The sequence below is a fragment of the Mercenaria mercenaria genome, chromosome 4, assembly GCF_021730395.1.
Source record: "Mercenaria mercenaria strain notata chromosome 4, MADL_Memer_1, whole genome shotgun sequence".
Classification (NCBI taxonomy): domain Eukaryota; kingdom Metazoa; phylum Mollusca; class Bivalvia; order Venerida; family Veneridae; genus Mercenaria; species Mercenaria mercenaria.
The window spans coordinates 25,388,264-25,460,352 of record NC_069364.1 but is presented as its reverse complement, the minus strand read 5'-3'; the positions used below and the strand labels follow the sequence as shown (position 1 = coordinate 25,460,352).

Below are 72,089 nucleotides of genomic sequence, written 5' to 3'. Positions count from 1 at the left end.
TGCTAATATCTCAACAACTTAAGTGTTTTATTTATCTAAGTTATTTATGATGAAGTTTTTAATCATTTTGAGATAATTCCATATAAATCTCCTTAAAAATATGCAAATAGCAATACTTTACTTCTTCACGTTAGACGTTGTGGGAATGAAATTAAGCCATGACGTAATTCTAGTAAAAGACCATTTATCCTGCTAAACAAAGAAGACTCGGAAACTGTGTTATTGTGCAACACATACGCACACTGTTTGTTCGTCACAATCATGACGTCATATCGGCGCGCTAGAAATGAAAACCACACAAAACCGGCTTATATTGGTAAATAGATAATACTCAATTAGATCTAAATAGTGTCAAATCGAAATAATTTATCTGAAACAGTGTTTCTCTTGAATGAAATCAGTGTTTGTCGTTTGGATGCGTATTATTTCACTCGGGCTGTAGCAACAAGAAATAATTCCTTAGAAACTGAACTCCATTTCATTCCTCGACAATTCACTAAATGAGATATATTATTTCCTAAGATTACTAAGTTAGTTAAATTTTTCAAACATTTATACTACTGGAAGCTTTTTTTCCTCTATTCTTCTGTTTTGTACTCAAATCTGCGATAAACACTGTTAAATATATAAACTCTCAACTCTGAGAGCTACGAATGGTAAATTTTTAGGCTCTGAATATGCATTTTTTAAGAATTTGAATAAATACACCAAAACATTGAACATGTGACATTTATAACATTGGCAACGTTATTACTTTTCTAAAGACAAACAATGATATTTAAAATGTTGACACGCTAAATAATTCATAAAAATGCTTAAAATTGAACTAAAAATCTTGAGATCTCTATAATAAGGGGCAAATATATCAAAGCCAAGCGCATGTACCTATTATTTTTATTTGACGGTGTGGGCATTTACGATTTTGAGAAGTTTAATAAAATCTACATCTTAGAAAAGATTTTATTCGCAAAAATATCACCATTATTGTGATATTTTTTTTCATCATAGACTCCCATTATGAATTTGTGTGAGGTTCAAACTTCTCTAGTCTAGCAAAAAATCAAGCACACGACCCTTTCTTTTTTAATCATAGCCGAATTTTCTAAATATATTCAAAAGATCTGAAAAAGCAGTGTTTAATAAAATGCTATGGTTAAAAAAATCGAACCGGACGTGCAGAACTGCATTAAACATAATTTATTTAAGAACATGTCAATACATTGCACAGCATGTAGTCGGTCATGTGAAGGGCAATGGTATTTATATAAGGAAGATATACATTTTCTGACAGAAGTCAACCATGGGAAAGTTCATGCCGCTGTGTGTGTGTGCGTGTCTGTCTCTAATTGTAGCACAATCTTTATTATATAATCCAGTCCCCGTTAAGAAATATTTATTTGAGCGGGTTTGTCGGGGTAATTATGGCACAGTCTTGGGGTATTACGATAAAATACGTGATAAAAGAGTTTGTGGCACAAAATGCACGGAAAATATTCAGTGCAATTCCTTTCTGTTCCTCAAAAAGGCGGGATGGTGCAGAATCAATTCCGATGTATTCGTGAACAGGACTACCATCGGATGCACTCGTTCGGAGGACTACGGCGAAATTACGGTAAGCTTCTATTGTAAATTTATTTTATAAGACTCATTTTGTTTTCCCATTAATATTGATAATAGCAACAATAACTTTCTTTAAAAAATAACGTTTAAAAACCCCGTGTTCTAACATTATTAATACAAGGGAGAGGTTATATGTTCGCGGAATAATTTTACGAGGACGTAGCCCGAGTGAATTATTCTGCCGACGTATAACCAATTTTGAGTATATTAATTTTAATATTAAGAAAATCACTATTTTTCTATACATTATTTCGATTCTAATATGACCTATATCTATATCAGTAGAAAAGTAGCAGTAGTAGCAGTTGCAGTAGCAGCAGTATCAGCAGTAGTAGCAGCAGCGGTAGAAATAATGGTACTAGCTATGACGTATAATTTGGGTCAAAAGTTTGAATTCGCTCGAGCGGTACCATAATACACGGTAAGCGTGTAAATTTACACGCTCACCGTGTAAATTTATACGTTAAGCGTGTTTTTTACACGCTTAGCGTATAAATTACACTCTAAGCGCGTAAATTTGCACGCTCACCGTGTAAATTTACATGCTCAACGTGTATTTTCGTTGACCCGATTCACACTGGCCATAGCTTTATCAGATCAAGTGGTTCCAACGTTGTTTGAGCGGTGAATTTTACGCCGATCAGATGGAGAAATATGGCCGATACTAAATATTGTAAGTATGATTTAAAGGAATTTCTACCCGTTAAATAACGAATCAAATGAAAACGATGGGTGCACCTGGAGCGCAAATGTGTCTATGTTTTAGCACATGTGTCCCTTTAGCTGAGATTTGTGTCGTTTATTCAAACACTTCTGTACAGTCCGGCGGGGGAAGGAGATTTTTTAGAGTTTTTGACAATATCTCATCAAATCTAGTGTTAATCGGGAACAAGTAACTGTTAAAACACTTTTTATGTAAAGGGCTACATCTTACAACAAAGCGTGGGTATTTTCATAGAATTAGTCAGGGTTATTTCCGAAAAATCGATCGAAAACCTAATGCAACGCCGTTTCGAGTGGGTCGCCATGCAACGCAATCAAGTGGTTACCGTTCTGTGTCTTACTTACGAAGTCTAATCCGTCTTAAAAACAGTCATTAAAGCCTAACAATGAATAAATTTAGAGACTTTTATAGCATTATAATGATCCCGCCATTTCTAATATATTGAACTTTTACATTTTTATGTCAGCTTAACATTTAACATATTTTTGTGGACATTGTCAAAAAACATCAATACGAAAACATAAAGCAAGGATGAACATCGAACAATATCATTAAGTAAATAATACTAATAGATCTAGTTCGTAAAAACAAGAACCATTTCACGGATATTTTTCTCCTCCACAAATGGTACTGAACTGCATACCAAAAGCGGGTTGACTCTTTAAATCAGTATAGTTACAGTCGGTTACTTTTTAGTCCCTTAAAACCAATACATTGCAATTTCATTACTGATTTGTTGTGCATTTAAGCTGTTCATTTATTTTCAAAGAGATAAATCACAGCGAACGTTAAAATTGGCCAGGAAAAAGGACCATATTTTATTTGTCCTCCATAAAACAGAAACGACATAATTAACTTCTATGGTCGCCGTTCAAAAATGAAAATATAAATGAAATACAGACATCAATGAAAGAAAATAACTGGACAAGCAATACTAATAGAGACGTGTCATCAAGCAAACGAATGAGAGCGTTTTCTCCATGTCCTCAAAGAAACACACACACGCACACGCACACACACACATAAAAATAAAGAAAAGCCAAAAGACTGCTAACTCCACTTACAAGCACCAAAATATCAAGAAAAAAAGTTCACAATAAGGTATTAAAAGAAAAAGTTTTATGTGATAACATGTTTGAATAATTAACAGAAGAAGAGACAGATTTTTTACACATTGCAAGCGACAAGACTGACCTGAGACAACTTTCTGAAGCAAAAGATACATTATTTTACAATATTTCTAACTCTTACCAAATCGAATAAATACCCTTGGCAAACATCGCTTTTCTTCTTTGGTTAGTGACAGTTAAATAGTACAACTGTGGCAAACAGGGTTATCGTGTAATTCTGCCAAATATGTATAGAGAGTATATTGAATTTGAGAGACGTGTTTCAAACGAATTTTGAAGCAACCAAATATTGACTTATTCTGAAGAAAAATATACCATCGTAAAGGTATTGAATTGTTTTTTAAGGAAATATCCGGGATGGTATAACAGAATAAATAGAAATGTGTAGTTTATGACATTTTCTATGGTAAATGTATCATTTTCCTATATAAATCAATGTAAGTTTAGGAATAGGATTTATCAGTTGCGCTGTCTGATGGCTTATCAGAATATGTGCCGTGGATGTAAGATCGCCAAAGAGGAGTATTGTTCAACATGTCTCTATTAGTATTGCTGGTCCGTTTATTTTCTTTCATTGGTGTCTGTATTTCATTTGTATTTTCATTTTTGAACGGGACCATAGAGGTTTATTACGTCGTTTCTGTTTTCCCTGGCCAATTTTAACGTTCTCTGTGATTTATCTCTCTGAAAATAAATGAACGCTACCACAGGAATATGAATGAAAATATGTACACACAACTGATCAATACTTTTATCATGGACCGAATTTTATTTATTTTGTATGAACAGCTTAAATGCACAACAAATTAGTAATGAAATCGCAATGTATTGGTTTTAAGGGATTAAAAAGTAACCAATTGTAACTATACTGATTTAAAAAGTCAACCCGATTTTGATATGCTGTTCAGTACCATTCGTGGAGGAGATATCCGTGAACTGGTTCTTGTTTTTACGAACTATTACTATCATTTACTTAATAATATTGTTCGGTGTACAATATATTAGAAATGGCGGGATCATTTTAAGGCTATAAAACTCTCTAAATTTATTCATTATTATGCTTTAATGACTGTTTTTAAGACGGATTAGACTTCGCAAGTAAGACACAGAACGGTATCCACTTGATTGCGTTGCATAGCGACCCACTCGAAACGGCGTTGCATTAGGTTTTCGGCCGATTTTTCAGAAATAACCCTGAATAATTCTATGAAAATACACACGATTTGTTTTAAGAGATAGCACTTCACATAAGAAGTGTTTTAACAGTTACTTGTTCCCGATTAACACTATATTTGATGCGATTTTGTCAAAAACTGTAAAAAATCTCCTTCCCCTACCGGACTGTACAGAAGTGTTTGAATAAACGACACAAATCTCAACTAAATGGACATATGTGCTAAAACATAGACACATTTGCGCTCCAGGTGCACCCATCGTTTTCATTTGATTCGTTATTTAACGGGTAGAAATTCCTTTAAATCATACTTACAATATTTAGTATCGGCCATATTTCTCCATCTGATCGGCGTAAAATTCACCGCTCAAACAACGTTGGAACCACTTGATCTGATAAAGCAATGGCCAGTGTGCGATTCTAAATTTAGAATTCGAGCGAATAGACCATCAAAATTTAGTTTAGAACTGCAAAAATGACTGCATTCACCGCGGACCAGTAGTATGATCGTCTTCTGTATGGATCCATATGAAAAAATGCAGACAGCAGTAGTTTCTTAAACGACTGTATATTATTAAATGGGTAATAATTCATAACTACAACCAAATAGAGAATAATTTCATTGAAGAAATACATAATATTTATTTCCGGGTAGCCAACGACCGGCTGCGCGAAGTCCCAGTAATGTATGTATATGATGCGTACCTGTAACTAACAAACTAATACAACAGCGAAACGGAGAATTATTTCACTGGCGAAATGGATGATATTTATTTCTGGGTAGCCAACGACTGGCTACGCGAAGTCCCGGTAATGTATATGATGCGTACCTGTTACTAACAAACTTATTTATATTATTACTGAAATGAATAATAATTTATAACTACAACGAAATAGAGAATAACTTCATTCACGAAATGGATAATATTTATTTCTGGGCCGCGCGAAGCCTAGGAAATGTATATTATGCGTTTAATTTTTTTTACCAAACTTCGAGTTTAATAATATTTTATTGTTTATTACTGTTTACATTTATACTAACAAACATCAAAAATATACATGTACAGCCAAGAAAATAAGCAAATGGGTCGGGCCACAAGTACATGTAACTAACAAACTTATCACTAAAATGGATAATAAATACAACGAAATGGAGAATATTATTTCATAGCCGAAATGGCTAAAATTTGTATTACCTAAATGGAAAATAATTATATATGGAACATTTGAAGATCAATTATTTAAACCAAAGTTTTTGTCTTATTTCCTTTGCTCGACCTCGCAGAACTTAAAACCTGCCACAGTAAGTTTGCATGATACTTGTAATATAATTAAAAGAGGAAGTTGAAAATGAAATATTCAATTAAGTCCAGCCTTTCATTTTGTATCCACTTATACTAAAGTGGGGATCAATTCATTCCGTATTCAAAAATAGTAATCATCTTAAAATTGTTATTTATCATTTCTATTGATTCTTCGAATTGAAAGTTTTTATTTGAAAATATCAAATGGCAGCGGTCAGATTTAAGAGAGAGAGAGAGAGAGAGAGAGAGAGAGAGAGAGAGGGGAGAGAGAGAGAGAAGGGCGGTGGGGTGCGTGTAGCAGGGAAGGGTGTTCTAGACTTGAAATCTTGTTCTATTTTTTGCGGAATTCAGCTTTATGATAATTATAAACTATTAAATTACGGATAATGACTTTGCGCACGATACATTTTCGATATGAAAACGATCCAGCATGTAAATATAAGAAATAAAAAAATATAGATTTATATTAGCAGGAATGTCTAATACGTATCAGTTGTTCCATATATTAGGTATTTCCTATCAGTAAGTAGTGAAAGTCCTTGACTTATATCTAACGAATTTACATTTTTTGTTACTACACTTTCATCGTTTTAAAAAGAAATGTCCATTAAATTTCCAAATATATTCTTACAGATTTTAGAATACTAGATATCTTGTGAAATTTTTATTTTCGTTTCACAAGACAGCTCGGGCCGCCACGTGATATATTATTCCGTGTGCGTTCATATATAGTGGCGTTGATGACCGAAGGCATTAAATTGTATCATATCAAAGCCATCTTATATGCTTCAGTAAATTTTATGATCCGCTCTAATTAGGGAACCCCGAAAGGATCTTGATAACCTAGGTGACATATGTTTTATTGTGTCATTTTGCATAATAGTTACGTAATGATTTCCGGTAGATCACTTAAAACAGCAACTTCAGTGACATGGAGCCGCTCTATTCCCCCAACCCAATTATGTACATGTCATTCAAGTCGGAGAAAAATAAATACTATTATTATTTATATATATATATATATATATTATTTGAAGTTGTAGAAAAAATAGATATATGATAACAAATGACATTTTAAAATGTAAAGTACAAGTTTTATATGTGTATGATGTGTGGAATTAGACTGGAAATGCTTGTTCTTTTCTGACGAAAATAACAATAAAGCAGGCTTTTCAGGTAAGATATGATAAAAAAATATGCATGTCTTTAATCAAAGCGTATATACTGTTGAATAAGTTACTTGACTGAAATCATCTTTACAGTGGCAAGACAATTCGTAATATAATGAAAATATTATGTATGTTTCCTTAAAAGTAATAATTCAGTCATAAACTTTATAAATATCTTCCTTTGTAACATGCATTTTGATTGGCTAATTTATTTAAAAGTGTAACTCAAGCGAGCGATACGCGCTAAGCGTATAAATTTGCACGCTAAGCGTATATTTTACCCGCTAAACGCGTAAAAATACACGGTGAGCGTGTACTTTTATAGATCTACCGATTTAAATACACGGTAAGCGTGTAAATTTACACGGTAAGCGTGTAAATTTACACGCTAACCGTGTATTATGGTATCGCTCGAGCGATTTCAGACTTTTGACCCAAACGGTACGTTATAACCAGCAGTAGTAGCAGAAGCAATAGTACACGTTTTATTACTACTGCTACCGCTGCTATTGCTACTGCCGATTATATGTATTTGCTACTGCTGCTACTTCTACTGCAACTGCTAATGCTACTTCTGATACTGCTGGTACTACTACTGCTACACTGCTACTCCTGCTACTGCTGCTTTTGATACTGCCGGTACTTCTACTGTTACACTACTACTACGGTTACTGCTGCTGCTACTCCTGCTACTTCTGCTGCTACTACTCCTGCTACTGCTGCTATTGCTACCCTGCTACTGCTTTTATGCTATTGCTACTGCTGCTACTGATAATACAGCTACTTCTACTACTGCTTTTACTGCTACTGTTGGTACTGCTACTGCTGCAGCTGCTGCTACTGCTGCTACTACTGCTTATCCTACTGCTGCTTCTGTTACTCCTGCTACTACTGCTAATCCTATTGCTGCTTTTGCTACTATTGCTACTGATGCTATTCGTACAACTGCTGCTGCTGCTGCTGCTAATCCTACTGCTGCTTCTGCTACTACTGCTATTACTACTATGCTAATCCTATAGGTCTCTGCTAAGATGTATTCGGTACTACGTGCGTCTTTGTGCTACTGCTAACCTCTACAAGCTCCTGTTATATTCTGTACGCTCCGCACGCTATACATATGGCTGCACTACTGATCACTACTTCTGCTCCGCTGATGTAGCTGCACACATGCTAATGATCTCTAGTGTCCCATTTCCGTTTAGTAATGCTCAGCTAAAGCAATATCATATAATTTTTAAGTAAAAAACACTATTCAATACTCCGCTGAAAAATGTCACGGTTTCGTATTAAGGATGGTACATTTAAACTTGTTGAGAAAATAAACTTTTAAATTTACCCCGTTTTTTAATTTTAAACAATTCAAAGTATTCGCGAATTTTGTAATGTCCCACTTTGCATAAAAACATGAGATAATGTAATCAACCATACCTACGACACCGTATGTATAATGTTCCTTGCTGTTTCCAACACTATGTATGACATATGGTGTTTGTACGTTCCGCGCATTTTGTATGTTCGCAGCTTCGGCGATCGTATCTGTCCGGTAATTTATGCACAAACGTAAAGCCTGTTTACATGGTCCGGACCCTATCATCGATGATTATATAATACGTCACCACGACTATAATATTCATTCCGTTACGAATATTATAACGGTGAGCATTCAACAGATAAAAACAAGTGTTAGTAACTGAACTGATGATATCACGATCAGAAATGGAAACATTAATTTGTAATTTTACACTGTTTCTGTAACAGTCAGAATGCTAGTTAAATTGATGAATTTATGAAAGACAAGGTAATTACGTTTATAGGAAATGTGACGTCGTCTTCGGTAATGGAATTGTCGGAATTTCTAGTGCATGTATCGACTAGAATGAATCGAGTTACGTCTTCGTTCAATCAGGTCGAATACAGTAAAGATTGAAAAGTGTCCATGGTAACAGGACATTACGTTTTTACTTCACGACTTTGTGAGACATTAGCGCTCCCACCATGGCACATACATTGGGCTCGTTTTGGGAATGTATATTCCATTCTCGCTTTCTGTTAAATGTATTATGATGACTTGATTTACCTGAAAATATGTTTTCAGCTTTCGAAGCACTTGTAAACGTTGTAGCATTGTCTGACATCATGACCCCGGGAATGATCTCCGCTTACGAAACGCCTAAAAGCTAGTAGGAATGACTCTTTGGACAGGTCTGGTACAACTCTAAATGTAAGGCTCGAGAATTGGCACATGTGAATAAACATATATATACTTTTATTACGCTTCCGGAATGGTCTCTTACGTATAACGCACCTGTGTAATCAACTCCAGTCACAGTGAAAGGTGGAGACTCTTCTACTCTTACTTTGGTAATGGTGGTGGATCTGGCGCTCTATACGGCTTTCCTTGTACTCGTCTGCATATTGTACATTTCCTGAGGATAGATTTTACGCACTGCCTGGTAGCTGGGATCCAGTACTTCTGCCTTAACTGGGTAGCAGTAGCGTTCGTTCCTGCATGTAACTGGTTCTCATGTGTGTCTAGTACAATCAGGCGTGTAAGTGGATGTCTCTTCGGTAACAAATAGGGGAATTTGGTGACGTCGGATAATGGCGCGTTATGTATACGTCCTTCACAACGAATAATACCGCTTTTATCTACGAATAAACGCAATTGTTTGACAAGTGGTAATCTTTTGGTGGTATTGGACTTCAAACTGGACATCTCATCTGGGTAAGTACTTTCTTGGCAACATTTTAGCCACCTTATCTCTGCTCTTTCGATTTCTGCTGTCGTTAATTCATCGGTAAGTTTTGTCTGTGTATTTCGGCAATTGCTTATGAATCGTAAAAGTAGGCAGTTACACGTAACAGTTTGAAGTATTTGCTGTATTTCTCTATGTTGATTACTTGATGGATGCCTTCATTTGTGCTACACTTTATACTGCATACTACGCTCATCTTTGTGGCATCGGAGGGCAACGAGATATCCGAAACTGTCGTCTGCGTTTTTGTTGTCGTCTGCATTTCATTCTCTGTTGGTTTCCAAACAGGCCAGTTGGACTGGTTTTGTATCCATGACGGCCCACTGTTCCATAGGTCGTTCTGTAAGAGCTGGTCAGCAGGAATACCACGAGTTAGAAGGTCTGAAGGATTATCATATGTTGGACAATAGTGCCATGGGTAATTTTTAGTAAGTGTTTGTATTTCTATCACTCTGTTCTGCACGAACCGTTTCAGTGGTTTAGATGTTGATAACCAATGAAGCACAATCTGGCTATCGGACCAGCAGATGACGTCGGAAATGTTCAAGGATTCTTGTACGTGTTGAACTAATCTGGCGCCGACTACTGCGGCCATAAGTTCGAGCTGTGGTAATGTCATGGGTTTCACGGGAGCTACCCGATTTTTCGCGATCACCAATCTGGATCCATCTGCGTTCACTATGTATACTGCTGCTCCATATGATTTGAGACTGGAATCGACAAATACATGGAGAGTACTTTTTGTTCTTGAATTATTTATGGTCTGTTTATGCTTTGACTGCCGTATGTACTGTCTGGAAAACTCTGTATCTGTAACTGTGTTCAGATCTTCAGCCAGCTTGTTCCATTTATCTTGCACCTCTAGTGGTAACGGTACATCCCAATCAAACTTATCTTTCCATAATTGCTGAAGAAGTAATTTTGCCCTTACTGTTACCGGGCTTAACAGACCTAGTGGATCATAAATTCGTGATGAATATCTTAGAATGTCCCTCTTTGGTTACAGAGTCTAACTTTGGTATCTTGTGATGTCTGTATGCCATGGAATCTGTTTCCGGTTTCCAGCACATACCTAGTACCTTGGTTACTTCATCTCTATCTATGACTCCTTCTCGTGTGGCGATAGCTTTTAGTTCGGAGTTGTTAGAAGACCACGATCTTAAGTTCATACTGGCACATTTCATCAGATCACGTGCATCACGGAAATAGGTGAGTAGATCTCTTTTTTCTTCAAAACTAGAGAGTATATTGTCAACATATAAATCTCTCTTTATAATCTCGGCTGCTTTGTTTGTTTTGTTCAATTCCAGGTGTTTGAGAATAGTGGCGTTAAGAATGAACGGTGAGCACGTCGCGCCGAACAACACTGCTTTGAATCGGTATGTGCAAAGTTGAGATTTAGGATCACTAGGATCAGTGAGCCACAAAAACCGGGTAACATCCCTGTCTTTTTCTTGTAGTCCCAATGTAGGAAAGCTTTTTCTATGTCAGTGGTTACAGCGTACTTTTCAATCGAAATCGCATCAATATAGACGTTAATTCATTCAGCACAGGTGCTGTAGACTCCAGGCAGTCGTTCAGGCTAGGTTGACTAGATGACTGTTTACAACTACAGTCATACACGATACGAATAGGAGTGGTAGATGATTCCTTTCGCACAGGGTGGTGGGGAATATAGTGGACTGCATTTGAAGTTTGTGCAACATCGTTAATCTTTTCTATAAATCCCCGTCTCTCTTGCTCTGATATAATTTCACCATATTTCTTTAGCATATCAGGTTCCTGGCTAAGTCTGCGAATCGTGCTCTCAGTTCTTTTCTTTGTGATGTTGTAATTTGTTGGAAGTGGGTCGTGGTCTAATTTCCATGGAAGGGCTGCAGTGTACTTATCGTCTGTAAATTCAATTGACGTCTGCTGATACTGCACCAAGTAATCCGTCTTCTCATGCTCGTCTTTGCACGGAGTGATACCTATGCTCTCGAGCGACCAGAAACGTTCTATAGCGTTTTCATCTCGTGCACGTGTGGTCATAACGTTAAATATGTGGTTCATCTTACTAGTAGTATTGTTGCAGTATGCATTCACAGGTCCCGACAAAAGATATCCGATCTTGGACTTCACTGCAGTTGGTCCACATCCGCGTATAATATGATCTTCAATGACGTCCCAGTAATGGTCAGCTCCTATCAGCAGAGAAATTGTAAATACCTCATCGCCGCTAACCGGATGTGCCAGGTTCAGTCCTCTCAGGTAAGGTAAATGGGACGCTGTGTTGTGTAGACTGGTACTAATAGGTACTGATATAGTAGGCACTATTAATACATTGATCGGTATTCTCTTTTTCTGGTTTGTAATGAGGTACACCGTTGCGGAATCAACATGTTTTAGTTGTTGTTCTTGGTTACCAAACGTTGCTAAGTGTAAGGTTTCTGTACCGGATGTGGATAGTTGCAATTCTTGTGCTAGCGTCTCGGTGATAAATGACTTCTGTGCTCCCTTCGTCAAACAGGATATGAGTATCCCTTGTTATGTTACCGGAAGTCACCTTGCTAATGGCTGTTTTCAGTAAAACACCATGGGAAGTTTCTTGGTAGATGAATGTAGAACTGCCGTTTCCGGTTTTGATGGCTGTACATCCGGAACATTCCCGCCACTGTTGTGTTCTTTACTCTTGTTGTTACATATGCTAGTATGATGTTTCTTTTTACAGACCAGACATCTTCTTTGTGACGTGCAGTTTATGACCCGGTGTTTTCTTAAACAATTAAAACACAATTGTTTTTCTTTCACTTTCTGCATTCTTAACAGCGTATCAGGAAACCTTGTACAGTCAATAGATTTATGTGATTCTTCACAGAATGCACAAATGATATCATTTGATTTATTTTTTCTGTTTGTATTGAAATCTATCTCTGTTTTGTCTTTATTTTGCTTTCTTCTTTGCTTTGATAAACGCTCCAGTGTAAAAGACGATGTCGGTATGAAATCGTTTATTTCCGGTGTATAGCTTTGAATTCCGACTTCAAGTATCCGGACTTCTTTCCTCAGGGCACTCCTAAGTTCTTCTAACTTCCAGTCATTGTCGCCGTGTTCTCGTGCAAGATTTTTTCTGACCTCTTGTGGCATTTTGTCTAAAATTATTGGCACTAACAGGCTTCCGTAACTTTCTTGATTCTGCCCCATTGATTCTAACCCTCGAATGTACGTTTCCATTTTGTCATGGAACGCTTGTAAACTGCTAAGCGTGTTCAATGGCGCCGGTAGTTGTATCAAGGCCTGCATGGTGGTATGTACAATCTTATGCTGTTGTCCGAACCTCTCTCTAAGTAAACTAATGGCTCTCAAATAATTGGAATTTGTTAAGGCAAAACCGTCTATAGTACGTGCTGCAACGCCCTCTAGCTGAGACTGTAAATATGTAAACTTCTGTACGTCTGTGAGATTGGTATTCAGGTGAATGGTTGATTCAAAGGAATCCCAGAAACCTTGCCATTTAAGAATATCACCGTTAAATTTTGGTAGAGACAACTTTGGCAGTCTATGAAATTGAAATGAATTGTTACTTACATTCTGACTGACGAAAGGATGTGCATTTACATTCAACTGTGCTTGTTGAAAACCGGAAGTGCTCTGTGACGATCTGTCAGTTGTGGACTGCGAAAATTCAGAGGAAAATGTCTGCTGCGACTCCACATGAAGAGTTGACTGACCATCAGTGGGGAAAAACTGCGGTTGTTGTACATCTGTACGAATCTGTTTATCTCTAAAGTCACTAAGGTGTCTCATTTTAAGGTCTAAGTCCAACATATACTTTTCGGTTTGTATAATTTCTTCGTTAATTTCTTCGCTGTCCGTAAGATTTGCAATCTTCTCGTTCATTTCTTCCATTTGTTTCACTTTTAACGCGAGTTTTTCAAATATTCCGTTGAAATCGATCAGTGAAATGTTCTCGGCGCTTTTGGCGTCTTCTATTCTCGCTAAATAATAGTCTATAACATTCTTCTGAGCATTTCTCTGTGCTATATGTTTCTGTAAATTCATCTTTGTTGTTTGGTCACGGCACCAGAAAAATGTGCATACGATAATGGAATTTCTGTAAGATAGAGTACTACGCGTCTTAACAGTTCGATCCTTTATTCAATTCTGCATAAACAACTCAACAACATGACGTCAATATCTGACGTCCGACGTATACATAAATTGGCGGCAACGTTAACGTTATCACGACAACTACTACTGCTAATCCTACTGCTGCCTCTGCTACTGATGCTATTGGTACTACTGCTATTGCTGCTACTGCTACTGCTACAGCTCCTGTTATTTCTGCTACTGCTGCTACTGCTACTGCTGCTACTACTGCTGCTGCTACTGCATCTACTTCTGCTCCTGCTGCTGCTGCTGTCACTGCTACTGCTGCTACTGCCTATTTCACGTTTTTGCTACTGCTACTACTGCTATAGCCAATTTCATATCAATTTTTAATGTAAAAAGGTCAGGCGTATTCAAATCTCTCCGTCTGCATAAAATGTCGCGGCTATAAAACTCGCTATTACTCGCAGCGACATTTTATGAGACCGTTGTTGAGGAACAAAAAGTCGCGGCTTTTAAGTTTTACCCTCGACTTTTTGTAGAATTTCTACAACAATTGCAAAAGATGTCGCGGATTTTTTTATGTTCCTCGACTTTTTATAGACAAACGAGAGATAAAATGTAGAGTCAAACCATGGACGCTACCGGCCACCGGAGTCAAAATGTTCCTTGCTGTTTCCAACAACTATTATGAAATATCGCGGTTTATACGTTCCTCGCGACATTTTGTACGATCTCGACAGAAAATCTCGCGGATTTGTAAATTGTCCGCGATATTTTATGCACAAACGATAAAATATCTCGTGGGTTTAAAATGGCCGCAACCGGCCACCATATATAATACATGTATTTATATAATTACAGCACAAATATATAATATTAATTACCTTTACGAAATAAAAACAATTATAACATGAGAGCTATTACAAACAAGATTGAAGAAAAGACCAAAGTGTAACTGAAACTGAAAAAAAGGAGATAAATACAGCAATAAAGATGAAAACATAATTTGGTACAGCTTGTCTAACACATGGTTCTCTTAACAGTAAAATGCCCTAGTATGTAACATATACATTGAAGTGAAAGACAAGAATTAAAATAACCGTTTATTTAGAAAATCTGACCTCTTCGGAATGGAATTGTGGACAAATTAATCCTTAGTGACATAAGGAGTATGTAGTAGAATGAAGAGTTAGAAAATATCAGAAATTAAATCAGGTACAAGTAAAGGTACAAGTAAAGATGACTGAAAACTGAGTGCTATATAGCAACAAATTACTGTTTTTACGTCACAACTATTACGCCATAGCGTCAAACGTCATAGCAGCTCGCTGCAAAAGAAAACCATGGCAAATATTGGGGATATTGTAGAGGATGTATATAATAATTCTCGATTTCGTGTTAAAATCGAAATAATGGATGTCAAATAGTGATTTTCTCTTGAATAAAATGTTTATCGTACAGATACGTATATTATGATATCAATCGGGTTGCTTTCTCGTGACATTATTCTTTCACATCTGAACTCCAAAGAATGATTTAATTCGACGACAAATCACTGTTTGGGATATATATATATAAATACTATTCATTTGTTCACAAAGTATTTACTATATTACATTTGATATAAGTTTGTGGTATATGCATTCGCATTTTATATTACAGACTGTGCAGACATTAAGACATGCCAAGCCGCCGAGTAAGTAAATGAAGACTAATAAATTTCTAGCCATCTACTAATATACATATGAGCGCAACATGAGAAAACCAACATAGTGCGTTTGCGAACAGCATGGATCCAGGCCAGCAGTCTGGTCAGGATCTATGCTGTTCGCTAATGGTTTCTCCAATTGCAATAGGCTTTGAAAGCGAACAGCATGGATCCTGATCAGACTGCGCGGTTGCGCAGGCTGGTCTGGATCTATGCTGGTCGCTAACGCACTATGTTGGTTTTCTCATGGTGCGGCTCATGTAATTCACAAAACAAAACTTCATATTCATTTCACAGCAAGGACTTTGAAATTTCTCACCTATCTCAGAAGAGTATTTTCGGAACAGTTTTGTCTTTTTCGTGTTTTTAGTGTGTATTTTGGATGTTTGCTTTTATTTGTTTGACGATTAGATATTTAATCAGACTTTTATTCAGTTAAAAGTATCTGTGTGCAAGCTGCAAATCATATAGGGTGTAGGGAAAGGTCGTTCTTATATTTAGACAATGAATATATACACTAGCTGAACAAAAACATAAAAAATAGGATAAGCATAGTTTTTCAGTCGCATTTAATTAATGTTGTTAGATTATATATTGTTGATATTGGAATTTAGTTAATATTCTGTTGACTTTTTTTTATGGGAGAAAATGCAATTTATTCTATACACTTATTTCAGGACGATTATAACACCAGTATTGCATATCAGACCTGTAATAAATATTTTAAAATACAAACGCAGCCTCTATAATGCAGAGCATAAGAAATGATTTCTAAATAAAAAGTATGACAATTTCTTTCATTTCAGTAAAATAATTTAGTTGTATACATTGACCGAAACAAACTTTCTTCATTCTTTTTGAATTAGTGACTAATTATACAATAAAGATGGAATAAATGATCAGTAGGTTATATATTACATGACTGCTTATATAAATTTCCACTAGATTTACCTGCGCTCAAGTTAAAACACGAATGAAAATTTATTTCTGATGCCATAAAATAGATAACTTATTGAATGGTTAGGACCATGTGTAACAATTTTTGACTATTGACCGAACAGCCATTCAATAAAATTCAGATTTGACTTTGACTATTTCCTTCTTGCAGCGCACTGTGGACCGGTTCCCTATTTTTCATCTATCATTGTGAACAAGTCGAGCAATTACAGTATAGGCTCTCGGTTTCCCTATAGGTGTGATCCATGTACTAGTTTCCCGCCCCAGAGCTCGCCTGGATACCTCGAATGTGGTACTGATGGGAAATGGATTATTCCCCCTGAATTGTGTGTGTATGGTAAGTAATGAACTGAAAACTAGTTAATAATCTTACTTCATGTATAGCTAAAGATAGTAACATTTTGTGCTAGGAACCCTGTTATCGCATTGCTTAATGCATTATCGCATTTATTACTCTATCATATACCTGGCCCTGGGGAAACTTACGTCCGTAAACGAAAATGATGTCATGACCTTTGTATGTGCAAAACAGAACAGAGATACGCCATAAGAGTTTTCTTTTTCCTTTGAAAAGACATGTTTTGTACAGATGCGTTAACTTACACCTCCATAATGTTTCGATTCGAAGTGCACACAAGACCATTTTCTAAGATCGAGAAAATGTAAACATTAAAAATGAACAATTTCTACAGTAGTGATATAAGAGGCCTGCAAGATAAAACTCGTTGAATAGCATTGATAAAACCCTCGGCTGAACCTCGTATTTTACTATTCAGCAAATTCAGTAGGAAAATACACTCATATCCTCCATTTAATTTGTATTTAAAATATGTGTTCACATTTCGACGCCTCAGAATTAAAAGGTGTAAATGGAAAATTATAGTGGTTTTTTTTCGGCAAAAACGGAAAAATCTGTCTATGACAGATACACCCTTCTAGTTCTATAGGGCGTAAGTGGGCCCTTCTGTTACAACATTTAAGCGCTTCTATTACTATGATTCTGAAAAACATTTTTACTTACACCCTTTTATTATTGTTGAATTAGGTCGACACAGCAGTTAGTAACAAACTTTTTTTTAAATAGGATTATGCCCCTTGGTATGTATTTTCAAAAATGAATAATTCATAAAAGGGCGAACTGACGAACACTTATTCTGGGGCATCGATTTATGTTTAATTGGAATAAACACATGGATTTTCTTTTCAGGTCCTGATGTTGGCTTTTTGCGAAGTAAGTACTACAATAACATTGAAATTATAGTATAATAGTATAAATAATGTAAGTGAAAAATGAAAATCATAAACTGAAATCAAATAGTGTCGTGGTTTTCGTCAAAGTGACTATTTCGCGGAGATAGGAAGTCGTAAATTTTTCAAATTTTAAACATGAAATGAAAGTAAATTTTACATTTTCGTTGGGATTTGTGGTTTGACTCAACAAGGAACTCTAGGAAAATAAGTCCGACATTAAAATAATCATTTTACAGTATGCATATTTCTATTTAATTTGCTTATTTTTTTCTTTATTATTCTGTAAATGAACGGAAGCGGAAATAGATCCGTTTATCGAACTGAATTAATTTTGCTTTGATCATATGTGAAGTTCCGGAAACATGTGACAAATTGTCCAGTTAAGAATCTGACCATTTACTCCAAATATATTATTTTACCCATGAGCGCAAAGTATATATGGGGGCTATATTGGATTCACGAACGTCAGTCCGTCCGTTCGTCTGCCATCATGTCCGCTTAATACCTTCTTAACTGCTGGGATGATTTTAATAAAACTAGAATCAACAGCTAGCGTGCGTAGTGCACAACCCAGGTCACTATATCTAAGGTCAAGGTCACATTTGGAGGCCAAAGATCAAGTAACTTAGCTTCATGTTCGCCCTATATTGTTTAAACCGCATAGCATAGAAAATTTTCATTGTCAACCTTACGCTTCATCAAGACCACGTGCACAACCCAGGTCACAAGGTCCAAGGTCAAAATAATATTTGGCCGTCTTAACTTCGTGACAAATTAATATTGTCTAAACCGCTTGGAAGATTTTCATAAAGCTAACATCAATTGTTTACTTCATCAAGACGACGTGCAGAGATCACCACTACGGCTGTTAAGTCAATGATCAAGATTACATTTGAATGCCAAAAGTCAATTAGCTTCGTGTCTTTTTCATATCGTCTAAATTACTTGAAAGATTTTCACTAAAGTAGCAGTAATAGTTAACCACATTATGACAACATGCAGAGGTCATAACAAAGTCACTATGCCAAGGTCAAGGTTACACTACAAGGATCAAAAGTCATGATCAGAGTATTTTACTTTTTCTGTATCTGTGTCTGGTGGTATTAATTGCCTTTAGTGATAGCTCTAGTTTCGGTAGAAAAATGAGTAGGGCTAAAAAAGAAACGATCAGAAGTATACGTGCTGTATATGATAGTATGTTCAAAAGCCATAGAAAATGATAAAATAAAAACATTCAGGTTATAGATCAGGTAAGTAAAATGCAGAAAATTGCACACACATGACGTCATTTAGTGGAAAAATCTTTGGTCCTAATTATGTATGTCAATAAATGTGTGAAATAACATTACTCAATCTGACTGAAATAATTTTTTATCAACAACAGACTTACATTTAGAAAGATCGAGTACTGTAGTCAGATTGCAACATTTGTTCACCACCATTCCACCTTCATCAACATCTCATCTTAACGTTTTCCAGGATGAGCTACTGATATCTATTACCTGAATGGTCCTGCCTCAAATCTTTTAATTAAATATCTCCTCTGACAATACCTGCCAGAATTACACAAAATATGTCAGTAGCATCCTGTCATGCCACTCTCAAGTTTATTCAGATGTTTTACTTGTCCTCTTTTACGAGTCTTCGGAGCTAAAAAAGACTTTTAAACGTCTTCTTCTCCAGAATCACATAATGGACTTTTATTAAATTTAGCCTGTCTCATCCTTTTGCAGCTATCTCTCATGTTTATATCAAGGGTTTTTTTCTTGATCATTAGTGGGACCACCAGAGCTAAAAATAGAAAACGTCTTCTCACGAACCTTGGTGGATCGTCAGTCGATAGAGTTAAACGAAGAAAAATTCTTCTCATGAACCGTTAGTAGGTCTAATTTCTGTACATTTGTACAATAATGTATCACTTCAGGTGACAGGTCGTCAAGATCTTACACGAAAACAATATCTTGATTTTAACTTTTTTTTCTCAAATAGGCTGCATGTCGACTTACAATAATACGTGCCCCCAGTCTTCGGTTTCGTCGGGACTCCGGTTTGACGGTGTCATAGGATTATGTAGCGTCCTTGTATGGACCTCCGTCAGATTTGTTTAATGGTTCCGTTCCGCTTGGTTGCAGTTTTGGCTTACCACGTTGGAATAATATAAAAAATTGAAACAATCTTAATTAACTGTTTACTGAATGTTCACCAAACTTGGTAAGAAGGAAGTTCTAAAGGTGGTAGCCCTCCACAGGTGTTTGACTGGGACCTGGTTAAGCCGTTTATCCCTGAATTGAGAACCATAAAGTTTACTTAAAACTTTCAGTTTTAAGTACGGAGTATATAAACAGTCAGACTGCCTCTGAAATACCGGGTACTTGAATAAAGCGTACTGTTTTTCTCTTTCCATTTAACACAGAAAGTGTAAATTTTCCTGAGTTGGGAGACCACACGTCAAGACAGATCACGTATTTCATTTGCATTTGGTGCCTTTTGCAGTCAGGTTTGACTTATACCTTATATATGCCGGAATTGAATGACTCAGACACTTCTTGCGGGCATTAACGAGATATACCATAATCATCTCCGACTTTCTTTAATCTCTTTAAGAATCATCTTTTTCAGATGGAAGTGCAATACCAGTTAATGCAACAGGTAAAGTATATTTTTGTACAAAGTTAGCGAACTAAAAGATCGCCAGTCAAAAGCAATGACTAAATCACACTATTTGACTAATCAGCAAGACTCAAGCTATCCAATTATTTTGACTTGGGGACCAAACGCCACTTTTCAAGATAATGACTTTAGTTTAATCATATTTTATTGCATATATATACATATTCAATACACACACATACAACAAGCATACATAAATACATCAATGTAAATATACAAAAGGGTTGGGCCAGAAGTTATAACATAATCGGGGGCCCCAATATAAGACTAAACCCGCACTAGGTAACTTGTCAGCAAAACATAGACTATCCCAGTAATTTTACTGGGGATCATAGTAGTAATTTAAAAGCTGATATATCAACAATACTCGGGATTCAATTATTTTAGCTCACTCAAACCAAACTGACTATGAAATATATTCATTTATCGTATTGGGCGACATTTTTATTTTTCAGAATCATTTGACCATGCACTGAACACTATTTTTTTGTCTGTGGAATAACAAAATCTTTCCATGTATATGTTTGTAATATGCACGACACAATATATTTGGATATACACTAAAGCCATGACATCAACACTTCTTCCTAATTCAAATAATATATTCCTCTCTCAGACCTTCGCCACTTCTCACGAGCAATTAATGGGAAAGGCAATGTTGTTCTTATGGTAATTTTATCTGCTAGGATTTCTTTAATCATTTAAAGAAGTGAAAGAATTTTCGAAATCGACTTGAAGATGACAAAGTTATGAACATTTTAACATTTGATCAAAATGGTAGCCATTTTGTTTCAATGGCAACAAAAATCAAAATGGCGGATTTATTAAATTTCTCGATACATATTTGGACTGTATTTCCTAATTTCTCTACATTTGTACAATAATGTATCACTTCAGGTGACAGGTCGTCAAGATCTTACACGAAAACATTATCTTGATTTTAACTTTTTTTTCTCAAATAGGCTGCATGTCGACTTACAATAATACGTGCCCCCAATCTTCGGTTTCGTCGGGACTGCGGTTTGACGGTGTCATAGGAAGGTGTTATTGTGACGATTATTGCTGCCAGGCTCAAGACTGCTGCTACGACACAAGTTGCTATCAAGACGACAAATCCTATAAATACGACTACTACTATTATTAATAAAAGTAGAAGCCATGTTAAAAAGACACCATCTCAGAAATTGGCTTTTCTTCAGATGATATCAACTTGTATGTCTAAGAAAATATACTCTGTATTTATAACACAAACACGCTACGAAGTTAGCCTGCTTAAAACAAACAAGTTAAAAAGTAACACTGAATAACGCAAAAAAAAATCTGTCTCAATTTCACGATTTTGTCTTTCATTTTACTGTTATTCATATATAACTTGCATTATAACATTAGCAAATCATTTGCAATTTGATTTGAAGCTAATTGTTAGCTAACATTGCATTTCATTTTTTTGTCCCTACTATAGTTTTCTTTGTTAAAACACAAGTCACGTGGCCAGCACATGTTATCTTTGTTTTTTGTCTGTTAGCAATAATAAGGACAACTTTACAAATTATCGTGACATTCGATCTTAAAAAGATGAATAAGAACTATGTTTCTTATAAATACTTGACTGGTACACGTATTAAACAGTCAAACCTGTCCATATAGACCACAACTGGGGGAGCCAAAACGTGGTCTTTATTGGGAGGTGGTCTTTATTCACAGGTTGAAATAAACTGTAAATGCTGAAATGGGAAACAAAACAAGTAGTCTTTAGAACCAGGTTTAACTGTATTAATACATTATGCTTCATTCTTTCTTCAGTTCACTTTAAAATTAAAAGACGATGTGTCTGTAATATAAGTCGGGAATTATGGCAGTTCAGAAGAATATAAGGTACATTATATCTTTTTCGCGGTTGTTTAATGAAAAACAACAACAACAAGAACAACAACAAAACAACAAAAAGAATATAAAAAAGCAAAGAAAAAAAAAACACGAGAAATAAAAAACTCTCATTGCTATAGTTTGGTTTTAAATGTTGAAATAGGTTATCATACCATATTCCTTGTCTCGCACCTATCACACCTTTAGAAGTCTATTTGGTCTACTTCTGTAATATCTTTGACAAGGAGACTGTTTATGTTTTCGAAAAATAAGGTAGACTGAAAGAAACGTAATATATATATATATTAAAAATCATTAAAAAATAACATGCTTTGTTCTTTATTTCCTTTGTGGTGACCACCCTACTGTATTTTCACTACCATACGCTTTGCTTTAAACAGAAGCAAATAAATAGAAACTATATAAATTGAAAGGAAAAAAAAGAAGGCCAAATTATAGAACAGAAACTGTAACATTATTCGGCCCAATTTCTTTGATCTATTTAAGAGCGCAATAACACACCCAGAATGTGTGACTTTTTGTTATATCAATTTTGTAGATTACAATTAGATATATTTATTTTCAACGATCTTTTGTTCGTGTTCTTAACTGGCGACTTTAACGCCAGAGTATCACAGTTAACCGATTTTATACCTTCAGATCCGTACCTTAATGAAGTTTTCCACATTGATCAAGATTTGCAGACTCATTTTGATAAATATACTGCCTTGGAAGAGTTAGGAATTCCCTTGTCACGTGAATCTCGAGATAAGAAAACAAATGCTTATGGACTTATGTTGATTGAAATGTGCCGAAATAATAACTTATTTATCGTTTATGGTAGATTTGGGAATGATTTGAACCAGGGTGCCTATACTTTTAGGGAAAAGTCCATTATTGATTATGTGATTACAAGTGCGAAAGGGTTTAAAAGTCTAAACGAATTTGAAATAATTGAAACTGATACACTCTTTTCAGATGGTCATAACGCATTGATTTGGTCGCTAAAAATACGTATGAAAGAGCAAAGTGCTCGGGTGAACAGTCCGTCTACCGGGTCGAAACCAAAGTGGAACACAAATAAATGTAACGAATTTATACAGAATATCGATATAAAGCAGGTAAACGATATGCTAGAAATATTCCATGCACCGCAAACCGAATAGTCTATAGAAAATATTACTTACGAAATAAAGACACTTTTTGAACATTCAGCCAATATTACATTTAATTGCGCGGATAAGAGGTATTTCTGAAATGATAAAAATAAACCTTGGTTTGGTCCAAAATGCCACAGAGCAAGAAATAATTACCATGATGCCAAGTCAACTTACAGAGATAACCCAACACAAGATAATAAATTAAGACTTAAAACCGCAAGTAAGGCATATAAAAGAACTATGGAATTTTATATTGGTAATTATAAATTTTCAAAAGCTCAAAAATTAAGATCTATTAGTTCGAAAAATCCTAAAAAATACTGGAGTTTCCTAAAAAGTTTAAAACCAAAACGAAAAGAAGACAAAACGCCATCCATTCAAAAGTGTTATGAATATTTCAAGAAAATAAATACCAATTTGCATGACGATCAAGGATATGATCCGTTAGATGAACAAATTTTTCTTGATTTTCTTAATTCACCGATTAACGACATCGAAATATTTGCGTGTATTAACAAGCTTAACAGCGGAAAAGCATCAAGTCAATCGGACAATATCATTAATGAATACATAAAGAGCACGAAACGCATTTTAATGCCAATATATGTCAGGTTATTTAATAGCGTGCTTGATACTGGATATGTCCCTTCTTCTTGGCTTGAGGGAACCATTATACCTATTTTTAAAAATAAAGGAAACTCGGAGGAACGTAATAATTATAGGCCAATCACAATACTAAGCTGTTTAGGCATACTTTTTACCGCAGTTCTAAATTATCGTCTCACAAAATATGTCGAAACGTTCAATTTGTTAGATGAAAATCGGGCTGGGTTTAGAAAAGGCTATTCTTGCTCAGATCACATTTTTACACTTCATGCCCTTATTGAAATTCTAAAGAAAAAGAAACAAAAACTTTTCTGTTCATATGTGGATTTTTCCCAGTGCTTTGATAAAATCTGGCGCTATGGGTTGTGGTATACACTGTCACAGAATCTAATACATGGGAAGTTTTTTAAAGTAATATTTAATATGTATCAGAATATCAAATCCTGTATTTCCCACAACAATAATAAATCGTTAGTCTTCCAGTCTGAAATCGGCTTGCGTCAGGGAGAAAATTTGAGTCCCATACTTTTTTCCCTGTATCTTAATGATTTACAATCTTTTCTGGAGGCACATGGTGCTATGGGCATAGAGTTATATAGTCCCGATGATAAGATCTGGCTTAAACTTTTACTATTACTCTATGCTGATGACACTGTTATTGTTTCTTCTAATGCGTCTGATTTTCAGAACTCTTTAGATCAATTTAATACATACTGTGATAACTGGAAATTAAAAGTTAATTTACAAAAAAACAAAAATAACTGTCTTCGGTGCAAGAAACACCAATAATTTTAACTTAACACTCGGAACACAGCAAGTTGAAATTACGAATAAATATCATTATCTAGGTGTTACCTTTTCAAGTAATGGTTCGTTCCTGAACGCCAGGAAACATGTAGTACAGCAAGCAAACAAAGCTATGTACCTTTTATTTTCAAGGGCAAATAATGCTGATCTCCCTGTCGATCTCATTTTAAAACTTTTCGACCATACAGTTTTACCAATACTGACATACGGATCGGAAATATTTGGTTTTGAAAATATTGATTTGCTTGAAAGAGTTGATAATGATTTCCTTCAAAGGATAACAAATGCGCACAAAAGTACTCCAATGTATATGCTCTAGGGCGAATTGGGTAGATATCCAATATCTATAATAGTTAAAACAAAAATGATCTCTTATTGGGCTAAACTGTTACTAGGCAAAGATACAAAATTGTCTTCTATAATTTACAAATATATGGTATCTCAGGACCAGGTCGACTATAAATGGATAAGTAAAATCAAAGAAATTCTAAATTCTGTTGGAAGACCTGACCTATGGTTATACCAGAATACTTGTCACAAAATATCTGCATAAGCAAATTAAACAAACTCTCATTGACCAGTTTTAACAAGAATGGCACACCCAGATGCAACAGTCTAATAAAGGAATGATATATAACAGTTTTAAAAATAACTTAGAATATGAAAATTATTTCCGAATTCTTTTGAAGAATGATTACCTTATTTTTTTCAAATTACGTACATGTAATCACAGACTGCCGGTTAAAACTGGGAGGTATGATGGCACACATTTTCTGGATCGAACATGTTCAAAATGCAATAGCGGAGCTGTAGGCACTGAGCAGCACTAAAATGTAACTTCTTTGAGCAACAACGAAACCATTTCTTAGCGAATATTAATGTTACTGATTCTGAACGTTGCTTTCGAAATTTACTTAACTCAAATTCACCATGTATATATTTTGTCAGAAACGTGCAGAATGATTAGAGCAATAATAACTCAGTTCTAATTGAATTAACTGACCTACTTTTACCTTAGTTTATAATCCGCCCACACATGTTTACTCCATTATGAATTAATAATATGCTTGAGTAATTATTATAACCGCACTACTATCATAGTAAAACTTAGTGGGCGTTAAAAATAGTGCGATGTAGCCGCTACTATTAGAATAAATCCCACGCGTTAGTGACTCACCTTTGACCACATTACCCAAACAGAATTGAAAACGTCCGCATGATATTCATGACGACTTTTTTTTGTTGATTCGTTCTTTAATTACATGCTATGATTCCTTTTATTTTTTTGTCTACAATTTAAATTAATGTTTGTAAACTATAAATACAACTTGTAGTCTCTGTAATTTTTGAAATACTGATTTCTACTAGATGTATAAAATTTCTGATATATTCATGATTTCCCCCAACAACAAAATAATATTTGCCTATCGGAAGTTCATGTAAACATGTTATTATGTACTGTAGAGACCGTACCATAGCTCTTCGCATACTTTGATTTTTCAAACTAAAGTGATTTTTACAAATGCACCGGTTACGATAAAAAATGTAAACAAAAGACTCTGTCTATAATCTTTGAAATGTATGAATGACACTCGATCTTAGTCATAATACCGATTGACAGTGAATGCTAATGACTCCATGTGTTGCAGAAAGGTATTTAGTTTGTAACTGTAATTTCCCATCAATTGAAATCCTCTCAAAACTGGTAAAATAATTACTTTTATTTGGACAGAGCTCACGGTCTTTTCCGTTCGAAAGCTGCTAAAAGGGCAAATATAAAAGATTCAGTGTAAGTTATATTTCACTGGTACTACCAGTTAGTAAGTTCATACTCTGAACAACACATCAGAAAAATTTGGGCAGATTTGACCGATTATGACGTTGCCAGCATTACATTATATTTTTTCTATACACGCAAATTGCCGTTAGGTAACAAAGCGAATACGCCGATAATCCGGAGTTCACCGATTATTGTTCCAGTTCACGAAATGTATTCTGGGCAATTAAACTGCATAGCTATTAGCTGCTGCTGTTATAGGGAAGTGGTAGAGTGTCTGCCTTAGGTGTGAGAGGTCCTGGGTTCGAGTCCCAGTTAGAGCTTAACTATTTGCATTCTGCTAAAGCATAGTTTTGCTGTTATTAGATTGTTCCGGATGTTCTAATTTTTTAGCACACAGTATCATGGATCATTATTTAGCAATCCAGATCAAAGTTGAATGTTAAATCAAATGCACCCAATTAGAAAATTTTCACTATATTATGTCCCTTTGATGTTTATGCTCTCCATGTTCAAGAAGAGTTACATTTCCTTGATCACAAAATTTTCTTTAACATAAAAATATTAAATGCTCATAACTCCACACTTCTGGTTAAAATAGTGTCTATATTTCTGTTTTTGAGAAATATATGGACATTTGTCTTCATTTCAAAGCTTTTTAACTTCAAACCTATGATTTGAAAAACTTAGGTACTATCTCTATGTACTGTCATTATGTTTAATCCCCATATTGTATAATTACTTGGGTGTAATAAAGATCATGTTCTGTTCTGTTCTGTTCTGTTATTTCTTTGAACAACCATACCTATATTTGATCAGCTGTCAACTTGACGGGTGCATTTGTTTGCAATAGCTCTCCGTGTTTGCAACATGTGACTGCATTGTACTTACAATTTAGCTCACAAATGCTTGGGCTAGTGGAGTCTGTTTGTTTCTCACAAGTTTGTTGAGTCATACCGACACAATTCAGGCCATATGAAACGTTTTAAATCCTATGCGAGGTTTTGTCGGTAAGGGACATAATCTAAAATTGAGCCGCACCATGAGAAAACCAACATAGTGCATTTGTGACCAGCATGGATCCAGACCAGCCTGCGCATCCATACTGTTCCCTATTGCAATTAGATAAACTTTTAGCGAACAGTATGGATCCTGACCAGCTGGTCTGGATCCATGCTGGTCACAAATGCACTATGTTCGTTTTCTCATGGTGCGGCTCATTAATGATTCAAAGACAGCGAGGGTGTTTCTATCAAAGATTAATCTAAGGCAAGTATATTTCCGCAGACTAATATACACATACGGAAGCATGGAAGTGAAATGGTCAATATATTTTACTAAGTTTTGGGAACGACATAATATTAGAGGTATTTTAAGTAAAGTAACTTTTGCCACAACTTAACAAGAGTTTTTTTTTTGGTAACTTGCGACCACAACTTATTAGTCAGAGATCATTTTTAGCATCTTGTGACCATAACGTATCAGTCAGAGTTTACTTTTTAGTAATTTGTGACCACAACGTATCTGTGAAAGATTTAATATCTTTAGTAACTTGTGACCACATCTTACCAGTCAGAGTTTATTTTTAGTAGCTTGTGACCACAACTTGTCAGTCAAAGATTATTTTTAGTAACTTGTGACTTCAACTTATCAGTCAGAGATTTATTGTAGTAGCTTGTGGCGACAACTTATCAGTCAGGGTTTATTTTTTTAGTAACTTGTGGCCATAACTTATAAACGGGAGTTTATTTCTTAGTAACTTTGATGTGTGGCCATGAGTTACAAAAATACCTCTTATTTTATGTCGTTCCCACAACTAAGCAAAAAAAAACGACCATGTAACTTCCATGATCACCTGTGTAGAATATTATATTGCAGTGAAAAGCGTATATTATCTTGCAGTGTTTTTAGGAAACTTACCACACAGAATTACTTTGAGTAACTGTGGCCACAACTCATAAATAGGAGTTTATTTTTTAGTAACTTTAAGTTGTGGCCACATGTTACTAAATGTAATTTCTGACTAGCAAAGGCCTTTTATGAAAATAGTGGGGGAGGGGGGGGGGGGGGGGGGGGGGGGCTTGCAAAGAATTGATTTTCGGTGAAAGCATTATACAAGATGTATGTAACAACACACAAAACGTATAAAAAAGTCTCATGATGCAAAATGCATTTTTGGGTGGTTAAAAGCTTAAAAATATAATTGAAACTGTGAATTTCTGGACTCGACCCATAGCAATGTCAATCCTTTTTTAAGAAAGCGAATTTTTGCATTGTAGTTGGGAATTATAACACAAAAAATTTAAGCTCATGACTATTTTCAAAAAATTCAAGATGACAACCAAAATCCAAGATGTCCACCATTAAATTCTCATTATTCATAATTCTAACATGCCCGAGACATTGTGGAATGGTACTAATTTCACTTGGGTATTGATTACATTTTACTTGGACATTATCATAGACTCCTTGTGTTAAATCTCAAACTTTGAACTACAAACAACCCATTAAATCCATACAATATTTCAATGAAACTTTGAAATTTGTAGTCTGTAGCATCACCTTGGTCATATGCAGTCAAAATTCTAATTTGACTTCTGAAATACTATGATATTTACCTCTAATTCACTATATGTTCCTTGAACTCTTGATGTCATGATAAAGTTATGAATACATGAAACCCGTTAAAGTATTTCACAAAGTCCAAATAGTGTGAAAGACGACCAACATCATAGGGAAGATACATACATTTTATTTCAAAACACACAAACTTCTGTCTAAACAAAATCAAGATGACTTTCCAATATCCAAAATGGTCTCCACAACGTCATATAGGCATACAGGCATTGATTAGGAAAATGGCGCTCAAATGGTTTGACTGATTGTTTTCTTGCATCAAACATGTCCCCAACATTCTTCTGCTTTTTATTCAGCACAGGCAATATTCTTCAAGAAAATGTAACTTACAGACATTTATTGTAGGTCCTGGTGTGTGCTGCAGCCATTGGAAATATGACACTTTTATATAGAATAAAGAAGAACATCGATTTAGTGTGCTGTAACATACAAGGGAACATGGGTACGGAACCATGTATTATACGAAGCTGACTATATAAAATGGGCAAAGCACCATGTATAATAGACGGTAGACGGTATAGCATGTGTACAGCACTATATATTTTAGAAGGTTGACCATAAAACATGTGTATAGCACAATTTATTGTGGATTGTTAACGTTATAACATGTGTAAGGCATCATATATTACAGAAAATTGACCATACAACACGTGTGCAACACCATGTAATATAGAAGGTTGTTTGTTTTACACGTGTGTAACACCATGTAATATAGAAGGTTGTTTGTTTTACACGTGTGCAACACCATGTAATATAGAAGGTTGTTTGTTTTACACGTGTGCAACACCATGTAATATAGAAGGTTGTTTGTTTTACACGTGTGCAACACCATGTAATATAGAAGGTTGTTTGTTTTACACGTGTGTAACACCATATGTTATAGAAGGATAACCAAAAAGACGTGTACAGCACCATGTGTTTTTATAGAAAGTCGACAATGTCTTCCTAGAAGTTTGACCATATAACGTAAATACGGCACCATGAATTTTAGAAAGTTGATAGTATAATAAGTTTGCAACACCGTGCGTTATGATTAACGCTATCTTAAGGCATATGTGGCGTTCCATTTCTTTTTGTTCTGAGATCGCCTAAATTTAGTTGTTTAAGTAGATCATCCATTTCCTTGGCAGCAATGTCATTTCCGTCCCAACGATTTTTGTTTTCAAATATAAACATAGACAATGTGTAGAGACCGTACCATAGCTCTTCGCATACTTTGATTTTTCAAACTAAAGTGATTTTTACAAATGCACCGGTTACGATAAAAAATGTAAACAAAAGACTCTGTCTATAATCTTTGAAATGTATGAATGACACTCGATCTTAGTCATAATACCGATTGACAGTGAATGCTAATGACTCCATGTGTTGCAGAAAGGTATTTAGTTTGTAACTGTAATTTCCCATCAATTGAAATCCTCTCAAAACTGGTAAAATAATTACTTTTATTTGGACAGAGCTCACGGTCTTTTCCGTTCGAAAGCTGCTAAAAGGGCAAATATAAAAGATTCAGTGTAAGTTATATTTCACTGGTACTACCAGTTAGTAAGTTCATACCCTGAACAACACATCAGAAAAATTTGGGCAGATTTGACCGATTATGACGTTGCCAGCATTACATTATATTTTTTCTATACACGCAAATTGCCGTTAGGTAACAAAGCGAATACGCCGATAATCCGGAGTTCACCGATTATTGTTCCAGTTCACGAAATGTATTCTGGGCAATTAAACTGCATAGCTATTAGCTGCTGCTGTTATAGGGAAGTGGTAGAGTGTCTGCCTTAGGTGTGAGAGGTCCTGGGTTCGAGTCCCAGTTAGAGCTTAACTATTTGCATTCTGCTAAAGCATAGTTTTGCTGTTATTAGATTGTTCCGGATGTTCTAATTTTTTAGCACACAGTATCATGGATCATTATTTAGCAATCCAGATCAAAGTTGAATGTTAAATCAAATGCACCCAATTAGAAAATTTTCACTATATTATGTCCCTTTGATGTTTATGCTCTCCATGTTCAAGAAGAGTTACATTTCCTTGATCACAAAATTTTCTTTAACATAAAAATATTAAATGCTCATAACTCCACACTTCTGGTTAAAATAGTGTCTATATTTCTGTTTTTGAGAAATATATGGACATTTGTCTTCATTTCAAAGCTTTTTAACTTCAAACCTATGATTTGAAAAACTTAGGTACTATCTCTACAATGTGCACGAACCCAATATATTATAAACATACGAGGTAACATACCTTCAACACCAGTAAAACCTAATAATTTTGAAGGTTGGTCATATAATAATAATAATAATAATAATAATAATAATAATATGTGTAAGGCACCATGTATTATAGGAAGTTGCCCATAAAACTTGATTAAGGCACCATATATTATTGGAAATGGACCAAACAACATTGGAAGAGCACTGCAGAAGGTTGCCAATATAACATGTGTACGGCACCATGCATTACAGAAGGTTTCCCATCAAGGCATTCGTCAAAGGTTGCTGCGTTAAAAAGACAAACGCGCATTATCAGATCGGAACTGATGTATCAAACGAAACCTAGAGCACACTTTTCGTGCTCTTAAGTTACTGACCACATCATGCTAAATAATTGATTAGAAAATGTTTTTTCATATATACCTCGATACTGCAAAGCAATAAACCTTGTTTAATTGAAATGTGGCATACTTTATACGACATGGTTATATTTTACATGGGTACGGCACCATACATTACAGAAAGTTGCCCATATAACATTGGTATGGTACCAATACAACATGGGTACAGCACCATGCATTACAGAAAGTTGCCCATATAACATGTATACGGCACCATGTATTACAGACGTTGCCCATATAACATTGGTATGGCACCAATACAACATGGGTACAGCACCATGCATTACAGAAAGTTGCCCATATAACATGTGTACGGCACCATGTATTACAGACGTTGCCCATATAACATTGGTATGGTACCAATACAACAGGGGTACAGCACCATGCATTACAGAAACTTGCAAATATAACATGTGTACGGCACCATACATTACAGAAAGTTGCCCATATAACATGGGTACGGCACCATGCATTATAGGAAGTTGCCCATATAACATGAGTACGGCACCATGTGTTACAGAAAGTTGTCCATATAACATGGGTACGGCACCATGCATTACAGAAAGTTGCCCATATGACATGTGTACGGCACCATGCATTATAGGAAGTTGCCCATACAACATGGGTACGGCACCATACATTACAGAAAGTTGCCCATTTAACATGGTTACGGCACCATGCATTACAGAAAGTTGCCCATATAACATGGGTACGGCACCATGCATTACAGAAAGTTGCCCATACAACATTTGTACGGCACCATGCATTATAGGAAGTTGCCCATATAACATGGGTACGGCACCATGCATTACAGAAAGTTGCCAATATAACATAGGTACGGCACCACGCATTACAGAAAGTTGCCAACATAACATGTGTACGGCACCATGCATTACAGAAAGTTGCCCATATAACACTGATACGGCACCAACATTATAGGAAGTTGCCCATATAACATGTGCACGGCACCATGCATTACAGAAAGTTGCCCATATAACATGGGTACGGCACCATGTATTACAGAAAGTTGTCCATATGACTTGTGTACGGCACCATGCATTACAGAAATTTGCCCATATAACATGTATACGGCACCATATATTATAGGAAGTTGCCCATATAACATGGGTACGGCACCATATATTACAGAAAGTTGCCCATATAACATGGGTACGGCACCATACATTACAGAAAGTTGCCCATATAACATTGGTTCGGCACCATGCATTACAGAAAGTTGCCCATATAACATTTTTACGACACCATGCATTAAAGGAAGTTGCCCATATAACATGGGTACGGCACCATGCATTACAGAAAGTTGCCAAAATAACATAGGTACGGCACCATGCATTACAAAAAGTTGCCAATATAACATGTGTACGGCACCATGCATTACAGGAAGTTACCCATATAACATGGGTACGGCACCATGCATTACAAAAAGTTGCCAATATAACATGTGTACGGCACCATGCATTACAGGAAGTTGCCCATATAACATGGGTACGGCACCATGCATAACAAAAAGTTGCCAATATAACATGTGTACGGCACCATGCATTACAGGAAGTTGCCAATATAACATGTGTACGGCACCATGCATTACAAAAAGTTGCCAATATAACATGTGTACGGCACCATGCATTACAGGAAGTTGCCCATATAACATGGGTACGTCACCATGCATTATATGAAGTTGCCCATATAACATGGGTACGTCACCATATATTACAGAAAGTTGCCGATATAACATGGGTACGGCACCATGTATTATAGGGAGACTATTATTACCGCAAATCGAAAGTCACAAAGACCAACCAGTTGCTGAGACTGACAACATATTTTTCATTTCATGCTCAATTCAGATAGTTTCGTCATGTATATAAGTTTTACCACGGGTTTGTTTAAAGATTGTTAAACTCATCTGTTCAATAATTTTTTTTCAACCAGTTTGTTTGATTCTGATGAACGGTGCACATGAACGGATTTTTTTCGTCTTTGGTAATGTAAAACTCAATTACATAATACATAATACACACACTCTGAAATATGCAGAGATAAATATTTCAGGGACATTTGGTCTTAGTTTTTATACATAACCTCTTATGTATGACATATTAGGTGTTACGTGTTATCAGTTACCTCTTACATGTTACGTGTTACCTCTTAGGTGTTATATCTTGTGTGTTACTTATCAAAAATTAGATTTGCCTAGTTCTCAATAGGGAACCCAAATTGGCGGACGTTAACGATTACTGCTTGTGGCATTTTACCCCTTTTGGTGACCACTAGAGCTAAAACTAGAAAAAAGCCTTAAACGACTGATGCTATGAACAGCATGGTGGATCTTGATCACACCTGGTCTGCACTACCATTATAAGGTCATTTCCAAATTCGTTTCGAAACCCGCAATGGTCCCCTTGTAGAGACCTCTAGAGCTAAACACAGAAATACCTTTAAACATTTTTTCATGAAGTCTTTTGCTAAATTTCAATTAAACTTTGTCTGTAAGTTAAACACGGGGCATTTGATCCCTTTCTGAAGTCATTAGAGACAGAAATAGAAGTACCTTTAAACAACTTTTTCCGATGACCACTTGTTTACCATCATAGTATACATAGGTAGGCAAGACTAAATAACTAGGACAAGGTCTTTAGCTGAGTTATGGCGTTTTCTTTTGGAATAGAAATTAGTTAGCTCTACGTTTCGCATACAATTCCATATTTTGTCTAAAATGTTTGATATATAACTTCGAAACTTTGAACACTTGCTTACCATCATGGCAACACATTGCCATATAGTGCAAGATATATCCAGATCCACAAATACAGGTAGATTGTTTGTCTTATCTTTTTTTTTTTATCTTTTGTCAGAAAATCTCTGTTAATATTTTGAACCCATACTTCCATGAATTCTTCGAGTAGTCGAGTGCGCTGTCAACCGACAGCTTTTGTTTCTTGTTGTATTATGGGAGACCTAATATTGTTCTTGTCAGTACGTTTGTCCGAATATATGTCATGTATATTTCAAAAAGTACTTAACCTAGAGTCACCAGACCTAGGATTGTTATCAAACGTGTTACGTTGTACTTCTGGTGTTGTAGTTTGAGTTTACAAAGCCAGACCATGGCCATGACTTAGTTAAAATATACTTATTGTAAAAAGAAGTCGGGGTTTGGCTGTTCCTAAAAATAGAGAATGGCTTAAACTGGCGCAAATGGGCATATGCAGTATTATGTATTTCATTACTGCCAATAAACAGACTCGATAAAACACATTTCTTATTTCCTAGTGATTCATTTTCAGTTTGTTGTCTTACAGGATTAAATATTTCATTACTGCCCATAAACAGACTAAATAAACCCATTTTTTATTTTTTTTTTGTCCCGGTTTGTTGTCTTGCTGCATTATATATTTCATTACAGATCTTGTGCGTCGTCTTTTGTTAACTGCGCAGTTAGTAAACTCTGAACTAACTTATGTCTGTAACTGAACACTATATTTATACAAGCTTTATACTTTTTTATCATGTTTATTGTAAAGTACGATAGCAAAAAGATGAAATACCTAATTCCTAATACCTCTGACATAAGATGAAATACCTAATGCCTAATACCTTAGACATAAGATGTAAGATGAAATACATAATGCAAAAGTATGTACAATTTATATATGCAAGAGCTGATAAATCAGGCTTTAGTAGGAACTCGCAGTTCGCGCCGCACTAAGGACTGAAGTTTTCTTCCAGCGTATTTATAACTTCACCAGTATTAAAAGCTATTTAACACCTTATACCAACGTTTAAAAACAAAACATATATCACTTCGGCAGTTTAGTGTCCCTTTTTTTCAGCTAAGAATTTCGATGAAAATATTTTTAAAGCGTACGTGTGATTTTTGCTACAAATCAATGTTCTGCATAAACCCAAGTTAAATTTACATAAAACTTCCTTGAGGCAAAGGAATTGGTTCAAACGTCATAGAAGTGTTCCCTAACCAAATCTGTATCATATCCAATAGTGTCTTTATTTTCACAGATGCAATGAAAACTGATATGATGAAATGAAAGATATTTTCATTATGTTGATAAGTGATTAAATCAAACTTTTCTTCAACAAGTGTTAATAGCTCTCTATATAGCATCTTGTACATGACATTGCATGGAAATTTGAACACTTTAGGTTTGAGCAGTACTACTAGACATTCTGAGTCTTGGCTATATATCTTCCTATTGGAACCACACATTTCACAGCATATATTGACATCTTCTTAGCGTACTTTCTTGCCAAAATCATACCAATCAAATACTTTGGTAACAAAGTACATTAGATCAGGCTTTCCATGCGGAATGTAGATTCCAGTTAAGTGAGCTATTCGGTCGAGCTTTGTGAAAGAAAACTTTGCACATTCCACATATCAGTAAAGGATTCAGTTCATGTTTTCCGCTTCACCTCTACCTTACGTGTAAAATCTAAGAGGTAATAAATAATACGTAACGCATAATACATCACACATAAGAGGTAATGCATAAAAACTAAGACAAAATGTCCCTAATAGGCTTTCGTAGATAAATCATGCGAAATGTTAAACGTATTTAGATCTAACAAAATTACAACACATCGAATTGGAATTGTATCGAAACACTGAGATAAGGTTTTTGTTGTTTAAATGGAAACGGAATTCCAGCGACCACTTCGTTATAGATTATGGCCTCGGGTATAAATAGCTGATTTAACAACTGGCCATTCATAACAGATGTCGATATGAATTATATTGCAAGCACATTATTAATCAAATGTTAAACAAGACCATTGCTTTTTACTTGGTATGAAGTTGCATATAGTACAATAAATAATGAGCACATAATATGTATAATGTATACAGTGAATGTATATAAAGTGAAGCATAAGTTTTAAAAATCAATTCTTCCAGAACAGTTGCTATAGGTTCTATGGGACGTAATTGCTGCGTGGAATTGCCACGGTAACGTGAGAATAAAACAAATGATAAACGATGACGTTTTATTATATCCCTTTTTTCCAAGTAATGGAGATTTCTTTAGGCATCTTTTATATATATATTTCCTAAGATTATTCAGGGTTTTCTATGTTTTATTTTAGGCTTTCTGCGATTTATGATAAAAGCCATACCGCACGTGCGTTTCTCTATCTTACTGTGCTAAGTATATGTATATATATTTATAGAAATTTATTTCTTTGGCATCGAATTCACCTTAATTTACCAAAACATTATTAAAAATGCAAGTCTTTACTGCCTGATTAATGTTCATATATGATTTGGGGGATTGCATATCGAAGCATGGATGCAGTTTTTGTTACCTTTATATGTTATCTGATTTTTTTTTTCAAAAAGTAAAATATCGTTATATTATCGCTTCTTTTTTAAACATATATTAACGTTAACTGTCAAAATATGCGAAATCCTTACCAAAAGTTCAAGAGTAAAAACCGATGGTAAATTCATAGTTTTGATTTCGCAACGTAGGGTATTTTTCACATTCTTTACTTCTTCTTCCTTTTTAGTTACTCCGTTTCTTTTAATTGTTCTTTATAATACCTTAATTTTGTTTGCAATGATTCTAACAAGAAGAAAGTCTTGTACTGCTCGTGTTTGTACCCCTTAAAACTTACACATTGTAAGCAATTTCATTGTCCTTAGGATAGTCTCCTAAACACGGTATATCGATCTGAGAATTTACTTATTTATATGCAAGTCCAAGCTATATTAATGTCAATGAATCAACTTGGCTTTTTAGTGTAAACTTTGAAATCATGTTTGGGCCAATGATAAGGTTACAAACGTAGCGTAAATGGGTTTAAATCAACCTGTGACGTGTTTGTAACTGACATTTACATATTTACATATTTGTATAGTTAGGGAGAACGTTCCTTAGATGACATCGCCGTTGTTTTGTCTGGTGAACAGAATGGCCGGGAAGCTGATTTTAATGTCAAATGCTACAAATTATATGTCATTCATAATATTATATAGTTTACAAATGGAATGGAAATATAATGTAAATATAAAAAATGATTTTTTACGGTTTTCATTCGAAATGAACGACAGAATAGGATCGGCAAATTGAACATGAATCGCACTGAAAAAATCATTTCATTGCTAAATTGACCGTATAACGTATGTACGGCTCGAGGCATTATAGAAGATTGACGGTATAATATGTGTACGGCACTATATTTTATTTAGGATTGACTACGTATTATAGAAGATTGACCGTAAAACGTATGTACGGCTCTAGGTTTTATAGAGGGTTGACCTCATAACATATTCGTAACACCATTCATTAGACTAACTCTATCTTAAGGCATCTTTGGCGTTCCATACACGTTGATTAATTTACAAAGAATAAAGCTTGAAACGTTTCGACTTTTCCTCGAAGAAAGGCTAAAATGCTCAAGTGATGGTCCACTGAGTCTTAAATTTATGTTGCTGTTTACTGGGTTTAGCGTTCCAATACTATTTTATGTAAATTTGTAATTTCTCTAATTTTCAGTTTTAGTAATACAGTGTTTATGTTACAAGTAGTCGAAGTCACTAGTACCCTGCGATTGGACATAAAACCGCATTTTTCACCAGCCGCCGTGATTGTGACGTTATTTCTCTTATTTCAAATTCTTCAAAATAAAGTCACCAAATAACTCAAAACTTTCGAAAATAGATGCTTCTTTACAATATCCAGAATTTGCTGATGATATTTTGTAATATCATCGGCAATTTCTGAATATTTTAAAGAAGAATTTGAATCGAAAATTGTGGGTTATTTCACTTATTTGGTGACTATAAAGAAACGGTTAAATCACGGCGGGTATTCATCACGGCGGCTTTATGTCCAGCCGCAAAGTACCTGTTGACTAAATGTGTCCAACCGCACGGATGGATAACTTGGTAGATACAAACTGATCACTTCCGGTAATCGCATTAAACCTTTATTTTAAAGATAACAAAGCCCGTTTCTATTTGAAAATACAAACAATAAAAACATATAATTTATATAAACGTAATAGTAACAAGTTTATATGTATTGACAATGCTATGCACAAGTTTAAAAATACCGCACACTCAATACCTGTTTAGCTAAATGCAGTATAAATAATTGTATCATAGCTCGGTGTTTTTTCTTAACAAATTTGGTGCAGGTAAATCGTATACACTGAGTACAGGGTGGGGTAACTAAAAGTGTGCAGATATTTAATACCCACACGCTAGTCACCGCACTGTTGAATAGGAAAGTATGCCAGCATGTCTGGAACAGTAGACAGCGAAGTGTATCTTATTGATTTTCTGCTCTCGCACTGGTTTATTTTACCTGGGCTTTACACATTTGTAAAGCAAGTATTTCAAGTACTCACTGAACTGCTGTATATGGCAATGTGGAACGCCTACAACTACCATGTATGGATGGCTATGATACAAAACAGAAAGAACATTAAAACTCTTGGGTAAACGATTTATACTCGGGGGCTACGCCCCCTCGTACAAATCGTTTACCCTCGAGTTGCAATGCTCTTTCTATTACGAGCCACCAACTAAGAAACTGGAAGCTTTTTAAAAACTACTTTTTCTGCATGACATTTAATTATGCAGCTCTACATCCATAATTAATTTGTATATTCAGTGATATTAAATACCTCTGATGGTGATTTCTTTTACTTTGAAGTAAATATCTAAAGATAAAATATTTTAGAGAAAGATTGGCTATGAATAACTTTAATTTTTCAAACTTTTATTCACAGATACAATTACCATTGAATTGTAATTGAAATCAATTTTCTTTTAATAAGATATTTTAAACCCACATTAAAAGTAATCTATCTACTGGCGCTGCATTATTTATTGAATTATATTTTTTCCGCATGCTTAATCAACAGCTAATATTTCAGTAATACAAATAAGTAAAAAAAATACACAGGCTTTGGCTAATATATACCTTTCTTTGTGAATACGATTTTGGTTATTAGCTCAATGAATAAGCGATGTGTTTTATCAAATACAATATACAGCAAATATTGCATTCAAAATAACGTTTGCCGTTTCCACTGACAGCAAGAATAAAATAGAACTTATAAATATAACAGACATTATAATAACCATTAATACATTCAATGCGTTAACTATTTAAAATACTACAATCAATAATTTTTTCTACGTATTGAAAGTGCAAAACTCCTATGGAACTTGTCTGCATTTATAAAATGACAAACTTTACATAACAAAGAAAAAACAAGCGGGATAGCGATGAAAAAGCAAACTAAAATGTTATTTTGTCCATACATCTTACTTCTATTTCGTAAAGTATTTAAATATCGCAAAAATTACCAACTCAGCAGTTCCATTTTTCAATAGGGATACCTAGTATGTTATTAGCAAAGCAAAGATACTTTTAAGCATAAAAGTCAGATTTCAATCACTGAACCATAATACTTTTGTTTATTTTCCATTACATATTTTTTTAGATTTTGAATAGCAAAGGTGTGGCTGATTTACCAATACAAGTTTTTAACGTAAGAAAATATTTACATACTCTAACGTCAAAACCAACAATCTATGTCGGTCCCTGCATACCATGTCGGTCTCTGTGTGCTGGAATCAGGGTGTGCTATTGGACTTTAACATTATCGAACACGCATGCGCAGCTACTCGAGCGTGCAAATTAGACATGTGATGTTGTGATGATTTCATTTTCTGAGTTGCATATTGACCCTTACCCTGCTAAATGCATACAATGGACTAGGCTATCATTCAATTTCGGCCGGCAGTACTATTAGTTATTTGAAGGGGTGTTCACTGAAAATGTACAGATTGAACAGCGATCAGTGCAGACCATGATATGCCTGCACGAATGTGCATGTTGATCTCGGTCTGCACTGGTTGCAAAGGCATAATGACTTGCCGCCAGCAGGCTTAAAGTTAAATATATATAAAACACAATTTACTACTTTTTCACTAGTGTGACTTTTCCCGTTGTTATAATGTTGATGGGTATTATTTGTCGACAAAACTAATTTGTCGAGTTTTCACTATACATGTTATATAATGCCGTAAATTTAAACACGAAGTTTGGATATTCAATAAGATTTGTCTAGCCAATTATATTCAATACTTATTGCGTTGCGTGTCATTACGCCATATCGCATAGCAGTTGAAGTGATCAATGATTTCAGTATTCAGGGAAGAAATATGACAATGAACAAACATTGCCAGTCGCATGGAACCTTATAGCAATAATTGAATAGTTGTAGCCCAACGCAGCGATATCAGTCCAATCTTTTTTCAATGCAGCGGATAATAGTAGGGCCACCTTACGCAAAAACATCTGTTTGACATGCCATCTTAGCAACAATTAAAGCTACTCGTTCACAGAATATTCCATACCCCCGTTTATTAAAATTGTTTGACATCATATAGAGAAGCTTGTAATTATATAAAATAATGGTGATATGAATAATTAATTTCGGTTTTATTTTATCATTTGCAGCGTAACGTTATAATTTTTTGATAAAATAACGAGTTTTGGATCGAGAAATATTCTATCAGGAGCAAGGAGGAACTGTCAAGGTATTGGATTTTTATTTCGTTTTTTTTTAAAAATAGATTATAAATCACTACACAAATCTGCTACCTATATGTAGTCCGTAATACGCCATTTACAGCACGAGAGTCATCTTACACCCCGGGGTAAGAAGGATTTTTCCAGCACCGGTAGAAGTACCGGAAATCCCCTTCTGGTATGCAAGAATATGCTCATATGCATAGTAAAATATTTTCTGAAATTGATTGTTATGAATTCAATGATACGTAAATGAAATAGCCGACAGATGCCGTTTAGGTGTCGTCTGCTGGCTTTTGGCTGCCGACTAACTCATTTTAATAAATGAAAATGCAACAGTTAATTTAGTGCTTAGAACTTTTAGAATTGTTTCATAGATAAGTTACATGTAATATTTACTTGAACATGTTAATTGCATATGAATCAATGAGATAAGATTATAGTTTATACAGCCGAGTAAAGAAGTTAATAAACATCTTTAAAAAGTCTTAATTTAATTTTGAATAGACAATAATAATGCCTGTGTTTTAGTTGTGTTTGGTAATATGGAGAAATATAATTGTATTTTATATCATTCAATGCATTCATTAAAATCAGCTCAGTGATACACATATTTGAAATCTTAGATACTTGATAGATTTTTATAGATAAATCTGTAGGCATGCCTCTTTAAACAAAACAAAACGTTTACGCGTATCGGTCGCGCATTATCTTCTGCCTATGCATAAAATGATATAAATATCCGATTCATTTGAATACAGGATTTAAAAATAACGGGATAAATCAATTATAAAAGGACACAAAACGCAATAATTACAACGATGGGTGGAGGTGCGTCGGTCAATAAAAAGTAAGAACATTTATACTGTTAAAATGTTTAATATCATTAATAATTATGATGATGATGATGATAATAATAATAATAATAATAATAATAACTATGGTAACAATAATGACAATAATATCGTTTGAGTGATATTTTCCGCGTTATGTCTGTTGCCATTGTGTAGCGGAGACATTTAGCGCGAAGAAATAAATTCAATGTTTTTCTTTGTTCATTAAGAATTCTTATCTCGCCTTTTACAAATTTCTTGCATTTCTGTTGGTCAAGAACTTCCCATGCAGACCGGATATATTCCGTATCGCGTTAGTAATTTTCCTAGAAGTCAAACTAGCATAAATAGTATCCCTAAATATTCTATATAAAACTGACATTTTTAGTGAGCTACCAAACATCGCTAGACCCATTTTAGAGAACAAAACTTAAATTCATTTTAAAGAGTTATGATAAAACTGACATTAAAAGAAGAGAAAAGTAGGAGTGATCTAAGAGAGATTTCACTTGTCACATTTGCTTACTGTAAAATCACATCAAAATCACACTGCTGAGCTGGAAGTACTACTCATATTAAAATTGAACTTCACCAAATACAAGCTCCTCTCCAAATGTTTCTTCCAAAATGTTAAAAATACACCCATAATGAAATTTAAACTGAAAACAGCTTTAATTCAGACCTCTCTGCCCATATCAAGTGAGAAAAGAGTGTTCAAAGACCGATAAGACTAGACTAGATGGCTCCCACGCTGGTTCCTTTACTATAATAGGCTTTTATGAATTTAGGCCTAACTAAACTAAAGGAACCAGCGTGGGAGCCATCTGGTCTTGTCGCGTAATGGCTGCCAGGTGTTTGAACACTAATTTTTCACTTGGCATGGCATCAGAGGTCTAAATTAAAGCTAGTTTCTGTTTAAATTTCATTGTGGATGTATTTTTGACATTTTGGTAGGAAAAATGGGAGAGCAGGTTGTATATTGTGAAGTGAAGCTCAATTTTAGTATGAGTAGTACTTCCAGGTCACAGCAGTGTGGTTTTGATGTCAGTTTACAGTAAGCAAATGTGACCAGAGAAATCTGTCTTAGAAGATACATGACCCCTACTTTTCTCTTCATTTTATATCAGTTTTATCATAACTCTTTAAAATGAGGTAAGGATTTGTTCTCTGAAATGGGTCTAGCTATGTTTGGTAGCTCTTTAAAAAAATGTCAGTTTTATATAGAATATATAGGGAAAACTATTTACCTGTTTGTGACCTTTAAACAAAATGGCTGACGTATCGGATTATTTATGCTAAAGCTATATGTAAATATATTTTCCAAGGGTAAACACTGTGTTTTATTGCCGTTTTTTCTTCTTGCGTACGCGAAAATAGCCATGAGAAGCGGAAATAGAACAACGATAACTCTGGTTGAATTTGTTTCACTTGCAGTTGAATAAGGCGTCACATTAAGGAGAGAGTTTCAAATAAGCTTTCAGCTTCCTACTCAATCCTGTATGCCTTTTGATATATGTACATGTTGTAAATGAATTGTGAATAATAAATATTGTTGAAACCAAAGCGCCACATTGTCCCTTTCAGCCTCAGTTGAACATTTTCTTCTTTTGTTTCTTTCCGAAACATTGTTCATTAATCATGGCGGTAATCTGGTTCCCTGAAGTTCCCATTCAAAATGGTGAGCTATGGAGTATCGTTTCCATTCTATTTCTTTGAAGACCCGTTACAATCCTTTTATATTTAAATAAGTTAATCGCTTTTTATGTGTTCCCTCACCGCCTTCATAATTGTAATGAAGAGAGAAGCTGGAAGCCGTGAACTTCCATGGAACAACAGTTCTAAGTAGGTAATCAAGCAGCACTTCAGGGCTAGTAAAATGGCAAAAAGAAAAAAAATCTCATTTTCCCCCAAATAAAGTGGCATTTTTATGTTTTATGTAAGCAAGTTCCTTCTTTTGTTTCATTTTAGACCTGTACTTGACATTTTGGTAGCAAACTTATTACTCATGTGTTCATACATACATTTTAACTGTCAGTTTTGGAAGATATTCCATAGTGTTGACCTGTCAAACAACAAATCTGTCTTAGAAGACACATGACCACTCCTGTTCTTTTTTTTTGGGGGGGGGGGGGGGGGGGGGGGGGAGTTTTTATAGGTCATTTAAGAAAATAAAGCTAGTTATTCTTTTTTAAAATGGGTCTGGCTATGTGTTACAGGTCTCAGCCCAGCCAGCATGACTATATCGGCCCGATATAGGTATAATGTCGGAATGTCGGCAAAATGTGCCGATGTAGGGCCAACGTCGGGCCGTTGTACATAGTGCCGCAAACTATTGAAATCGGTAGATCGACATCAATCAGTGTAACTATTTCGTACGTCGGATTGACATCGGGCCGATATTGGATTCTTTAATATAACTTTATTTTTTCAAACGTGAAAACGTAATCTAATGTTTAATTTGTGCTAATTTATTAAGCAAATATGATGTATGCCAGAATTAATCAAACTAGGTTCCAAACAACATTTGTATACGGTATTTATCAAAATTGTCTATGTAATAAAGGTAGGTAATAATTAAGATGCATTTTTATTATTATGTAAAATGCCACCATAGAAATATTTATATTTACAAAAAAAATTTAAATATAAATATGTTGAAAATTCTAATTGAACAATTTTAATAGTGTTAAGAATATACAGTAAGCTTACGTAACTGTATAAAATATGCAGTATATAGTTGTGAAAAATATTGTATCAATAAAATCAAATAAACATAATTCACATGATACGAAACACAACAGTTCTCAATAAAATTACTCTGAGATTTTAAACAGTATATTTCAAGAAAACTTTGATAAAGCACTGCGTGACACACTATATTGCGACCACGATATGATCTGTCAATATCAGGCTGATATCATTTTGATATTGGCCAAATATATATCGTTTGCCAATATCGGACCAATGTCATTATGATGTTTGCCCGATACCGTCTGCCGAGGTCGGGCCGACTTCATTCCTATTTGCAGCCGAAATTGAATCCGATATCGGGCCGTTATAGACAACGACGTCGGTTTGATATCGGGCCGATATAGAATGCTGGCTGGGAGAAGATTGTTACTTTTATATATCTAACATACTGCATTCTTCTTCTTCTTCTTTGTTCGCAACTACACTGTCAGACCAGTAGCCTCGATCAAACTTGTGGTTTGCCGCAGATCCTCAATACCTCCATACAGTTTCTGGTTGATTGAGGTATCTATCGGCCAAGTCGCAGCTCGCTCCTGGTCATACCTTTTACATCTCTGAAGTATATGCTCCGTAGTCTGATCTTCCTCACCATATGGACAAGTTGGTGATGGCGCCAGTCTGTATTTCTTGTACATGTGAGCATTGAGCTTGTTGTGCCCTGAGAGAAGCCTGACCAATATCACTTGTTCAGATCGATCAAGGAGATGAAAAGCATCTTCCTCTATCCTTCGTCTCGTTAGTGCCTTGATGATGGTGACTTTCTCCTTGTAGCTCACAGGTGTTAATGGTTGTTCTGATTAAGCTCCTAGCTTAGCTATTTGGTATGTCTCTTCTTTGCCTGCAAGTCCCAATGGGATGGAATCCACTGAAGTGCTACATTGCAGGTTATACTCAGGCTCTGCATTCTCCTGGCTAGCTGCGGAGCTTTATTGTTGTTCAGAGCTTCCATGACAGACTTTCTTCTGCTGAGCCTTGAGTCATTAAGACGGCCATCCAGTCTCCGCCTTGTAATTGCTGCAGTGTTCTTCTGTGGCTGCATGTTGCGTTTTATCTCTTGCCAGATTAGTATTGAATGAAAACTCCTGCTCCTCCATCTTTGATGGCGCACGTAGCTGATCCTTCTCCATAGACATGAGTCCATGTTTCCGGAGGATAGTCTTCATTGAACATAGTCAGTCTGAGGCTCTTCCGACTACATTCATCCTCCTGCTTCCCGCGGTCAAGATGAGGAACAGCAAGTCTCACAGTCACTGAGGACAGATCATTCGCTAGTGGGCTTATAATGTCTTCACTTCCTAGGGGTGTGGTTGGTATGTTCAGCTCAGTTTTGAACTCTCGATTGAGTTTCTTTGACTCGTGAACGAAGTTGCTACATTTGAGCCGATTTTTGGTGTAGCCATCCAACTTGACTTTTATGGGATGGTCTTGAAAAGACCTGAACTTCTCTGCTTGAGGCAAGAATTTTGCATGTCTTCTGTCTTGTAACGGCTGTGTACCTGTTACCTTCTCCATGGAGGAGATTGGTGTAGACTTTGTTGCACCTGTCATGATCCGCAATGCTTGGTTTTGAACCTTGTCTATAGAGCCTGTTGGATAGTTTTGGCAGAAGTGAACCAGGCAGTTGAGCTATACTCTTCCTATGGGCCTTCCCTTCTGCTTGACTAATGTGGGGTCTCCAGGTTAGCCGTTTGTCAAAGGTCACTCCGAGGTATTTTGCCGACGTGTGGTCGACAATTTCTCTTTATTGATCGAGACACACCAATCTCCAGTCCAAGCTGAAACCTTGTTGATGGCTTTTTGCATCATGTGTGTAGCTGTTGTGGCATGTTCTTCCTTACACCATAACACCAGGTCTTCAGCGTGAAGTGCAGCCTTAACTCCTTCCGGTAGTTCAGACACCAGATCATTGATGAAAAGCAGGGAGAGTGTAGGGGATAAGACTCCGCCTGGCGGGACACCATGACAAGAACATACTGCAAATTTAATTACTACTGTACAGTCTGTAACATCAACATTGGCAAAAATTGAGATTTGTCCAGATATAGGTATAAATGGACTATTCAGGTCAGATTTTGATACAAAATGAATATTTCATTGCAATTTGCTGCAAAAACTGTGAAATCACATTTTCACTGTTGTGGGTGTATTTTTTTTCTTTAAAAAAGGCATATTCAGAGCCTAAATATTACCAATTCATAGCTGTCAGAGTAGAGAGTTTGTATATTTAACAATATTTATGTGTTATTTGTTTTTGTGCAAATTTGAGTACAAAATTGAAGAATAGGGCAAAAATTTGCTCCAACAAAGCTGAAGTATGTCGCGACAAGTATTTTTGAGGAAAATTGCCACGCGTTTGCAGTACCGAAATCAAAGACGTTTTCGACAAGTTTAAATCAATTTGGGAAAAGAAAAAAGAGCTAAAACAGTTAAATAATGATGATCTAAAAATAAATTGACTTGGGCATAGACATTTATCTTTAGATCACAAAGTCGCTTTAAACGTCTAAAGTAACCGAGTCGTCTGCTTAGATATATCCCCTCGCATTCGGGAAACTTCGGATAATTCCGAGCCGGTCCGAGTTTCAAATTTAAAAGTAATAGTGATTGTATAAAAGGCACAAAAAGTAAGTTAAATAATAAAAAGTATTTATTTTATTTTTACACAGTTGAGTCGAGCAATAATTTTGCTATGAAACATCGCCGAAGCAAAAACGATTTTTTCCGTTTTCCGTATTTTGCGCAATATATCAACGAAAACGACCCTAAATTTTGTCCAAAATTAGACGTTTACTATTGACTTTAATGGAAAATAAGGATGGCAATATAAACGGTTAATATGGTAAGTGAAATAATAAACTTAGAATTTCTAAAATTATATCATCATTTAGAGGAAAGATTAAATCAACGATTGTCGCCGAAGCAAATTCGTTATCTTTAACAATTTAAAAGATATAACGAATAAATCGAATTTATCCTTCTTTATTAAATGTGAAAGAAACGAAAATACCGATTATTGGAACAAATGAAAGTTCAATATGATGCCATTAAACCTTAAAAATTATTTTATAAAGCTGAAACTTGATGTTTTTCATGCAAATAAGCTACTGTTACTATATGAATGGTAGTAGCACAATTACATAAAGCCTTTTTTTCTTCTGATACCTAGTTGAGAGATAACGAATGCTTATTATTGTTCCTTCTCAAGGGAAGGAATACTTATAGTGAACATGTCACACTTGACTGAGCATGTAATGAATACAAGGGTATCGTCAAAGGAATCCGAATTCCCGTAGGGCGCCGCCATCTTTGACTCATGCATATTCATTTACAAATAGCCTCTAGCCCAATATGTGTTTACGCTTATCAATCTTTATTTCAGTCTGTAGTGCAATACAACTACGTAAAATAACAGAACAACAAGACAAAATAATAAAGTTTAAATCATGCAACTCCTCATTTGAATATATCAAAGTAAAGAATCGAGATTAATGACATGAATATGCATCATCTAAAAATAGACTCCCGCCAAAAAAAAAAGTACATAATGAAATTGTCCCTGGTCACGTGATTATCTTAGCTTCTAACATTTCAATATACAAGTTTCAGATTTGGATTATGATAAAACTCTCAATACTTAGATTTGTTCTTAAATAGTTAAGTTTGCACCAAAAATGATAGAACATATTTTTCTCATTGCATCATTAAACATTTGTAACATTATGCTGAAACAATATCTCTTAAAAAGAACATTTTATATGCGCTAGAAGGAACCTTTTGGTAAGCTATAAATCTTGTAAATTAAATTATAAATTATCGGAAATCATCGGAAATGAGTTCTTGCGCTACAGAAAATGGATTCAAGAACATCGCAGAGGATATTATCAAGGACAAAGTAGTCCAGTCCACGGTTACACCACTGACAACATTCAAGGCTGATCACTACAATATCAACAGTAAGCTTACGCAGGTCACAAGTAGTCCATATACAAACAGACTTAATCTTTCCTCCTGTCCTCGTGCACTTTCCTAATAGTATCGCGTTTTCTTTTACTCAGCTACATTTCAGTAAGTATGTGCAGCATTCTATCATAATCGGCATGTTACTATTGCATGCTAGCAGCATTAGAATTTTATGTCTTGAGTAGAGACATTGAAAGAATTGAGCGGGTTGTTTTAAATGAAGTGTTGCTTTCTTTTGACGTTGTGAAATCTCTGTTTGTAAATATCATTTTATCTGAAGGTCAAAATGCAAAAAATGGTGATTTCACAGCAATTTCTGTACGGAGTATTGTTAAACGTATTAAAAGCAAATTAAAAACATTGGTGAAGTCATTAATAACTCAAATATTCACAATGGCACAAGGATAGTTAAGCGACGTTTGTAAACATGAAAATATTGTAAGGTAAAGTATTTTGTGTAACCCACGGGCAGTAAGCATTTATAGTACGACAAACTGAGTTGCACACTATGTTGTTGTTGTTGTTTTTTTAAATATTTATTGTTGAGTGTTTCTTTATGTCAAATATAACTATTTTAAATTTCAGACCTAGTAGCAATTACACAGTTTTTGTTGAATCTGCCGATAAACCAAAAGGGGCGTGCAGAGGTATAATTCATGTAAAACTGATCGAAGCCGGTCAAGCCGGAGATGAGGAAGAGTTGCCCGAGGCTGAATTTCCTAGTGACTTTAAAAGAGGACACAAGAGCACATTTAATCTTTCCGAAACAAAGGTGAACATTTTTAACCTTCACCCTGCTAAATTTCTAAAATGGACTGGTCCATCATTCAATTTGGGCAATACCTTTTATTATCCGAAGGGGTGTTCACTGAAAATTTACTGATTGAATAGCGAACAGTGTAGACCAAGAGCTGATCTTAGTATGCACTGGTCGCAAAGGCAGAATCACTTGCCACAAGCAGGCTTTTTATCGCCATTTAAAAAGTTAGTTTTTGATTCTTTAAATTCATATCATGTTGTCTCGCGATATTTTTTTCTAGATATTTAGCTGTGTGAAAAAAATGGATCATGTAAAAAGCTACAAATTAACAATAAGAAATGTTTGCATACTGACAATATCTTTGAATTGATTTGAATTTGATTTTTAAGCAATTTTAAAATGTTTAAATTGCTCCCTCTCAAATGTTTTATACATTGCTGCTAAGCTTAAAGATATCCAATGGCCGTCTTTCACTAAATATTTTATCTTTAGATATTTACTTTAAATGTAAAAAATCCTCTTCGAATGTATTTAACTTCACTAAATACATTAATCAAGTTCGCGAATAGATACATTCATAATTGAATGTCGTGCAGGAACAGTTGATTTTTAAAAAGCAGACTTTATTTTTCAGTGGTAGTACACATTTATACTTGGTTTATCTATACATGTAACAAGTTAACTTGATGTACGTATTTCAGGTTAGGATAACTTGCTAACTGGACCTATTCCAGGTTAGGATAACTTGCTAACTGGACCTACGTATTCAAGGTTAGGATAACTTGCTAACTGGACCTACGTATTCCAGGTTAGGATAACTTGCTAACTGGACCTACGTATTCCAGGTTAGGATAACTTGCTAACTGGACCAACGTATTCAAGGTTAGGATAACTTGCTAACTGGACCTACGTATTCCAGGTTAGGATAACTTGCTAACTTGACCTACGTATTCCAGGTTAGGATAACTTGCTAACTGGACCAACGTATTCCAGGTTAGGATAACTTGCTAACTGGACCTACTTTTTTCAGGTTAGGATAACTTGCTAACTGGACCTACGTATTCCAGGTTAGAATAACTTGCTAACTGGACCTACGTATTTCAGGTTAGGATAACTTGCTACTTGGACTAACGTATTTCAGGACAAAATAACTTGCTATCTTGACCTACGTATTCCAGGTTAGGATAACTTGCTAACTGGACCTACGTATTCCAGGTTAGGATAACTTGCTAACTGGACCTACGTATTCCAGGTTAGGATAACTTGCTAACTTGACCTACGTATTTCAGGTTAGGATAACTTGCTAACTGGACCTACGTATTCCAGATTAGAATAACTTGCTAACTGGACCAACGTATTCCAAGTTAGAATCACTTGCTAACTGGACCAACGTATTTCAGGATAAAATAACTTGCTATCTTGACATTCATGTTCTAGATTACTGTAACCTGATAACTTGGTGTACTTTTTCCACGTTAATATATTTTGCTCACTTATTAACTTGTCCCGCGTATTTTCGGTTTGGTTAGGATAACTTGAAAAATCGGACTTAGTCTTCCAGGTTAGGATAACTTGCTTACTTGCTATCTCGACCTACGAACTAAAAGCTTGTAACATTTACATTACACAAAGCGAGAAAAAAACTGAAAGCAGACCATTTTAACCCACATTATAGATAGATGTTCTTATATTGAATGAATTACCAGTTTCATTTTATATACAGATAAAAAAAGTTGATGGACTTGAGATTCGTGGGAATGAGGCTGTCGGCAAAGAAGGGTGGAACATCGATAAAGTGCTCATTACAAATAACAAGACACGAGTTCAGACGGTGCTTCCCGTATTTACAAACATAAAAGGTGGCCAGACTTACAGGTTTATGACTGATGACCTGTCTTTACCGCACTTGAGTTCCCGAGAAGGTACATGGTCTTTCTTAAATAACTTGATAACAGATAAAGAAATGTATAATGTTTCCATCCGTATTCTATAATACTTTTACTCATATATTACACATTAAAACATAGGTTGAATTGTTCAAAATCTCAATGAATATTTTTTATAAAATGAATATATTCTTATATAATATAATATGTATTGGAGTTCTTCGATCCTTTCTTGATCAGAGAGTCGATATAACATATACTCAGTCAGATAGCCTGTAATTTGTTTTAACTTTCTAACGAGAAGTAAGACTCGTCTCCCAGCGGGTTTACCCACTACCACAGTTTCAAGTGTACTTCTGACATAGAATCTTTGTTTTATTCCTAATCACATCAAAAACATGTTCATGCGCTACACAAAATAGTTCCATTCATGGACCGGTCGCGGATGAGTTATCAATGATCAAGCAGTCTTAAGTTTGCCTGTGACCATTTAGATTATATAAGATCTATGGATAACTAGTTCTTCAAGCCCATGGTCAGTTACATCACTGCTTTCCAGTTGACAATTGAGATAAGGTTAACTCCTGATTCATGTGATATCACATAGAGATCTTCTTATATTTGAGGCACATTTGTGTTTGTTTTCCATACATATACTTTGATAGTTTGGCACTAATTTTGTTACAAATAGAGCAGAATTATATCATTAATAGCGCTATTTATAAGTGAGATATTTATAAATTATAGTTAGGAAATGTGAATATTTTTCACAGTGAAGTTTTGGTTTTGGCAAACTGTTTGCTGCTTTTTGTGTTTGATCTTGTTCAGGTGAAATGGCATTTTCATAGACGGAATGTAAATTAATGTATTCTTTTCTTTATTCTTGCTGTTTACGATTGGCATTGAGGTGCAAAGTTGTTGCCATAAAACAGAAAACATATCTACCAAATCCGTCCCAACCAGACGTCTCAATGCTCATATATGATTTCATATAGGACACACAATTTAAACCGTAATTTTATTCAAAGAAAAGTTACAACACATGCACAAAAAATAAAAAAACAAGAAACAAATACATTTTCTATCACTTTGTTGGATGCGGTGATACAGTAGGCTGGTATTTCATGTTAAATGTAACATTGTGTAAGCTTAGATTAGTTAGGGATAATTTAGTGACGCTTCTCTGTGTGCAAGTTCATTTGCTTGATGTTATTTTATATAGGCACTGTCATTTAAAACATTCTGTCAATAACTGGCAAAATTCTTAAACACACATTTGCTCGGCTCCGCACTATAGATGGTATAACTGACTTTGAAATGAAAGCAACACCTCAGAAATACACTTTAACTTTTCCCGAGTGCAAAACAGGAGAAAATATCAATTAAATGTTGAATTCATAAGTACATTTTGTATTCGTTTCTTATTAAAATGTACGTGGTGTAACAGTATGAGTATTTTATTCAAATGAAATGAATTCAGCTTTATAATTCTAGAGGATAGGCAACGTGAACTTGATGAAAAAAGGAAGGAGTATCAACTGACTGAGGAAAGACTGCCAGGGTGCCCTCCCCTTGTAAAACAAATGCCGTCTGATGAAAAGTTTACCTTTGACAAAGAATTCGACATTGGGGCAAAACTGGCGGGATTAACGATCGTTTCGACGGTGAAAGAGGCATTCTCTGGAGCGTTTAATGACATTGATGACATCAAAAGTGTTTATGGTCCTTTCTTCAGTGAACCTTCAAATCTTAACAGGTAAAACTTTTATCAATCTTGGGAAAGACAATGTATATTGTGTTCGAAATGTTCGAACTCAGCAGTTGTTTGGAATTGAAATAACCTACCCTGGGGTGTAAATATTTCATAGAAACAGGAAACTTCCATCTCGGCTTTCTAAAGATAATTTATAAAAAATAGCATGAGATCAGACGTTTTCACAAAGGTTAAAAACGATCGCTGTTATAAACGATATACATTTTGATGGTACAAAAATACTAAGTTTTGCTAAGCCAAACTGTACACAAATAGAAAACCGCCGTCCATGTCTTAAGTGTGTTAGCAAAGTACAATACGTTCTGGTTGTGTGAAAAATGCAGAAATCACGCTGTGGTTTCAAATAAAGCCTTTGATCTCGAGTGACATGTTTAATTGGCTATTATATGATATAAGATATAGCAAGTTTTAGTTAAAGTCTGTATTTCTGAACTGAATTCCCCATGTTATAAGCATTAATTTTAGGGTGATGTGTTTGTCCGCTTTAAGGATTAGGGTGTTTGTGTAGGTCATGTCAAGATATTCGAATATGTTTTGTTTGTAGCGAAGGCAACGTTGATACTAGTACATTATTTAAGATATTTCCTTTCATACGCCCATTTTGGACAAACGAGACAATTTTTGTGATGGCGCGTGCGTCTGTCTGTCCGTTATATTTAGTGTCTGGAGCATAACTTAAAAAAAACCATTTAAGGTATTGTCTTTAAACTTGGCATATAGATAGATCGAAATAAAACAATATGTAGAGCGCAAAAATCGGGTGGTAGGTCAAAGGTCAAGGTCATAAATGGAGCTCAAAGGTCCGTTGTATTTCCGGAGGATAACATAAAAACATTCAAGGTATTGACTTTAAACTTGGTTTATAGGTAGGTGGCGATAAGACGATATGCTGAGTGCAGAAACCTGGTCGGCAAATGTCAAAGTCATAAATTAAGCTCAGATGTCTTTGTCTGCTATATTTCATAGCTTTATAACCATTTAAGATACTGCGTACGTCGCACGCTATTTTGCACAAATGCGTAACGTCATTTTGACGTCAGTTTGACGTACAAATTACTAATTGAGAAAATAAATAGCAAAAATGCGTTGCTATAAATCTGCATATTCTTTAATGGTATCGTAATTTACAGTTATTGCTTTGGTCACATTGTTGTTGTTATTATCAGTATTGTTTTTTATCATTAATTATTACCGCCCGTTTCTTCAAATTAACTATATATGCATTTTAATCTGCAATTAATTTTATCATGTTGTACCGTGTTGATCGCAAACATTTATATCAACCTCCGGACGTTAACAAACCTAGCATCAACAGCGATCAGGATGATTATAACCCACAAAGAGGCAGTGCTGTCGCACGAAAATATTTGAAAAACAATTTTTTCATTAAACCGTAAAGCAGTTAATTTTAGAAAAAATTTATGCATTTAAGACTATAACAGGTCCTGTGGATTTAAAACTTTTTTCATGCTAAATTCAGTTATGTACTCTGACTTTTGTTTAAAACAACACCAAAAATTTAATTCTAACACGACCAACAAATAACCCTACAAATAGAAGAAAATCAGACAACGGTTATTTTGCGATAATCCTGCGCGTGCAGTGACGTCATCCGATCCTGGTGCGTAGCACGGTCGTAAAACGTAGTTACCATTTTTTTCTAACACTGTTAATACTAGTATGTCTCGTTAGAATCGAAATAACAAATTAGCAAGTGTGATTTATCATAGAATAACCCTAATTTTTCCTTCTTATGCGAAACAATATATCACTCAGTATGAATTGTGCCATGAGAAAACCAGCATAGTGCGTTTGCGACCAGCATGGATCCAGACCAGCCTGCACCTCCGCTCAGTCTGGTCGGGATCCATACTCTTCGCTTTGAAGGCCTATTGAAATTAGAGAAACTGTTAGCGAACAGAATGGATCCTGATGCGCAGGCTGGTCTGAATCCATGCTGGTTGCAACTGCACTATGTTTGTTTTTCTCGTGGCGCGGCTCATATATTCTTATGCATACGAAATCAAAAGACGTGTTATCCTACGTTAAACAACGATTGGGAAGTTATTATTTCATAAAGAAATTATTTAGGCCCTGTCGTGGAGACATTAAATGAAGACAAAAGTGTTGTCCGTTTTACGTTGACTGTTTACTTCATAGACCGGAAGAACAACAAGTGACGTCCAGGACGTCATAACATACAACAAAAGAGCGCGTTACGTAGACGTGACGCCAAGAATGGCGCGTCGTTAAATATACATGTTACTTAACGTGACACTCCGGGGGCCACGATGCTAAAACATGTTATTTAGAGTATTTACAAACAAACATATAAAACATAGTAAATCACTTTCTCTGAGAAATAACAGTCTTTGCTTATTCCAGAATATGTTATATCACTTAGAACTGCGGATAATGGTTAACCTAGAAAGTCAGTTAAACTTCTGCATAATCACATATTTTTGAACAAGTGTTACTGTCACTTTAACTTAAAACACGATCTCATATCACATTACGCGTATTACAGTTTGTCTGATCTCTTAGATATTCATTATTACAATCACTAAGTAAGTTCTGTGTAATAGTCACTGGGTAAGGTAACTGTTCTATAAGGAAGCACGCACATCTGGTTACTTCAGCTCGAGTGGATACAGTTTTGATATGGGTCGGGTAGTTACACCTCGTCTTGATCTAACACGGGCTGCTCGAATAAGTCCATCATTTCCAACGATAACGTCTTCAATCACGCCAAGGGACCAGCGATTTCTTGGTAAGCTGGTGTCATGTATCTGCACGACGTCACCAATCGTAACAGCATCTCCATGGTTACCGGATGTTCTGTGAAACTCTCGCAGAGATGTGAGGTATTCGTGCTTCCATCTCGACCAGAAGTGTTCAAGTGTTGCAGACTTAAATCTATAAAGTTTGTCTGCAGAATCATGGGATAGGTCGTCTGCTGGGGACTCCGTGTCGTCTGGATAAACAGGGGAGGTAACTCTTCTTCCATACAGTAGATGGGAAGGGGTAAGGGGTTCCTCATCCAAGGGGTCTGCAGATGTGTGTGTGAGTGGGCGGTCGTTTACGATACATTCTACTTCTGCTGTAATTGTTTGAAGAACTTCCATGCTAACCAATGACTTTCCAAGTACTTTTCTGATACAGGTCTTTGTTATACCAATAAGCCTCTCCCACCACCCTCCGTACCATGGCGCGTGCTGGGGAATAAATGACCATGTTATACCATGTGTTCCAAGGACCTTTTCCTTCAGGATTTTGGCGGTGGCGATGTACGTCAGGGCGTTGTCCGACATAATGACCTTGGGTATTGCTTTTCTGCTGAAGAAACGTCGTAGAGCTAAAATAAATGATTCCACAGTCATGTTCGGTACTATTTCTAGATGGACAGCTCGCGTATTGGCACATGTGAAAAGGCAAATGTATGCTTTCTGTAGTTCTCCTCTCGATGCCTTTACTGTTAAAGCTCCGGTAAAGTCTATGCCGGTTACTGTGAATGGTGGCGCAACCTTCAATCTGTTGCTAGGTAATGGTGGGGGGTCAGGTACTCGATATGCTCTTCCTGTGACCTTACGACACGTAACACACGAGCGGACTATTTTCTGAACACGCTGGCGAATGCTAGGAATCCAAAATATTTGGCGAAGATAGGTGACTGTGCTCTCAGTACCGGAATGCATATGTGTAACGTGTGCGTCCAAAATAATAAGCTTTGTAAGGTTGTCTTTGGAAGGAAGTAGGTAGGGAAATCTCGTGCTGTGTAATAACGGTGCGTTAGATAATCTGCCGCCACAACGTATTAATTTGTCGTCATCAAGAAACAAATCAAGCTGTCTCACTAGGTTGGGTCTTTTCAACTGGATGTTTCTATTCTGGTAGATGTACTCTATCACGTCCGGAAAATGACGGGACTGTACGTACTTTATCAGATGCTTGGCTGCTGCGTTGATCTCGTGCGACTCTAGAGGTCCGTAGACCTTCTCAATATTTCTGCAGTTGTTCACAAATCTTAGAACATATGCTGTAACACGTATCAGCTTACGGTATGTGTCGAATCTATTGATGTCTATAACATCTAAAATGCCGGGATCGGGTGTAATTTCTCGCGATGTAGTCATACAGGCGGAATAGTTGGTATCTTCGTGTTCACTGTTGGTGTGCGTACTCAGCATTAATTCATATCCGGGAAATGTTGTCTCGTCGTTCAGCCAGCTAGGACCATGCATCCATAATATGTTGTCGTGAAATTTCTCATAGGTAAGTCCTCTCGACAGAAGGTCTGCTGGGTTTGAATCGGTTGGGCAATAGTGCCACATGAAGCCGTCTGTCAACTCATGTATTTCTGTTACACGTCTGGCTATGAATTGTGGCTGTGGTTTGGTTGTAGAAATCCACTTCAGCACGATCTGGCTGTCGCTCCATAAGTATACTTTATCACAATGTATGGTGGATGTTATGTGTTGACTAAGTTTAGCGCCTATAAGTGCTGCACACAGTTCAAGTTTCGGCACGGTAAGTTGTTTAATGGGAGTTACTTTGTTCTTCGCCATCACGAGAGTACTGTGACAACCGGACACAAGGTATGCGCATGAGCCATAAGCTTTTGTGCTGGCATCGCAGAAGACGTGAAGAGTTACTTCCCTTGGTGTTGTGCCTTGGAAGTATCGTCTGCTAAACTTGGTTTCGGTAGCTTTCGCGGTATCTTCTCTGATCTTACACCACTCTGTAATGATGTCATCTGGCAACGGTTCGTCCCACTCAAATTTACGTTTCCACAGCGACTGTATCAACATCTTGCCTGTCACGGTGATCGGGCTAAGTAATCCAAGTGGATCATAAATGGAGGAAGATTCTTGAAGGATCACACGTTTCGTCAGAACACAGATATTCGACGCTGCCTTCAGTCTTTGTGGAAATGATAGTTCGTCTGTTGAAGAATCCCAGCGCATGCCCAGTACCTTTGTATTTCTGTCCTTATCGCTCACACCATCGGATTTGATTTTCTCACGCAGAGCTGGGTTGTTTGAGCTCCATGATCTCAAATTAAAGGATGCTTTCTGGAACAGTTGTCTGCTGTTAGTGTAGAAATCTAGCAGTGTAGACTCGTCTGGTACGCTGGTAAGTATGTTATCGACGTATAATCCTTGTTGAATACGTTCTGTATCGTCGCATCTGTGTAAGGCAAGGTGTTTTGTTATTGTAGCGTTTAATATAAACGGCGAGCACGTAGCTCCAAAGAGCACTGACTTGAAGCGATATATCTGTAGTGGACTGTCTGGGTTGTTCGGATCTGATAACCAAAAGAACCTAGTGACGTCACGGTCGTCTGGATGTAGACCGATGTTCAAAAACGCCTTCTCGATATCTGTGGATACTGCAAATTCGTGGTATCGGAAGCGTAGTAATATAGCTGTTAGGTCGTTAAGGATGGGTGGGGTATTCATCAAGCACTCATTTAAGGTGGGGGAATCTCGTGTTGACTTGCAGCTGCAGTCGTATACAATACGTATGGGTGTGGTCGCCGAGTCTTTCTTTACGGGATGGTGGGGAATATAATGAACTTTGGTATTCTCGCTTGATTCAACATCTGTAATCTTTTCTATGAAGCCTCTCTTCTCCTGTTCACTTAAAATCTCTCCATACTTCTGAAGTAGTTCTGGTTCTTTTCTAAGGCGGTTTACTACACTAACAGTTCTTCGTCGGCTTATCAGCTCATTACTTGGCAAAAATGGATGATTTTCTTTCCAGGGTAATTTTGCAATGTACTTTCCATTCTCATACGAAATGCCTGTGTTCTGGTACTGTTTGGTATATTCTTCATAGCCTTGGTGTACCGACTTCTGTTCTACTCCTAATGATTCTACTTCCCAAAATCTCTCTAGATTGACTTCTTCCTGCACGTGCATAGTCATAACGTTCAACATAGACACGGGAAATTGGGATGGCTGTATCTGATTTTCGGTACTCAAAGGCCCGGACAAAAGATAGCCGATTCTCGATTGTATAGCTGTAGGCCCGTCTCCTCTAATGATAGTATCTTGCACTATGTCCCAGTAATGGTCAGCGCCCACTAATATCTCGATCTCGAAGTTATCTTCTTCTGACATGGGATGAGCAAGTTTGAGTCCTTTCAGGTACGGAAGATGACCAACGTGTTTCTGGTACGTTTTTAGCGGCACGGAAATTTCAGGTACTATCAGCACTTTGATTGGGATGTTAAATTCTGGAGTTTGTAAATAGACGGTGGCTGTATCTAGGTGTCGTATGCGTCTCTCTGTGTCTCCAAATCCTGATAAGCATAGCGCTTCACTGCCGGTTGGCTGTAGCTGCAGTTTCTGTGCTAGACGTTCAGTGATAAACGAACTCTGGGAACCTTCATCAAACAGGATGTTCGCGGTTGTGGATGTGCAAGATGATGTAACCATGGAAACGGCTGTCTTCAGTAAAACGGGTCCTAGTGCGAAATTATGGGCTGAGTGAAGCACGGATGACTGGGTTTCCTTCGCGTCATGTGTTTTAGGGGGTTCATCTGTAGATTTTTTTCTTGATTCTTCCTCACATATGCTAGTATGGTGTCGGCGCGAACATATCATGCAATTGAATTTAGATCTACACTCGCTAACCTTGTGACTGCGTAGACAGTTAAAACATAACTGCTTTTCTTTTACAATATTGAGTCTCTGTTCGCGATCTTTAATTTTCACACAGTTTGTACTTGAGTGCTCTCCTTACAATATACACAGGTTGGTACTTGAACGCTTTTAGGTTTCACACTTGGTCTGGTTGGTCTATGAATATTTTTTCTCTCCGTCTTTCGCGTGTCCGATTTCGTCAGGAAGGTTGCTGTAGCAATGAGTTCTTGCCCGGTATTCAATGCACTTCCGGCGTCCATAATATTAATTTCATTTATGAGACACTTCATTAATTCATTCAAACACCAAGATAATGTTCCGTGCGCACGTGTAATGTTTGTTCTGACTTCCGGTGGTAATTTCTGAAGGATGATGGGAGTGAGAAGAGATCCATATGTGCTCTCACACTGGTTAAGTGAATCAAGTCCCCGTATGTATGTTTCTGTAGTATCGTAGAACTTTCTCAGACTGGTAACGGTGTTCAGGGGAGCGGGAACCTCAAGTAAAGCTTTCATGTAGGTCTGTATGATTCGGTCTTTATGTCCATACCTTTCGTGTAATAACGACACTGCCTTGTCATAGTTAGCATTAGTTAACGCAAAACCTGCAATTGTTTGTCCAGCTTCTCCCCTCAGAGACGACTTCAGGTAGTTGAATTTTTGTACACCACTGAGTGAAGGGTTCGTGTGAATAGCCGACTCGTATGAGTCCCAGAATGACTGCCAGTCAAGAATGTTGCCATCGAACCGCGGTAGATCTAGCTTCGGTAGTCTATGGTATACAGAGCTGTGGGTGTGGTTAAAGTTAGGCTCTCTTTGGGAAGAATTATCGTGGATAACATTCTCATCGTTAGTTTGTGATGATTCGCCGTAAACAGACACACGGAAAGCCTGAGAATTAACATTCAAATTAGAAAATGTTACCTTTTTGAAACTTGCTACTTTCTGTATCTTTGTCTGTAAATTATAGATGTACTCATTATGATCCAGTATCTCCGTCTCGATTTGTTCCCCGTCATCTTCTGGAATGAAATCTATGATTTTCTCATGGATCTCTGTGATCGTCTGCTTTTTCTGTCTCAGGGAATCTTCTATCGTCTGCAACTCTTCCAAATCACCTGCTTCTTGCTGAATCATCTCGAATTTTGACAAAAGTCGTGTAACTGCACCCTTGTGCCCCTTCTGGATTGATCGTAGTTTAGTTGCCATTGCTAATGTTTTTCGTCACGGCACCAAAATGTCGTGGAGACATTAAATGAAGACAAAAGTGTTGTCCGTTTTACGTTGACTGTTTACTTCATAGACCGGAAGAACAACAAGTGACGTCCAGGACGTCATAACATACAACAAAAGAGCGCGTTACGTAGACGTGACGCCAAGAATGGCGCGTCGTTAAATATACATGTTACTTAACGTGACAGGCCCTATAACCAGTTCTCAACCACCTTTAGTACCGTTTAAATAACACATTTTTATTTACATCATGTGCGACACTACAAATGAAAAATATTTCGTGCTCAAAATGAAATAAAATGTTAAAAAAAAGTTTAATAATCTCAGCGCTTTGGACAAACTTACCTAGATCTATAGACATTATGTGCACTATCATAATAAATTAATAAATAACGGCGTTATCGATTAAATTTTGTTTATTATCTTTACTAAAGACCGTGTTTTATAAGCAGGAAAAAAAACATAGTTCGGTATCAAAGTTTGATGATTTCTTTATATCTATTCAAAATACATGTAAAGCATCAAAATGTCAAATCAGCTTTTTATATTTTATATTTGTGCGGAAAACCTTGAACCTTCACATCCGATACTAGTCACAGTTCACGTTTCTGTTCAAGTGGCCGTTTGTTTCTGTGCTTTTTTTCTTTTGGCGGTACCACTCTCGCCTCTCCGCAATGCTTAGACAAGGGTGGGGTGTGGGGAGGGGGTATCACACTTCAGTTGTGTAAATATCAATAAGATAGAGTAATCATTGACAAAATTCATAACATTTGTATATCAACTACGTATAGATACTGACCGACATAATCTCTAGTAAGACAGACAGATAAACGGACATACTGAAGAAACAAATCTTTCAGGCTGACTAAATGAATGATCGAGTAAATAATTACCAACTGGTCATGAATTCTTGCATACTCATCGGCCATTCGACTGCACAAAGACACGCGGAAGGATTGAATGGTCGATTGAATGTTGCGTTTCATTATTTGTTATGTATATTCAGTTATACCTATTATTATTACCGCAGTAAATAATACACAATTTGCACATTTATTCGGAAAAAATAGAGCGAAAAAAAAAACGAAACACTAAAAATTGGACGGCTATAGTTAAAATTCGGACACTAAGCTGTGTACGAACTTTTTCGAATTTTATATTAGCAAACGAAATATACAAAAATGGAATGATATATAAAGATAAGTATGTCAAAACATACAATAATCTAGGTTATATTCTTGTGAAAAAAATTTAATATACAATTCAGCTGCTTCAGGTCCTTTTTTGATACAGTTTCTAGTTTTTCACTCCGTTATAGACCTATTTCCAAAAAGACATTCATGAATATGCTTTAAGAAAACGAAAAAGAAAAAAGTGTGTTGATAAGTTTGCAGTGGAATACAAGTCAACTGAAGATAAGTACCCTCATATTGCCGCATTTCAGAAAGCGATCCGCAGAATAAACACCGTACTTTCGTTTTTAGAGTAATAAAAAATTAAAAAGAAAAAAAAAAACAATAATGAAAGGTATCCTTTTTTTTCCCGGGATTACGCGCAAATACGCTAAAATAAAAAAAAAACAAACTCCATTTATTAGGGATCTTTACGACTACGCTACACTGCGGAAGCATATTTTTGACCGAATTACTGCTGTATAACATCAAAAACCAGCAAAATGACCTACGTGAGGGAGCGAGGGGGCAGTTATTGTGTGACCATGTGAGTGAAGGAATGCGGACGAAGCAGACTTCTTTTCATTTGAAATTTATCAATTAAGACACCATGACTGTGCCTAATGATTTTTATTCTTTTTGTGTGCTCATTAGAACATAAAAGTATATTTTCCCCTCTTTGATTTATTATAGTAGAAAAGTATCCAAGAGTGACTGTTCTACTTTTTAAAGCTGTATAATTATGATACATAAACACATATGCGTATATGATATGATAAAATCATGTAAAATCGACTCCGAGCGAAAGTGCAAAATGAAATTGTCCTAACTTAAGTGTAGATAAAAAGTCTTACTTTTATTTATTCAAACTTCGTAGGCTAACTGATCGCCTTAATTTTATCACGGTATTACAATGCCTCGAATGTAATGCATTCATATAGACCTGTAAATTACCACTTAAAACACTATTTTTTATGAAAAACTAAACGGGAAACAGAACATTTGATTAGTTCATAGATGGTAGGTCTGTAGGAATATGTAATATAAATTCGTTGAGAATGTAATTTAAAAATACTTCCATTTTCGTGGCAAATCAAATAAAATGACGCTTGCCATGCAATTTTCTCTTTCTTTATAGGTCCAGTACAATTTTCTTACAGAACATTATTTTTTTGGACTGGACCTTAGATTTCAATGTAAAAGTGATTTGTTCAAATGATCATAGATGAGACGTTCATACTTCAAGTTTACTTCTAGGCACAATGTTCAGAATAAATTATTTCGAAGATACTGAAAATATAGAAGAAAGATAATAAAGATCTATAATATGCGTCACAAATTTTGTAAAATGAACCAAATACTTTAAAGTTATTAAATGGAAATCGAGCTAATAAAATCATCAAAAACGTTGCGTTTTTATGTACAGCAAAGTGAAATTATACGACGTAACGTTATGCAATCTAATATTTGCAGCTTTACTGTAAACGATGTAATATTTTCACAGAATGATGGTTCATGAAAGTTTTATACTAACAAGATAAGTCAGATATCTTAAGAAAGTTCATACAATGCACTTTTAGCCATCTATAAAGATCAATGCCAACTTTCAATAATAACTCGCATAAAATGGGGAAACTCACTTTTGAAATGGACTTTTTGACGTAACATTTTCAGTATGTAATTTTTTAAAATATACCGTAGTCGTTTAATACTTGTTAATGATTATTGATTTAAACATGTACATAATTGATAATGTATGCATTTTATGATAGTATAAGTTTTGGTATTTTTTCCGATATATTATTACAGTATAATTGAATAAATACGCACCAGGATGACGAACGTAACGCTTGTAGGAAAAGCCGTCAAGGTTTTGTTAAAGCGAGTAAATACGGAAATGACGTAAAATAAACGCATTGAATGATGCGCGGCAAAATTCAATGTCGTCTGCTGGTTATTTTGTCCAGATATCTTTAAAATTGACAGATTTATCGTCAAAAAACCGACTGCCGTACTAACACCTTGTTACGCGTAACGTTACATTTTTCGTCATTTTTGTTGATGATAATTCGATTTTTTATGTATTTTACGATTATAAATTCTTTAAAAATGAAACGGGGAAAATGTAATTTAAATCTTTTAATCACTGTAGTAAAAACATACATGGACGTCAGTTACTCATAATTTAAATAGCTGCATACACATCAACATGTATCTCGAAATCGCCTATGTGTAAAATAGCGTGCGACGTACGACTGACGTTATCATTGAAATATAGGTAGGTGGCGATGAGACAATGTCAATGTACAGAGCCCTTAAACACGATCGGTAGCTCAAAGGCCATGTTAACAAATTTAGTTCAGATGTTAATTCTATCCTTCCTTTTCCGTGTCCGAAACATAACATAAAAACCGTTAAAGGTATTGACATCAAACTAGGGATATAGGTAGGTCTCAATGGGACAACGTGCAGGGCACATTGGGTCGGTTTAGGTAACAAATTGATCTCAGAGGTCAAATCTATCAGTCACATTTCGTTCTTGGAGCACAACTTAAAAACTATTTAAGATATCGAGTTGAACCTTTGAATATATGTAGTTGGTGATGGTACAATGTACAGATAACCCCTCTCTCCTCACATGCACACACAAATTACTTTTAGTTTCTAGTGCCATATATCGTATTATCCGGTCACCGCCATCGTACAACACCCACACTTGCCCACAATTGTACTCACCGCAGGCGTATATTGCGGAGCTTTTGTTATTAAGTTTAACCTAATGAGAGCAGAAATGGAATGGGATTAATTTTAATCTAATTCTTTTTCTTCGAAGCAATTGTAACCCGGATGTGATTTTCGTAAAAACGGATTGCTTTGTTCTCTGCACATAAAACATTGCATGAAGCTGAAACGCTAAAATTTATTTTTACAGGTGGCGAGACGATGGTTTGTTTGGAATGCAGCGCTTGATGAGTGTTAATCCTGATGTAATAAGTCTTTGTACTGCGATTCCAGAGAAACTCAATGTCAACGATGAAATGTTAAACCCGTTCCTTGAAGGCAAGACACTGAACCAAGCTTTAGAGGAAAAAAAGATTTTCATTATTGATTATGAGATACTAGATGGTCTACCAACTAAACAAGGATTTGTTATAAGCAGCCCAGTTGCGTTATTTTATCAGCGAAATGACGGAAAACTGGTCCCGATTGCTATCCAACTACTTCAGAAACCTGGTGCAGACAACCCCGTGTTTCTGTCGAGCGATCCTCCAAACAAGTGGATTCTGGCGAAGTTGTGGTTTAACGTAGCCGATTCAAATTATCACCAGTCAGTTACACATCTTGGGTTTACTCACTTGATAATGGAGGGAATTGCTGTTTGCACTCACAGACAGATCCACAAGCATCATCCAATTTTTAAACTACTGATGCCCCACTTCCTTTATCTCATTGCTATAAATTATCTCGGCATTCCGGTATTGCTAGATGAAGACGGATTCGTGGCAAAAACGCTAAACATAGGTCGAAAAGGTATGGTTGAGCTAATCAAACGCAAACACAAGGCCTGGCGAATGAATGTTGAAGGTACCCTACCGAATGATCTGAAAGAAAGAGGGGTAGATGATCCAGCTTTGCTGCCGCATTATTACTACCGAAACGACGCAAAGGAATTATACGATGCCATTTTCTCGTATGTTCAAAAATACCTCGATCTTTATTACACATCAGATGAGGACGTAAACAAAGACTACGAACTGCAGAAGTGGAGACAGGAACTCACTGCACCTGAGAAAGATCAAGGGCTTGGCATACTAGGTGTATTTGGAGAGAACGGCAAATTCACCAACAAAGAACAAGTATGCTTTACACTGGCGAGCATTATTTTTACTTGCAGCGGCAAACATGCGGCTGTTAACTTCCGTCAGTATGAAGATTACGGTTACCCACCAAACTATCCATCGAATCTTCGAGGGCGCCCACCGACAAATAAAGACGAAGTAGATAAAGCAGAATTGCTTCGAAGCCTACCAGATAAAACAGCAACATACGATGCTATGGTTATAACGAGTGTATTAAGCACGAATGACATGAATGCGTTAGGCGATTTTGAGGTTCAGTATATAACTGACGAAAAGGCGCTCAAAGTTGTTAAAACGTTCCGTGCTGATCTTGCACGCATTGCCAAAAGGAATAAAGAGAAAAATAAGAAAGCGAGGCTAGAAAACTACTGGTGTCTGGATCCCGACCGCGTCCCTAATTCCATCAGTATTTAGTGGATATTGAGATGGACTTGAAACAAATGCACAATTTAGGTGACATAAACGATATTCTTTTATTTCCACATATATACCACTAATAGTTTGCTTTTTAAACATGCTTGAAGCCTTGCATATAATAAACGCAGATGACTGGCCGGAGCTATTGACTTTTATTGTAAAATTTTGATCGAAAACTGCTTTTTTCTAGGTATCTGGATACTTTTTTTTTTCATCGTAATTGTTCGTACAATTGGCTTAAATCAGTAGAGTTATAATAGACATATACCATTTTCATTATATTTTCATTAAAGGTCACTCGTATACATTGTGACTTATAAGTTTTGCATATTGATATACAAAACTTACTGTGAATATATACTGCATAAAACTTCTAACTAGGCTCCGTATAATATTGGCTGTACAAATTTAAACAAATAATCTGAAATTTTACAAAGAACTACAGTAATATATTTCGCGTATTATTATCACGTTTTGATAAATTTCACAGACAACTGGCGTCACAGTGACAACTAATATAGGCCAACTGTATGACCAGAAAATTACAAAAGGAGTATTTTGTAAGGAAATGAAATATCTTTTAGCCTTCTTTAAAGACAGAAGAGCTGGATCAAAGAAATTGATTGATAACTGGACTATTCGGATAATAGGTAAAGCCATTGCACTTATCTGTTCATCGGTGTCCACGTCCACGTCGGCGCCTGCTTCTGGACTGGTTAAGTTTTATTCATGTAAGCAGGTAGCTCGCTTGTGGAAATGTATTGTGACTTCACACACTTGTTCATTGTGCTGATATTACATGTAGTGTACAAATTACACAGCACTATTTTGCTTGTTCACACAGTTATGCTCCTTTTTTCTAGATAGCAATGTTTGGTTGTTGCATTAAAGCTGGTATCTCAGTAACCACTTGTTGAAATGAATTAAATTTTTATATGAAATTTTATACACTTCAGTAGTGTAATGATATAATGTTTAAGTCAAATAGTCTTTAACTCTAATTTGCTCCTTCACAATGTGATGCCTTTTTTCTCGATCAAGGTTTTATTTAACCTTTTTGTTGTGGCAAGACTTTTGTAAAGCAAGTATCTGTCCTCTCTCAGCTTCGTTATTCAGGAGGAAATGATAGACATTATTTTCCACGTTGATTTATGTCAGTTTGTGGGATTTCAGGGAGAGAATTGAATGGGTTACCATTTGGAGACAAGCGTCTGGCACGTATGGTCTTTGATTTGGAGTCAAGCGTCTGGCACGTATGATCTTTGCAATATCGACTGACTATAACAGTTTGATCTTGCAAAAAAGCGTGCACTGTTACTTGTTTTAAAATGCACGTGCAATTCATGGCCGCCAGCAACGAGAAGACTTTTCTTAAAATATCACACCACAAATGATCAAAAGTGCATGTTGTAAATATCAAAGTTGTATGTCTTATAGATACCTTCTCTAAATTCCAGTTTCTTTAGTTCTGCTCACTGGTTTCCCGTTTAAGGCAAGTCCATTACTTTAATGGGGACCATACGCCGCTTTTCATGGAATTGCACTCTGTATATCATTTAACTTTCCATGTTCCCCGCCGTATGAACACTTCTGCGGATGTCTCTATTTTTTCCTCTTTTTTTTTTGGTACTTGTAACATGTGAAATGTTGAGTTCTGCTCAACCCGGGGCTAGAAGGCTCGGACAGTAGCATGCATTTCCACTACCGTCCATGAACAGGACCAATCAAACCGAGGATGCAACATTTTCACTTTTGTCGTGTTGGACGACCTGTGAAGTTTCCTCTTTTCTATACGATAAATAAAAAGTTATTGTAAAACAAAACTGGTATAAGTTTTATTCAGTATATATATATCATTTTACATAATCATAATGTTTATGTTTCCATGCTTATGTCATGCATTTTGAAGTGATTTAAATAAAGCAAATTTTATTTGACATTTTGTTGCTTTTTAGAGAAGACGTACCTGTATATATAAATATATTAAAGAGTAATTGGAACCTCTGTTAAATCATAAATTCTATTGGCGTCTTGTCCCATTTTTTTTTTTCCATATCATTTTTCAAGTAGGATTTGGAACTCCATCACTGTAGAATCCAATGACGCTTTTAATGTGGTCCATTTTAATCGAGTCTGTATATAGAGGCTAATAGAAGTGCGACACCCCTTCGGTTTAGATGGAACGATATCATGCATTAAAGGGACTTGAAAGAATCAAAGAATGACTTCAAAGACCAGAAATAGAAGCAACGCCGAGACCAAGTACTGGTCGATCGTAACTGAAATTACCTTTAGGAAATTTATTCAGATTTGTTAAAGTCATTTGTAAGCACACAAAGCAACCAAACAAAACAACATCAGTCTCGGTTTAACCTTTACCCTGCTAAATTTCAATAATGAACTTGTCTATCTTTCAATTTGTACAATACCAGTAACTGTTAAAAGGGGTGCTTACCAAAAAGATACTGACTGAATAGCGAACAGTGCAGATCTTGATCTACACTGGTCGTAAAGGCAGAATCAATCGTGTCCAGCATGGTAAGGGTTAACTTCGCCTGTTCCAGAGAGCGAATACAAGATGCATTACCTCTCACGCCTGTAGCACCGAGTAAAAAAAATAAATAGAAACGTCTAATACGCACAGTTCGGCAAATGGGTACTGTGCATGTTGAACAATTATTAATTTATCTTTCATAGTGCACCAGTCACATTTCTCAATGTTTCTAAACAAAGATACTCCGCGCAATTTAAATTTTCGTCAACGTTATAGAAAAAAACTTGAATAACCTTCTATATTGACCATCCGGTCGAGCTCATGTAGGTAAGACATAAACAAACAAAAACAGTATGTGCAGTATTCACAGTTATTAAAAAAAAGTCGAAACAATGAATGAAAGTCATCTTAGAAATTATTCTGAATGTGCAGTCATACAGTGGTATACATTTGCATTGTTTATATACATTTTGTATAATATAAAACTCACATTACACATTCATGTTTCATATATACATTTTAGCCTCCATATGTAGTTAAAACGAAGCTTAGCATACATTTCCACAAAAGCAAGTAAGAATACATGTTGTTGTCTAGACCGAAAGGTCAATAGGGAAGGTTATCAAAGTTTTTTTTCTGACATGCAATGAGCAGGTTTCATAGCTCGATTTTGCTTTTTCATTAAATTATGCCTCTTTTTCGACTCAGTAATTTGGATAAAATTTTGTATGTAAGATGGTACCTCAGTAACTACTAAAGGGAATGAATTGGAAATCAGCACTTGTTCACTGATGATCTTACCCGCAATGCACAGGCTCTATAACTCTGTTTTGCATTTTTATGAAGTTATGCTCCTTTTTCAACTTAGCTAATTTTGGTTTAGTTTCTGTTTGTAAGCTGGTATCTCAGAAACCACCAGTGGAAATGGACTGAAAATTCAAACACTTGTTAATTGTGATGATCTGACACGCATTTTATAGGTTCCATAACATTTACTCTGTTTTGCTTTTTCATTTGCACCTGTTTCTTGTTTCGGTTTTCATACATTTTACATCTTTTGAATGGTCGAGCGTTGCTGTACTCCGACAGTTCTTGTTTTTTAATTTATTGTCCATAAATGGAAATTCCTACAACCTTTACTGGTAAGTTCTTCTTTATTATATGCCTATATGAATTCCTACGGAATGTATTTCATAAGTAACTACGAGCAGGCTGAATGTATATTCCGTATGGTACTATGCTGAATTCCGTATGGTACTATGTTGAATTGCAATCCTGTATGATGCGTGTATCTGGACTTCTTTCGGTAATACTCATAACCAGGTTCTGTAAGTAGTTCAAACGGAAAATGAACGACATTTATAGATTTTCCATCACGATCCTTCTAACTTAAAATTGCAAACTACAGATAATGATATTATTTATTTTATTCAATTTTAACATTTTATTACGCTTTTCCATCAATAAATTTATGTAAAAAAGAAATACGGTGTTGATATTTTTTTTTGTGTAAATACAATTTAGCACATAGAAGTATATGATAAAAAGGTCTTTAAATAGTAGCTTGATCTAGAATGTGTTATTCAGTTTTTGTAGATTTTACAAGACCGCTTTCAGTAGTCTAGTTCAGGATGTACCGATGGACAATTAACCTACCTAGTTTACCTGGATGATGTTGTAATATCCAACTGTTCTTTTGCCTTCCACTGACATATCTCTCATACTGGTCAGAAATGTAGGAGAAAAGACTTCACTCGTATTATTCCCCGCCGAAGATGGAGGGATATAGATTTGGCGTTGTCCGTCCGGCTGTTCGTCCTTGCGAGTATGCGTCCGTCCGTCCGAAATTGAAAATGCTTATGCTTAAAAATTGTTTTAGACAGAATCACCACATAATTATTACTTAGCACATGCCCATTGCCAACTTGCAGTATTATCCCCCTTGACCAAGTAAAAGCAGAGTTTCCCCCTTGATTTGTTGAAAAAGAGGGATTTTTGACTGTATCTAAGTAACCTATAGATGGATCTTTATGAAACTTTATACAAAGATAGATCACTATTAGTTGATGGTGCATGCGCATCTGTCGTCAGGATCACTTCTGTAACTTCAGAGTTATTTCCCATTACTTGTTTTTCAATCCTTAAAGTCCCACATAACAATGTAATCCATCGATAAATCTTCATGGAATTCTACACAGATATAGATCAATATAACAGTTGCATGCACATCTTTCGTCACGATCTCTTAAGTATCTGCAGAGGTATTGCCCTTTAATTGTTGCATCTTGCAAGATATAATTTCCTCATTCACGAAACAATCTGTTTGGTGGGGGATATAAATTCACTGAATTTGCTTGATTTTTGTTACGCTGTCAAAAGCTAAGTCGAAGTCATCAACTCGGGCTTATTGTGTGTCGTCACGGAAGGGTTATTGCAGGCGATAGGAAGGCAAAATACTGAATGACATTGAATAAACTACTTGAGATACCTTTAATTTACTGGTGCATGTTTACACTAATATTTTCAACTTGTCTTATTTGTTGACTTTTAGGGATAATCATTTATTGGTAGGAAATTATTATACGGGATTACGTCCAGAATAGAGGGAATATTTATTGCCTTTCCAAAAGAGTCATTATATCATTGATCTAGGTGGGCTTACACTTCTTTAAATCAACCGAATTCTAA

General features: G+C 35.8%; 2 protein-coding genes across 2 annotated transcripts; one reads left to right on the top strand and one right to left on the bottom strand.

The window, feature by feature from the left end:
- Positions 1–9,474: 9,474 nt before the first annotated feature.
- On the bottom strand, positions 9,475–9,837 carry LOC128556577 (uncharacterized). The gene has a single exon (XM_053542095.1). The coding sequence runs from the start codon at positions 9,835–9,837 to the stop codon at positions 9,475–9,477; it is 363 nt and encodes a 120-aa protein (XP_053398070.1).
- Positions 9,838–42,307: 32,470 nt separating this feature from the next.
- On the top strand, positions 42,308–68,844 carry LOC123551207 (allene oxide synthase-lipoxygenase protein-like). The gene is made up of 5 exons (XM_045339951.2): positions 42,308–42,465; positions 49,745–49,931; positions 51,643–51,841; positions 53,300–53,561; positions 65,563–68,844. The coding sequence occupies exons 1-5, from the start codon at positions 42,437–42,439 to the stop codon at positions 66,902–66,904; spliced, it is 2,019 nt and encodes a 672-aa protein (XP_045195886.2). The 5' UTR covers positions 42,308–42,436; the 3' UTR covers positions 66,905–68,844.
- The last annotated feature ends 3,245 nt before the right edge of the window (positions 68,845–72,089 follow it).

What these genes read in the sequence shown, in the direction of transcription:
- LOC128556577 (XM_053542095.1), bottom strand. Translation starts at nt 9,837, where the DNA reads ATGTCCAGTTTGAAGTCCAATACCACCAAAAGATTACCACTTGTCAAA.
- LOC123551207 (XM_045339951.2), top strand. Translation starts at nt 42,437, where the DNA reads ATGGGTGGAGGTGCGTCGGTCAATAAAAA. An exon ending in GGTGCGTCGGTCAATAAAAA is followed by an intron (nt 42,466 to 49,744) that starts GTAAGAACATTT and finishes TTTAAATTTCAG; the next exon opens with ACCTAGTAGCAATTACACAG. An exon ending in GCACTTGAGTTCCCGAGAAG is followed by an intron (nt 51,842 to 53,299) that starts GTACATGGTCTT and finishes TTATAATTCTAG; the next exon opens with AGGATAGGCAACGTGAACTT.